At 38.5% G+C, this 72,089-nt stretch overlaps 1 protein-coding gene and 2 long non-coding RNA genes across 4 annotated transcripts; 1 reads left to right on the forward strand and 2 right to left on the reverse strand.

Moving 5' to 3' along the window:
* The first annotated feature begins 14,873 nt into the window (after window positions 1–14,873).
* LOC121975091 (beta-glucosidase 16-like) lies at window positions 14,874–57,476 on the forward strand. 2 transcript variants are annotated; one of them, XM_042526490.1, is made up of 12 exons: window positions 14,874–15,093; window positions 54,521–54,596; window positions 54,736–54,794; window positions 54,893–54,968; window positions 55,039–55,113; window positions 55,225–55,312; window positions 55,404–55,656; window positions 55,771–55,886; window positions 56,161–56,413; window positions 56,590–56,692; window positions 56,769–56,874; window positions 57,118–57,476. In XM_042526490.1, exons 1-12 carry the CDS (start codon window positions 14,968–14,970, stop codon window positions 57,323–57,325), a joined length of 1,539 nt encoding a protein of 512 aa, XP_042382424.1. In that variant the 5' UTR covers window positions 14,874–14,967; the 3' UTR covers window positions 57,326–57,476. The 2 variants fall into 2 exon arrangements, with proteins under 2 accessions (XP_042382424.1, XP_042382425.1); XM_042526491.1 differs by having other exon boundaries at window positions 54,530–54,596.
* LOC121975092 lies at window positions 30,721–31,424 on the reverse strand. The gene is made up of 3 exons (XR_006110256.1): window positions 31,128–31,424; window positions 30,959–31,051; window positions 30,721–30,777 (listed from the first exon to the last, which is right to left on the reverse strand). It is a non-coding gene; the product is annotated as an uncharacterized LOC121975092 (long non-coding RNA).
* Window positions 38,296–39,340, reverse strand: LOC121975093. The gene is made up of 3 exons (XR_006110257.1): window positions 38,703–39,340; window positions 38,534–38,626; window positions 38,296–38,352 (listed from the first exon to the last, which is right to left on the reverse strand). It is a non-coding gene; the product is annotated as an uncharacterized LOC121975093 (long non-coding RNA).
* Window positions 57,477–72,089: the final 14,613 nt, after the last annotated feature.

The following is a 72,089-nucleotide window of genomic DNA, read 5'->3' on the forward strand; positions in this document are numbered from 1 at the left end:
CTGCTGAACATCCGCTTCACCGGCCAGTCCAGACTTTCACCTGGTTCGCGACACCAGGACTTTCCACTTAGGGTTACCACCCCCTAGGACTTTTGCCTGAAGCCATCAACCTACCAAGACTTTCCGCATAGGGTTACCACCCCCTATGACCTAGGGTTACTACCCCCTAGGGTTTTACCTTGCCTAACCGCAGTTAGGACTTTCCTGAAACACTCAGCAACAGCTGTCAGATAACAAAGCACCTTAACTTTGAATCCTTTGCCATTATCAAAACTTAGGTTCGATCGTCGGATGCTTCCCGCACCAACAACCTCTTCGCAGGTCTGATAGGGTACGTCGTCAGCCTGAGAGATACTCATTTCTCTTGTCTAACCATGATGACATTGTGCTCATAGAGGATGAGCCTACCACCTATCAAGAAGCTGTGATGAGACCAGATTCTGAGAAATGGCTAGAAGCCATGAGATCCGAGATAGAATCCATGTACACCAACCAAGTATGGACTTTGGTTGATCCACCTGAAGGGGTAAAACCCATTGGGTGCAAGTGGGTCTTTAAGAGAAAGACTGACATGGATGGACTTATCTATAAGGGTCGCTTGGTAGCTAAAGGTTTCAAGCAGATTCATGGTATTGACTATGATGAAACCTTTTCTTTAGTGGCGACGTTTAAATCCATTCGGATCATGCTTGCTATTGCAGCCTACCATGACTATGAGATATGGCAGATGGATGTCAAAACCGTGTTTCTGAATGGAAACCTACTCGAGAATGTGTACATGACACAACCTGAGGGTTTTGTAGATCCACAGCATACTAGTAGAGTATGCAAGCTGCATAGGTCCATTTATGGACTAAAGCAAGCTTCTCGGAGCTGGAATCTTCGATTCGATGATGCGATCAAACAGTTTGGTTTCATCAAGAACGAAGATGAGCCTTGTGTCTACAAGAAGGTTGTAGGGGACATAGTTGTCTTCCTCATACTGTATGTGGAAGACATACTACTCATTGGGAAGGACATCCCTATGCTTCAGTCTGTCAAGACATGGCTAGGGAGTTGCTTCTCAATGAAGGACTTAGGTGAGGCATCTCGCATTCTTGGGATACAGATCTATAGAGATAGATCTAAGAGATTGCTTAAGTCGAGTATATATATTGACAAGGTACTCCTTCGGCATGCAGAACTCCAAGAAGGGATTTCGCCGATGTCACATGGCGTGAGTCTTCGAAGACTCAAGGTCCCTCTTCTAGAGAGGAGAGAGACCACACTTATGCCTCAGCCATAGGATCGATCATATACGCCATGCTGTGTACTCGACCGATGTCTCGTATGCTTTGAGCATGACGAGCGGATACCAGTCCGATCCAGGTGATAGCGGTCAAGAATATTCTTAAGTACTTACGAAGGACTAAAGAATATTTCTTGATATATGGAGGTAATGATGAGCTAACCGTAGGTTACAGTGATGCTACTTTCGAGACCGATCGTGATGATTACCGATCGCAATGTGGTTCGTGTTTTGCATTAATGGTGGTCCACCGGAAGAGTTGAGATACGATGGCGATTCTACAATGTGTCAGTATATTGTTGCATCAGAGACAGCAAAGGAGGCAGTTTGGATCCGCAAGTTCATCACTGAACTTGGGGTGGTTCCTAGCATCGCTGACCCAGTTGAGCTATATTGTGACAACAATGGAGCTATAGCGCAGGCGAAGGAACCTCGCTCACACCAGCGGACCAAGCACATACTACGGCGCTTCCATCTCATTCGAGAGATTATCGATAGAGGAGATGTGAAGATTTGTAGAGTACCTACAGAGGCTAACATCGCAGATCCCTTGACCAAGGCTTTGACACAGAGGAAGCATGATGGTCACACTAGGTCTTTAGGCCTTAGAGCCTATACTGATTGGCACTAGTGCTAGTGGGAGATTGTTAGTTAGAGCCCTAGAGCCAATCATTTGATGATTGTATGGACTCATGTATATCATATTCTTGTATATTAATAAAGGCATTTGTTTGGTTATTATACTTATTTATATTAGTGTCAAATAGACTAAGTATAATAGCGTCCTTGAGTAGAAGGTTCATACCTATATCATTCGATTAGTTGAATCAATAGTGAGATGATATAGGGAACACTACTCTAAATCATTCCTAGTCGAGTATTAGCATTCAGGGACAATGTTAATACAATAAGACTAGCATGTAGGTCAGCTCGATGACTTGATCTCACAAGTCATGGATATAGAGATATCAAGCTGACACATGGGTATGCATTAGAGAATGTATACTGAATGACCCGCCATGAGAAAGTATCATGAATCGTTATATGAGTGTCATATACTTTCTCATGTGGCTATTAGTATGACTATTAGTCCTTAGACCTGAAGTCACCATGGATCCCTACATAAGGAGTTATGTACTTTAGTTTCATCAAATGTCACCCGTAACTGGGTGGACTATAAAGGCGATTACTGGGTATATAACGAATTATGTAGAGGGATGTGAGTGATGTAGATGAAATCTATCCCTCCCATATGACGGGAGCGACATCGGTATTCTTGATAGAGTGAGACCACTAAGTGCATGGCCATGCCCAAATGAGTCAACATTAGATGTTGAGCTCATTTGATCGAGTGAGTCTACTTGGAGTTCAAGATTTAGATTGATTAGAGGATGACACGGTCTATGCCTCATATTGATCAATCTAGATGTCTAGGATAGAAGGACACTTGTCATTATTTTGTGAGGAGTCACAATTGGTAGTCACAAGGTGATGTCGGATCTCGACATTCTTGTAACTTGGGTAGTAATGATGTGTTGCTAGATACCGCTCATTACTTATGCTCCTAAATGGGTTTAGGGCATTGCCAACGTTACAAGAACCTATAGGGTCACACACTTAGGACAATTAGATGGAGATTAGGTTCATATGATGAACCAAGAGGATTAGATTCATTTGATGAATCAAATTGGATTAAGAGTAATCCTAATTGGGCTAACTTGAGTTCGACTCAAGTTGATTCATGTATTCAATGAGTCTAATTTAGATTTTGACTCATTGAATCAATTTAATTTAATGAATTAGATTCATTATATTAAGTTGGCTCGAATCAAATGGTTAGATTAGATCAACCATGGTAGAGATTGAGTCAAGTTTGACTTGACTTGAGAAGGAAGACCAAAGGTCAATTTTGACTTGACCTTTTGCCACCTCATTGGTGAGTTGGCATTAGGTGGACCAATAATGATGTTCCACATCATCATGGGTGCCACCTCATGGAAGTTACAAAGCCACTCTCTTAATGGTTTCATATTAATTGCAATTAATGCAATTAATGTGATTTTTGAAAGTGGCCGGCCACTTGGTTTTTGGGTGAAAAATTCATTTTTCATTCACTAGTGTGCATCTTCTTCCTTCTCCCTCTCAAGCTCTCCCTCTCCCTCTCCGCCCTTGGCCGAACCACATAGGTGCTAGCACACCTTGGTTTTTGGTCATCTCCATCTAGTGTGTCCGTGTGGATACTTCTAGAGGACTGGCGCTTGACGGTCTTGAGATCCGGCATCATTTGGACGAGCGGGAATGCGAAGGGCATCGCATCAAAGGTATAAAGTGTTTTCCTTTGTAGATCTACTGTAGATCGTAAAGTTTTTTAAACTCGTACTCGTATTTTTGTTCGGTTTTACCTTGCACGAGATCCGTGGCTTGGGCGATTCGGGGTTTCCGTGACGCGAAACCGGTTTTCGCGGCCCGAAGAACCCAACACATACAATCATCAAATGATTGGCTCTAGGGCTCTAACTAACAATCTCCCACTAGCACTAGTGCCAATCAGTATAGGCTCTAATGCCTAATGACCTAGTGTGACCATCATGCTTCCTCTGTGCCAAAGCCTTGGTCAAGGGATCTGCGATGTTAGCCTCTGTAGGTACTCAGCAAATCTTCACATCTCCTCTATCGATAATTTCTCGAATGAGATGGAAGCGCCGTAGTATGTGCTTGGTCCGCTGGTGTGAGCGAGGTTCCTTCGCCTGTGCTATAGCTCCATTGTTGTCACAATAGAGGTCGACTGGGTCAGCGATGCTAGGAACCACCCCAAGTTCAGTGATGAACTTGCGAATCCAAACTGCCTCCTTTGCGCCTCGATGCGAATATATAAACCTGGTCAGTAGAATCAGCTCTTGTATCCTCGCTTCAACTCTTCCATTGACAACCACCATTAATGCAAAATATGATCGATCGCGATCGGTAATCATCCCGATCGGTGAAGTCGCATCACCGTAACCCTTTACGCTTAGCTCATCATTGCCTCCATATATCAAGAAATATTCTTTAGTCCTTCGTAGTACTTAAGAATATTCTTGACCGCTATCCAATGACTTTCACCGATCTGGTATCTGCTCGTCATGCTCAAAGCATACGAGACATCGGGTCGAGTACACAGCATGACGTACATGATCGATCCTATGGTTGAGGCATAAGGGATCCGATCCATGCGGTCTCTCCTCTCTAAAAGAGGGACCTTGAGTCTTCGAAGACTCACGCCATGTGACATCGGCAGAAATCCCTTCTTGTTCTGCATGGCAAACCAAGGAGTACCTTGTCAATATATGTACTCGGACTTAGGCCACAATCTCTTAGATCTATCTCTATAGATCTGTATCCCTAGAATGCGGATGCCTCACCTAAGTCCTTCATTGAAAAGCAACTCCCTAGCCGTGTCTTGACAGATCGCATAGGATGTCCTTCCCAATGAGTAGTATGTCATCCACATATAATATGAGAAACAACTATGTCCCTACAACCTTCTTGTAGACACAAGGCTCATCTTCGTTCTTGATGAAACCAAACTGCTTGATCGCATCAAATCGAAGATTCCAGCTCCGAGAAGCTTGCTTTAGTTCATAAATGGACCTATGCAACTTGCATACTCTGTCTTTTGTGGATCTACAAAACCCTCAGGTTGTGTCATGTATACATCCTCGAGTAGGTTTCCATTCAGAAACGCGGTTTTGACATCCATCTGCCATATCTCATAGTCATGGTAGGCTGCAATAGCAAGGATGATCCGAATGGACTTAAACATCGCCACTGGAGAAAAGGTTTCATCATAGTCAATACCATGAATATGCTTGAAACCTTTAGTTACCAAGCGACCCTTATAGATAAGTCCATCGATGTCAGTCTTTCTCTTAAAGACCCACTTGCACCCAATGGGTTTTACCCCTTTAGGTGGATCAACCAAAGTCCATACTTGGTTGGTGTACATGGATTCCATCTCGGATCTCATGGCCTCTAGACATTTCTCGAAATCTGGTCTCATCACAGCTTCCTGATAGGTGGTAGGCTCATCCTCTATGAACACAATGTCATCATGGTCAGACAAGAGAAATGAGTATCTCTCAGGCTGACGACGTACTTTATCAGACCTGCGAAGAGGTATGTCTACTTGAACTGGTTGTTGTTCCTCAACTCTTTGTGGAACAACATCATCCACAACACTTTGTGGTTCCAGTTCAATTTCCATCGAGGTTTTAGTGCTATGGTCCGCATCTTGAACTTCTTCAAGATCAAACGTACTCCCACTAGTCTTTCTAGAAACAAAGTCCCTTTTTAGAAAGACCCCAGTCTTTGCCACAACTACCTTGTGCTGACTGGGAATGTAGAAGTAATATCCCTTAGTTTCCTTGGGATATCCGATGAAATAGCACTTGTCGGATTTGGGTCCTAATTTGTCTGAGACTTGACGTCGAACGTAAGCCTCACAACCCCAAATCTTCATGAAAGACACCTGGGCATCTCTCCCAGTCCATATCCTATATGGTGTCTTTATCACGGCCTTGGATGGAACTCGGTTGAGTATAAAAGCTGCCGTGTCTAGAGCATAACCCCAAAGGAATGTCGGAAGATCTGTGTGACTCATCATAGATCATACCATATCTAATAGGGTACGATTCCTCCTTTCGGATACACCATTCCACTGTGGTGTTCCAGGAGGAGTGAGTTAGGATAGAATCCCACACTCTGCTAGGTAGTCACGAAACTCATGGCTAAGGTATTCTCCACCTCAATCTGATCGAAGTATCTTAATACTCTTGTCAAGCTGGTTCTGTACTTCATTCTTGAATTCTTTGAACTTTTCAAAGGATTCTGACTTATGTGTCATCAAGTACACATAACCATATCTACTGAAGTCATCAGTAAATGTGATGAAGTACCTATAACCGCCTCTAGCAGCGACATTGAAAGGGCCATATACATCACTATGTATAAGACCTAACAAGTCAGTCGCTCTCTCACTGTGCCCACTAAAGGGAGTCTTGGTCATCTTGCCCAGTAGGCATGACTCGCGCGTCTTATAAGATTCAAAATCAAATAAGTCCAGTAAACCATCCTTATGGAGATGGGATAAGCTCTTGTCATTTATATGACCTAAGCGACAGTGCCAGAGATAGGTTTGGTTCATGTCATTTGGCTTGAATATCTTGGTATTTATGTTATAGATAGGGCTTTCAAGGTCTAGAATGTAGAGTCCGTTCATCAGAGGTGCACTACAATAGAACATATCTTTTAAATAAACAAAACAACATTTGTCCTTAATTATAAAAGAGAAACCTTTCTTGTCCAAACAAGAAACTGAAATTATGTTCTTTGTTAATGCAGGCACATAACAACATTCATCTAATTCTAATACAATTCCAGAGGGCAGAGATAGATGATAAGTTCCTACAGCAACAACAGCAACCCGTGCTCCATTGCCTACTCGTAGGTCCACCTCGCCCTTCGCCAATGCTCTACTATTTCTCAGCGCCTGCACATTAGTACAAATGTGAGAAGCACATCCGGTATCTAATACCCATGATGAAGAAATAGATAGATTGACTTCTATAACATATATACCTGAAGTGGAAGTCTCACTTCGCTTCTTCTTAAGATCTTCCAGGTACACCTTGCAGTTCCTCTTCCAGTGCCCGGTCTGACCGCAGTGGAAGCAGGTAGCATCCTTGGCGACCCCTCCTTTACGCTTCAGTGCCTTACCTTTGACTTTCCTTTGCCTTTGGGCTTGCCCTTCCCCTTGTGTTTCTGAACCATCAGAACAGAGTGGGGCTTAGCCTTCTTAAGGTTCAGCTCAGCAGTTCTTAACATGCTAAGCAGCTCGGGTAGTGGCTTGTCAATTTCGTTCATGTTGTAGTTTAGAACAAATTGACTATAGCTATCCGGCAAGGATTGCAAGATCAGGTCAGTGGACAGCTCTTGGCCAAGCGGGAACCCCAACCTCTGTAGGTTTTCTATGTACCCAATCATTTTAAGTACATATGGGCCTATGGGAGCCCCATCTGACATCTTGCACTGAAACAGTGCCCTTGAGATCTCAAATCTCTCATGCCGCGCTTGTCCTTGATACAGTTGACGAAGATGTTCAACCATATCGTAAGCGCCCATCAACTCGTGTTGCTTCTGAAGCTCAGAGTTCATGGTCGCGAGCATTAAACAGGACACATCTAATGTGTCATCTTGATGCTTCTTATAAGCATCTTTGTCAGCTCGCGGGGCATTAGCAGGAGGAGCCTCCGGAATGGGCTGCTCCAGAATGTACAGTTTACGTTCCTGGGTGAGAACTATTCTCAAGTTCCTGTACCAGTCCAGGAAATTTGCTCGTTGAGCTTGTCCTTCTCAAGGACAGAACGCAGAGAGAAGGTGTTCGTATTCGACGTCATGGTTATCTACAACAGAAAAATACAGAAAATAAATATCATATTTTTTTAAATCATTTAATTAGGCTTTTAACTAAATGATGCTCCCACTGAATTCTATAATTTATGTGGGACAAGATCCACATCATACTAACCCTTGAGTTAGCTTTGGCTAATACACCCAAGATTTAGTATGATCGGTAGGTAACGATTTACCAATTACATCTCTATGCAACTCTTGTTTATAGGATTATTATCCGCAGTTATATTAAAAATTGAGTTAGCTTTGGCTAATACGCCCAAGAATTAATATAAATGTGATTTATGTCCTATCTTTCCAACCATTGGAAGAATGCCTATAGTTATACTCGATCCAACCGAGTTAACTAAGAATACTCAATCTAATTGAGTTTGTACTCGCCCATGCGTTGATAAGCGGGACCAAGATTGTCCCTCCGTACCCTACCAAGTAATATGTGTTGTTCTGCTTTGGCAGATTCAACAACACATGTGATCGAGGTAGTGATAGGTATCACGGCACGGTAGGCATTAGAGTTGACGCGATTTAGATCTAATCTAATCGTCGATGTGTATCAAATATGCGATAGATCTAATCTAATCGAGGGGTGCATCATGTGCACGACTTAGATCTAATCTAATCGTTAGGCACTAATTAATTACTTAATCATGCATCACATATACACAAGCAATTAATTAATTTTATTTGTGATTAGTCATGGCCCTACTACGATCTTCTCAAGCCAATGAGAAGATCGGATGGTCAACTTAAGGTCAACAGCTTCTCAAGCTCCTCCCTTTGACCACCTTGTGTTGCTCGCGCCTTCCTCGTAACTTCGTCTCGAGTGGACCTTCTATGGCTCCAATTTTGTACATTACAATTTTGAAACTTAAGTTACATTCGAGTCTAAACTAATTTACAACAAGAATACAAAATAGAGAAAGGCGCGACGCGCAGGTCGCAGATCAAATGTACAACACGCACAACACAAATGACGGCGCGCAGGCCGTAATATGAATTACAACACAAATCCAATCAGATTGGGTCTTTTTGGGCCATGACTATCACAAATTATACATAATTCTAAATTATGTAATTTCCATAATTTCCTGTAATTTTAATACTAATTTTTACGAGTAAAATTTCCCGGCGGTCCCGTTTAGCGGTTTTCGGGCACAATCGCAGAACGAATCCCCTTGCGGGGCCAGGGGCAGCGCCCCTACCCGCGATCTAACCATCGCGAGTGTCCCTAAGTGATCCTACAGTGCCTTAGTCCGCTGTCCCAAAAAGTTTTGGGCGAAACCTTGCCATTTCGGAAAAATCTTCTCGGTAATCGAAGCCTACAAGTGTATAAACACTTGTGCTTCGCTTCTACGAGAAAATTACTCATAAAAATCCATAAAAACTTAAATTTACAAAAAATCACAGAAGCTATATTTTTCATAAAAAATCAAATTTAACTTGTACAAGTCTTCGCACGTGGCTCTGATACCACAGTTGGGTTTTTCGGGCCGCGAAAATCGCTTTTTCACGTCGCGGAAACCCCGAAACCCCCGCCACCGGATTCGTGCGAAGAAAAATAAACACAAAAATACGAGTACGAGTTTCTAAAGTCTAGATCTACACTAGATAAGAGCGTTACCCTCGATGCGATGCCCTTCGCTATCCCGCTAGTCTAACGGTTTGTCGGATCTCAAGATTGTCTAAGTAGACAACCCTCTAGAAGTATCCACATGAACAAAATTAGGTGGAGGGAGAACCTTAGAGTCTGCTAGCACTCCAAGAAGGTCTCGGCAAGATGAGGAGAGGGAGAGCAAGAAGAGAGAGCTCTAGGAGGAAGAAGATGAGAGTTACTACACAAATGAAAACTCACCATCCAATTGATGTGGCCGACCACATTAAGAGGAGTTGTAACCTCCATGGAATGCCAAGAGTCACAACTCTTGGTAACTCCCATGAGGTGGCATCCCACTTAAGCAACCATGATGATGTGGAGCATCATCATTGGCCCACTCAATGCCAACTCACCAATGAGGTGACATAAAGTCAAGTCAAACTTGACTCTTCATCTTCCTCTCAAGTCAAGTCAAACTTGACTTAATCTCTCTTATGGTTGATCTAATCCAACCATTTAATTCAAGCCAATTTAATATAATAAATCTAATTCATTTAATTAAATTGATTCAATGAGTCATAATCTAAATTAGACTCATTGAACACATAAATCAACTTGAGTCCAACTCAATTAGCCCAATTAGGATTACTCTTAATCCAATTTGATTCATCACATGAATCTAATCCTCTTGGTTCATCATATGAACCTAATCTCCATCTAATTATCCTTGGTGTATGACCCTATAGGTTCTTGTAACGTTGACAATGCCCCTAAACCCATTTAGGAGCATAAGTAATGAGCGGTATCTAGCAACACATCATTACTACCTAAGTTACAAGAATGTTGAGATCCAACATCACCTTGTGACTACTAATTGTGACTCCTCACAATATATGACAAGTGTCCTTCTATCCTAGACATCTAGATTGATCAATATGAGGCATAGACCGTGTCATCCTCTAATCAATCTAAATCTTGAACTCCAAGTAGACTCACTAAATCAAATGAGATCAATATCTCATATTGACCCATTTGGGCATGACCATGCACTTCGTGGTCTCACTCTATCAAGAATATCGATGTCACTCCCGTCATTTAGGAGGGATAGATTGTTGATACAATCGACCTAGGATTAAATAGGGCGATCTTTGTTTTTGATGTGTGTGTCAAAGGATTTAAGTTAGACTTTACATTGGTTCTAATATGTACTTAAGTTGTGCAGGACTTGGTAGATTGCACAAGCTTAGAAAGTTTCATGGCTCAGGTTCTTGAAGATTGGTGAAGGATGGTGCATCCGATGGACCACAGACAAGAAGCAAACGGAGTGAAGGGAAGTGAATCTCAAGGCAATGTGAAGGATGACATGAAGAATAGCTGCAGGCTTGAGTGCATCTGAGAGACAAAGGCTAAAGAGGAAGACTTCAAGAGCAACTCCGGACACCAGTCGACTGATGCAGTCGACTGGGAGCAAACAGAATACCTCTGTTCGCTCAGTCCACAGTCACCAGTCGACTGATGAAACATGCAGTCGACTGGTGCAGTCGATTGCATGTTTCAGCAGTCGACTGGTATAATGCCGTTGGGATGATGACGCACAGGATCTCCGTAGATTTGATTGAAACAGTAGCCGTTGTGTGATACCAGTCGACTGCATGTTTTAGTGTTAGCTAGAGCCCTAGAGCCAATCATTTGATGATTGTATTTTGGACTTGTTGTATCATATTCTATATATATAAATAAAGGCATTTGGTTTTTGGTTATTATACATACTTGTATTGGTGTCAAATAAACTAAGTATAATAACGTCCTTGAGTAGACGGTTCTCACCTATATCAATTGGTTAGTTGAACCGATAGTGAGATGATATAGGGATCACTACTCTTAATCATTCCTAGTCAAGTATTAACATTCAGGGACAATGTTAATGCAATAAGACTAGCATTTAGGTCAACTCGATGACTTGATCTCACAAGTCATGGATATAGAGATATCAAGTTGACATATGGGTATGCATTGGAGAATGTATACTAAATGACCCGCCATGAGAAAGTATCATGGATCGTTATATGAGTGTCATATACTTTCTCATGTGGCTATTAGTATGACTACTAGTCCTTAGACCTGAAGTCACCATGGATCCCTACATAAGGAGTTATGTACTTTGGTTTCGTCAAACTTCACCCGTAACTGGGTGGACTATAAAGGCGATTACTGGGTATGTAACAAATTATGCAGAGGGATGTGAGTGATGTAGATGGGATCTATCCCTCCTATATGACGGGAGAGACATCGATATTCTTGATAGAGTGAGACCACGAAGTGCATGGTCATGCCCAAATGAGTCAATATGAGATGTTGAGCTCATTTGATTTAGTGAGTCTACTTGGAGTTCAAGATTTAGATTGATTAGAGGATGACACGGTCTATGCCTCATATTGATCAATCTAGATGTCTAGGATAGAAGGACATTTGTCATATTTTGTGAGGAGTCACAATTAGTAGTTACAAGGTGATGTTGGATCTCAACATTCTTGTAACTTGGGTAGTAATGATGTGTTGCTAGATACCGCTCATTACTTATGCTCCTAAATAGGTTTAGGGGCATTGCCAACGTTACAAGAACCTATAGGGTCACACACTAAGGACAATTAGATGGAGATTGGGTTCATATGATGAACCAAGAGGATTAGATTCATTTGATGAATCAAATTGGATTAAGAGTAATCCTAATTGGGCTAACTTGAGTTGGACTCAAGTTGATTCATGTATTCAATGAGTCTAATTTAGATTATGACTCATTAGATCAACTTAATTTAATGAATTAGATTCATTATATTAAGTTGACTTGAATCAAATGGTTAGATTAGATCAATCATGGAAGAGATTTGGTCAAGTTTGACTTGACTTGAGAGGAAGATAAAAGTCAATTTTGACTTGACTTTATGCCACCTCATTGGTGAGTTGGTATTGATGTTGACTAATGATGTTACTCCACATCATCATGGGGTGCCACCTCATGGAAATTACAAAGTCATTCTCTTTAATGGCTTCACATTAATTGCACTTAATGCAAAATTTGGGGGTTACACTTGGGAAGTGGCCGGCCACTTTTGAATGTGAAGAGAATTCATTTTTCTAATTCAAGTGCATTTCACATCTTCTTCCTCTTGAAGCTCTTTCTTCTCCCTCTCCTCCTCTCTTGGCCGAACAAGACAAGGTGCTAGCACACCTTTGTTTGGTCTTCTCCATCAAGGATTGTTCGTGTGGATACTTCTAGAGGACCGTACGCTTGATGGTCTAGAGATCCGACACCTTGGACGAGCGGGATTCGCGAAGGGCGCGCTTCAATAACCTTTTCTTCATGTAGATCTAGAAGTAGATCTAAGTAGAAACTCGTACATGTAAATTTTTGAAATCTATCCTTCGCACGAGATCCAGTGGCATGGGTGATTCGGGGTTTCCGCGACCCGAAAACGTGGTTTTCGCTGCCCGATAACCCAACATTTAGCAGTCGACTGATGTCGCGAATTCCAGCATACTGTATATAAAGTTGAGAGCTTGGAAAGAATAACTCAACTGATCCAAATTACTGTTTAAGCTTTCCAAGTGATCTTCAAGTCTTACAACTCTGATTCTCTCCTCCCTAAGCTCATCAAAAACCTTGTAAAAGGAGGAGATCATCTTGTAAAGGTTTCTCCACCATCACTCTTGGATTGAAAAGGAGAAGATCTTAGTGAAGCTTGATTGAGTGTGTGTGTGCCTTGGATTAGTCACCTCAAGGAGGTGGAGACCAAGTAAATCGAGGAGTTAGCCGTGTTCTTTTATTGTTTTTCAATTTCATTTCTTTTCGTGCTTCCGCTAACAAATTGTAGGTGAAGAATCGAAGAAAGGCTATTCACCCCCCCTCTAGCCATACTCAAGGTCCTATCATAGATCCCGTCTACATCACTCACATCCCTCTGCATAATTCGTTACATACCCAGTAATCGCCTTTATAGTTCACCCAGTTACGGGTGACGTTTGACGAAACCAAAGTACATAACTCCTTATGTAGGGATCCATGGTGACTTCAGGTCTAAGGACTAGTAGTCATACTAATAGCCACATGAGAAAGTATATGACACTCATATAACGATCCATGATACTTTCTCATGGCGGGTCATTCAGTATACATTCTCCAATGCATACCCATGTGCCAACTTGATATCTCTATATCCATGACTTGTGAGATTAAGTCATCGAGTTGACCTACATGCTAGTCTTATTGCATTAACATTGTCCCTGAATGTTAATACTCGACTAGGAATGATTAAGAGTAGTGTTCCCTATATCATCTCACTATCGGTTCAACTGACTGATTGATATAGGTGAGAACCTTCTACTCAAGGACGCTATTATACTTAGTTTATTTGGCACCAATACAAGTAAGTATAATAACCAAAAATAAATGTCTTTATTTATATAAGAATATCATACAACAAGTCCATAATACAATCATCAAATGATTGACTCTAGGGCTCTAACTAACTGTGTCTAGTGCCATGGTCGTATCTGTGCACTAAACGATTGACACGACTAGGTCGTGTCCGGTGGCACAACAGTATTCGTGCCCTCAGCGACTGGCATAACTAGGTCGTGCCTCTTGGCACGATCGTGTCTGTGCCTCTTAGCACGATCGTGTCCATACCCTCAGCGGCTAACAAGATCGTGTTCGTGCCCTCGGTGGCTAACATGACCATGTTTGTGGCCTCAACGGTTGACACGCCTCAGGGACTGACATGGCCATGTTTGTACCCTCAGCAGCTGACATGACCTGCCTCTTGGCATGGTCATGCCTCGTGTCAATCAAATACGAGCAATCTTTAATCGATTGCTTTCTAGGGAAAAATTCTTTTAAAGCAAGTTCTTGATTATAACTTCCCGTTTGTCATAAATACCAATTTTAATAAATATAATTTTTAAAAAATATTACTATTTTGGGCTTTTAGCGCATCCGCTAAGAGCTGCGATGTAGCAATGGTGAGGGAGCTCCCTCCTATAGTTACTTTTCCATAGAGTGACTCTTTATCTTAGGAGTGCTCTCTCTTTGTTTTTAACTTAGTTTTTGTTAAAAAAAAAAAAAAAAAAAAAAAAAAAAAAAAAAAGTAGTTAAACAATGGTGATGTTGTGGTGTGAGTGCTCTAGTGATGCAGGGTCTGCAAGTTGAGCATCCATATTCAGGTTAATATATAGGTATTATAATATTATAAATTGCTATAGATGAGTGTTATAACTATTTATATATTAATAGTGTTTAATTTTTTGAACGCAGTTAACGAGTGGATTTTATCTAAAAATTTAAGAATTAAAAAAAATAAATTTTAGATATAAAAAATTAAAAATGAATAAATATAGGTACAAATAATTAATATAAATATTAAAATGAATATAAGAGAAATATAATAGATAAGGTAACGGTGCGGGCTCACTGTTGGAGATGTTCTTAAAAGCCCAACACACTTCTTAATTAAAATAAATATGACAATGACCGACAAAGAATTTGTATACACAAATAACGTTCGCCGTCGCCAAGGTCAACTATTAGAAGGTTGCGGTGGCAGCTCATGCCACCCTGTTCAGCAAGCAGAGAGGAGGGATGGGGAGGAAGAAGAGTATCTTGGCAATCACACTCTTTCTTCAACTCCTTTCCTCTGCTCGATGCATCAGTCGTAGCGATTTCCCTCCATCGTTCCTCATGGGGACTGCAACTTCTTCTTACCAGGTAATCTAATGATGTTTTCCACAAGATCCAAGATCGTAGATAACGGAAAAAGAAAAAAAATACAAGTTTTTTTGGGATCAAACTCCAATAACGAAATACGCATGATTTCTGGTCGAATATGCCAGTTTTAGGGGAGGGAGGGAAGGAGGAGGGTGGGGCGTAGAAACTGGATCTCCTATTCTCAAAAATGATCATAATGATCTACATGAGTGGAGAGGTGTCTTCGCATAAAAGAGTGTTATAGAGCATTTTTGCAGTGATTTTAGTTTTAGAATGGTTCTCCATGACTATTTGACAGCTACTAATTTTCTCCCTGTGGACAGTTTCATAGTTTGGGGGTGCTTCGGGGTTTGGAGTCTTTAATAGTTCATATTGTTCATAGAAAATAAGATTTTCCTTGAGCGAAAATTAAAGGAGGCTCCAAACTTTCATAATCCTTCCTTCTTAGTTTTTTTAACAAAAGAGCATCCTTTCCAAAATTACTCCTATCATCCTCCTCCTCTAGCCAACGATGGTTGATCCTGACAAAAATTTAATGGGGTGCTCAAAGAAAGAACTAAAAAAAATGGTTTTGCTATCAAATAAATATATTAAAAGATAAACGTACTAAATTGATAATGATAATGATACAGAAATAAAAATATATGCATACCAATAAAGTAATTATTTCTTGACATTTGAACTACTAGTACAAGGTCTGGACGTACAAACAAACAGAGGCAACTGTATCCTACGAGTGTTCATCTGTTGAAAATCTTGTAAAATTTGTTCATTTTCAATTGTGGCAAAAATATCTTTCTCAATGTATACTAACAAATTATTATTCATCCATTCATCCCCCAACCTATTACGTAAATCAGTCTTGATAATTTTCATCGCAGAAAAAACTCTTTCAACAGAAGCAGTTGCAACTGGTAAAACCAATGCTAACTCAATCAAACGATATACCAATGAAAAAACCGTACAACCATCTATTTAGCAAGACTTCCCAAATCTTCAATCATAGAAAATCCACCTCGTATATTTTGAATGTAAGTCTCAAGTTCGTCCTCAAGTATTACACGATCATTCAATGAAAAGTCCTCCGAATAAAGTTCAGCAAGGCGGAGTAGCGTACCAATGTCAAATTGAGAAAAAGAGTTTTTTGGATATAAGTAAGCAATGCAAGTAAGTATCTCTGTACTTGATTCTAAAAAATGATTATTTATTCCTTCAATCATCATATCAAGGACCTAATATTGTAACAATAAAAAAGTGAATAATAAAACACTATTAGAAAATTAAAATTTAATAAAATATTTTAAAATAATACCTCACAAAAAATTTCAACACGATAATGATGAAAATTAGTAATCATTTGTCCATTACGTTTGCTACGACCACGAGTTCTCGTATTTTCTTCCATATTCGATACTGGAATCATATGGTTACTACAAAATTTATCGACGACATCCAAAAAATTCTCCCATCCTTCCTCTCTCAATTTTTGTAATTGAAAGTACAATGTCTTGATCCTTTTGTTGTAAGACAAGTGACAATTTATCTGTGATTCCCAATAAATATTTCATCAAATGCATCACAAGCACAAATCCATAACTCTCCATCTTATCAATCAAACTGGTGGTGGTACCACTACTATCATCATTAGTACCATCATTATACACATTTTCAAATACTTGTAAAACAAAAGTCCATGTAGACATCAAATGAATAATAGTCATGTAATGTGAACCCCAACGAGTATCTCCTGATCATTTTAAACTAATTTCTTGATTTTTTTTCTTTTATCACTAACAATATCTCCTTTCTCTAAACATTCTACAAGTCTGTCATGTTCAAGTTGTCTAAACTTGTCTTTTCTTTTACATGAAGCACTAGTAATATTTACAATCATAGTTATTGGTGCAAGGAGTACCAGACGATCGAACTTAAGTTTTGATTATGACAAAAGGTTCAAAGTTAAGATGTCTTGTTGTCTAACAAGTGTGAATGAGCTTGCAGGAAAGTCCTAAGTATACTCAGGCAAAAGTTCTAGTGGATTCTAGGCAGGTGGAGAACCCTAGGGGAGGTAACCCTAGGTCCTATGGGTGGTAACCCTAGGTTATGAAAAACTCTAGGGGGAGGTAACCCTAGGTCTTAGGGTGTGATAACCCTAGGTGGAAAGTCTGCGGGTCGAACACTTTGGGCGAAATCCTAGAGTCGGGGACTAGTGAAAATCCTGGTGGTCCCAGACCAGATGAAAGTCTGGACGGGTCGTGGAGCGAATGTCCAGCATGAAAACCTGAAGTCTCGAGCACTGAGCAAAAGTCCAGTCGGTCTAGAGGACCGGTTTAGTAAAAGGTAACTGAGAGTAGTAGGTGAGGACGCGTTCCCCGAAGAGGGAACAGTAGGCGTCGGTTCGACTTAGGGTTTCTAGAGGAAATTCGAAAGTCAGAACCAGACAGTCCGGAGATTGTCAAAAGTTATATATTGCTTTACTATTATTTGCTATTTGTCTAACTCTGTTTGCAGGGAAACTAACATTCTGCAGGTTGAAGTTTCAGCCTTGATCGGTCGATCGAACCGGGGATCGGTCGACCGAACCTCCTAGCAGAGTAGATTTCCAGCCAGCTGATCGGGTTTGACCGAAGAATCGGTCGGCCGAACCTGGGTTCAGTCGACCGAACGGTGGATAGGCGTCGACGTGGTCGGGCCGGGTGGTTTGGCTTAGATAGGCCAGCGAGGTCAACGGGATCGGTAGATCGAACGACAGGATCGGTCGATCGAATGAAGACTCTTATCCAAGCGGCAGAATCTGGACGTGAAGTTGGCCAAGTTCAGAGGGTAAAGCCGACCGAACATTTGTATCCGTCGATCGATCAACGTCGAGTCAAAGACTGATCTCGAGATTAGTGGATTTGGATCAAGTCTGACTCGGCTATAAAAGGAGGGTCGACCAGCAGCTTCGAAATAACACATTTAGAATGACCTTCTTACGTGTGCGCTACTCCGAAACAACTCAACCATGCTTAACTGCTGCTCCGACAATCAACGAACAACTACTAATTCTCTGTTGTCTGTAGACTTTAGTTTTAATACTTGTACTTGCATATTTGTAAAGTTTTTACGAATTGATAGTGAATTGCCCAACGTAAGCGATCAACGATCGCGGGCCTTGGAGTAGAAGTTGTCACAGGTTCCGAACCAAGTAAAATCAAAGGTGTCAACTTGGTTTTTTGTTCTCTTACTTTTCGCTCTTTAATTTTCGCCGCACGAACTCTTACACGATCGAGTTTTCCGAAATGAGTGAAAAAGTCACGAGTGCTATTCACTCCCTCTAGCATGTATCGATCTTACAATTGGTATCAGAGCGAGGCCGCTTTGAATTGGTGAAACCACCAAACGAGCAGGGGGGCCTTTTTTTCTCAAAGAAAATTATATATCTTGTTTGTTTAAAAAATATTCTTACACGTTTTCCCTCCAAATTTATTTTTTGAAAAATTCATTTTTATTTTTTCATTATCGGTCAGTGTTGACGAAATATCTTATTCATCAAAATTTATATTATTATTATTATTATTTATTATTATTTTTTCTCGAAATTAGTGAAATACTATTTTATTTTTCTCCATCATTGCTAATCTAAGACCAAGTCTTGGGACAAGTCTACTTGTTTTTGTTATGTGCTAGATTTGTTCCATAAATGGCATACCAAGATGGGTACAACACCGCACGCCCACCACTCTTGTCCAGCGAGAATTTCGAATACTAGAAAGGCCAGATGGAGAACCAACTGAAGACTCATGATCTAGACCGGATTTATACTCCCCACCGAAGAAGGTGTGCCCATCGCCTGTGACAAGTGGGATGCACAAACAAGGAGAAAGATCGAAGCCAATGCAAAAGCAACATATACACTCCTATGCGGACTAACAAATAAAGAGCTTGATCGAGTTGGAAAGTTCAATAACACTAAGGAACTTTGGGAAAAATTAATTGAGCTTCATGAGATTCCGTCAGAGCCAGAAGACCAAGTAGAACCTGAGTTCGAATCTGAGTTTGAATCCCCAGAGTCAACTTTCAAACCAGACTCAGAAGAATTGGATCAGACCAATTTCATAGCATTGATGGCCAAGGAAGAGATAGCTGAATCTGAGTCCGAAATCGAGATGACAACAGTCAAGGAGAATCCTATCATGGATCTAAAAGGTAAAATTGTAAATAAAAATTTCAAATTTCACATAACTTGTTTTAAGTGCATGAAGAGAGGACACCATATAAACCAGTGCCCTACTCATAAGATTCGGATGACACAACCGGAGGAGTCATCAGAAGAGTCGGACGAAGAAGAACACGAGCAAGCAAGCTTTGTTTCTCTACCAGCACAAGCGTACCTTGTCGAAACCGTGTCCAAAAGAAGTCACGGATCCGCATCCATTTCTGAAGGGCCAAACAACATTGTAAGTTCTTTGTTTGTTGGTATTCAAATAGATGAATTGCAAAATTTAATTGAATACTTATTAAGAAAATTGGCCAAATCCAATCTCCGGGTCAAGTCACTCCAAAAGGAGGTAACAACCCTTAAGGAAGTAACTAACTCGAGTTCTTTGACTGAGCAAGTTCAAGAAGGAACCTCAACTCAAGTCCAACAACTTGAGGAAGAAAATTTCAATTTAAAAACTCAAGTTAAAGAACTCAAGGACTCATTGGAATGATTCACTTTGGGTTCCAAGAATTTTGATTTGATTCTTGGAAAACGAAGGGCTGTATACAATCGATCCGGACTTGGATATAAGGCTAACCACAAGTTTAGATCTTATTTATCACTTGTTAATTGAACAAATAGAAAAAAATAGTCCAAGCACTATTTTTTATTATTCATGCTTAGATTATGATAGATAAGGACTTAGGCCTGATTCACACTTGACTAGTTATACCTAGGATTTTCAGAAAGGAAACTAAATATTTAATTTCTTTAAAAAGATTTATCTAGAAGTGGTTGATGATCGAATACCCAAAAAGGTCTAGTGTCTCGCCACAGCCTAGAAGCCAATTATTGAAATGAATATTTAATTAATTAACTGTTAAACCTTAATCTAACTCGAATGTAAATTAATCCTTAGATTTTAATCTAAAGTAAAGATTAAATTAACCATCTCATAAAACTATTAAGGTTCCTTGATTGAAAATTTAGAAAAGGGTGAGATGGATCTAGGTATAAAAATAAAAAAGTAGTTAACCAAATTCAAATTAATTAAGCTCAATTCAATTAAAAAAAAGGGAAGCCCGGTGCACGAAGCTCCCGCCATACGGGGTCCCGGGGAAGGATCCATTGTACGCAGTCTTATCTTGTTTTTTGCAAGAAGCTATTTTCAGAATTCGAACCCGTGACCTTTTGGTCACATAACAACAACTTTATTGTCGCGCCAAGGCTCCCCTTCAATTAAGCTCAATTCAATTAAGTTAACTAAATTAAAATTCAACTAAAATTAATTAATCTAAGTCAGTATAATTAATTTCAAATGTATAGTTAATTTCAAAAGTATAATTAATTTTCAAAATATTAAAGATTTTCAAATATTAATGATAATTTATTTTCAAAATCTTAATTAATTATTTTAAATCACAATTAATTTTTAAAATCTTAATTATTTTTAAATGTTAATTAATATTCAAAATTTTAATTATCTTTAAATGTTCAAATTTAATTAATCTTTCAAAATCTAAAACTTAAATATTTTTCAAAATTCTCAAACTTAAAATTAACATCATAATTAACCAAATTCCATCTCACACAAACTTATAAACTTAACATGTTTGATAACTTAGAAAGGGTGAGATGAAAAATTAGGAAAATAAATAATTACTTTTACTTTAAACTTGTGTTTTAACTTTGAACTCTCATGCTTGGACTCTAGGACCCAAAAACTTAAAACATTTATTTTTTTTTTTACATTAATTAAGGGAGAGTGAAAGGAACTTTAAGGTGTTAAAGTTAAAGCATTGTTTTCAAAATTTCAAAGTTAATTTGCTGATCTTTAAAAAGTTTTATTTTTGGTTTAACTATTTTTGAAAAGAAAATTTAACTCTTTTTGAAAAGACAATTTTTCAAAAAGGAAATTCAAATCCAAAAATAAATAATAAGTTTTTGAAAAAGTATTTTTAACTAAGTTTTTATGTACTTAACTAAGCTTTTTATTTTCAAAACATAAATTTAGCTAAGTTTTTTTTTTGGAAAAAGGTAAATTTTCAAAGCTTAAATTTAGCTAAGTCTTTTTGGAAAAACTAGGTCATTTTCAAAGCTTAAATTTAGTTAAGGTTTTTTTTTTGGAAAAGCTAAAATACTTTCAAAGTTTAAGATTAGCTAAGTTTTTTTATAAAGGCTAAGTCATTTTCAAAACTAAGTACTTAATTAAGTTTTAAAAATCTTTTTAAAGCTAAGTACGTAATTATGCATTTTATCAAAATCTTTTTAAAGTTAAATATTTAACTAAGTTTTTACTAAAAACTTTTTAAAAGCTAAGTATTGAACTAAAGTTTTTTTTTTAAAGAAAATCCTTTTCAAAGTTACCTATTTAGCTATTTTATTTAAAAGGTAAATGATTTTTAGGCCAAGTAAGTACTACCCTTCAGGGAGAGTTTAAAAGATTAAAAACTCGCCTTTCAGATTTAAAGATTCATTTTTTTCTCTTAGTACTCTTTTTTGATATATGACAAGGGGTAAAGAAAGGTTAAAGTTAAGAGTTAAGCATAAAAGGGGGAGTTTTTTTAATATGTCAAAATTGTTGTATTTTAATTATGTTCATGCTTAAATTCCTTTTCATTATATTATAGTAAATATTGTTATGTTTTACTTAACTTTGAACTAGGTTGTCATAATAAAAAAAAAAGAGATTGTTGGTGCAAGGAGCACCAGACGATCGAACCTAAGTTTTGATTATGACAAATAGTTCAAAGTTAAGATGTCTTGTTGTTTAACAAGTGTGAATGAGCTTGTAGAAAAGTCCTAAGTGTACTTAGGCAAATGTCCTAGTGGATTCTAAGCAGGTGGAAACCCTTAGGGGAGGTAATCCTAAGTCATAAAGGGTGGTAACCCTAGATTATGGAAAACCTTAGGGGGAGGTAACCCTAGGTCTTAAGAGGAGGTAACCCTAGGCTATGGAAAACCCTAGGAGGAGGTAAACCTAGGTCTAGGGGGTGGTAACCTTAGGTGGAAAGTCTTGGTGGGTCGAGCACTTTGGGCGAAATCCTAGAGTCAGGGACTCTAGGTGAAAATCCTGGTGGTCACGGACTAGGTGAAAGTCTGGACGGGTCGTGGAGCGGACATTCAGCATGAAGACCTGAAGTCTTGGGCGTTGAGCAAAAGTCCAGCCGGTCTGGAGGATTGGTTTGACAAAAGGTAACTCTATTGAGAGGAGTAAGTGAGGACGCGTTCCTCGAAGAGGGAACAGTGGGTGTCGGTTCAACCTAGGGTTTATGGAGGAAATTCAAAAGTTAGAACCGGACAGTCTGGAGACTGTCAAAAGTTATATATGTTTTACTATTATTTGCTATTTGTCTAACTCTGTTTTGCAGGGAAACCAACATTTTGCGGGTTGAAGTTTCGGCCTTGATCGATCGACGGAACCGGGGATCGATCGACTGAACCTCCAAGCAAGCAAAGGAAATTCCTAGCCAGTTGATCGGGTTCGACCGAAGGATCGGTCGACCGAACCTAGGGTTCAGTCGACCGAACGGTGGATAGGCGTTGACGTGGTCAGGCCGGGTGGATCGGGTCAGATAGGCCAGCGAGGTCAGCGGGATTGGTCGATCGAACGGTAGGATCGGTCGATCAAACGAAGACTCTTATCCAAGCTGCAGAATCTGGACGCGAAACTGGGCAGGTTCAAAGGGTTTGGCCGACCGAACACCTAGATCGGTCGACCAAACAGTGTCGAGCCAAAGACTGATCCGAGATCAGTGGATCTGGATCAGGTCTGGCTCAGCTATAAAAGGAGGGTCGACCAACATCTTCGAAATAACACATTTAGAACGACCTTACGTGTGCGCTGCACCGGAACAACTCAATCACGCTTAACTGCAGCTAGGGGTGAGCATTCGGTTAATTCGGTCCATAAATTAACCGAAAATCGATTTAGTGTTGGCTAACCGAATCAAATCAAAGTTTTTCTAAAACTGAATTAACCGAATTAGTTATTTCAGTTAACACCGAATTAACTAAATTTGTTTAAAATAATAATAAAAAGAATTTATACAAAATTAATATCAAATTAACCGAATTAACCGAATGCTTACCCCTAACTGCAGCTTCGATAATCAACGAACAACTACTAATCCTCTGTTGTCGGTATACTTGAGTTTTAATACTTGTACTTGCATATCCATAAAGCTTTTACGAATTGATAGTGGGTTGCCCAACGCAAACGATCAACGATTGTGGGCTTTGAAGTATGAGTCGTTACAGACTTCGAACCAAGTAAAACCAAAGGTGCCAACTTGGTTTTTTTGTTCTTTTACTTTTCGCTCTTTAATTTCCACTGCACGAACTCTTACGCGATCGAGTTTTTCGAAATGAATGAAAAAGCCACGAGTGTTATTTACGTCCCACTAGCACGCATCGATCCTACAATAGTAACATATGGGAAGAAATCACTCCCAATTCGACTGCTCTTAGCAACTACAACAACAACTAGTTGAAGTTGGTGAGCAAAACAATGGACATACATTGCAGATGAATTTTCCTTCAATATGAGAGCCTTCAATCCATTATACTCACCTCGCATATTTGAAGCCCCACCGTATCCTTGACCTCTCAATATTAATAATGACAACTTATATTTTGCAAACAATTCATCAATAGTCTTCTTCAAAAAAATAGCAAAAGTGTTAGACACATGTACAATCACAAGAAATCTTTCAATAACACATCCATGTTTGTTCACGTATCTTAAAACAACTCCCATTTGCTCTTTGACCGAAATGTCTCGACACTCATCAACCATAAGAGAAAATATATTGTCTTTTATATCATTAAGAATGACATTTGTGACTTCAGCAGCACAAGCCCGTATTAAATCCTTTTGAAGAGATTTAATTTGATTGTTTCCAGGGGCATTCTCATTCATTGTCTTGACAACCTTATCATTTCTTCGGGTATACCACTCAATCAATTCAAGAAAGTTATCTTTATTTGAGGAACTCGATGACTCATCATGTCCACAGAAAGGTAAACCTTGTTTCAAAAGAAAGCGTGTAACATCCAAAGTTGTCGTTAATTGAGTGTGATATACAACCTCCATTCCATGCCCATGTGCTTGTAGCAAATGTGACACTTTGTCGTTGATTTTGAAAAGCCTCAAGTTGTGTTCTTACATCATTATGAGCACTAGCTACACCGCCAATATGCGTATTAAATACTTCTATTGCTTTTCTCCAATTATTCATCCCTAAATTAGTAAATGCTTAATCTCCAGCTCGACATCCTCTATGAGAATTTTTAAAGAGATAGCACCAAAAATAAAAAGCTGCATCTTTTGATATGTTGTACTCTAACCATGAAAATGTTTTAAACCAAGTAACTTGGAAACTTCTATGCTTTTTATCAAATTGTCTTTGGGGATAATTGTGGCTAAATGGTTGACAAGGTCCTCTAATCAAATATTCTTTTCGAATCTGATCTCTAATTGAATATCAAATTTATTAATTGATTTACGTAGCCCTGGTCACGGACAACATCATCCGAGTTGAATTTAACGCGAGAATGTTGTTTCTTACTATTTTCTTCCTTAGAAGACTGAACATTTCGTTTTAAAAATTTCTCCATAATCTATGTTAATTCATCAAAATTATTGAATTATTAAATAAGAATTGTTAAGAGAAAATCGTGTATTAGACACCACGGAGTTATTGACTTATATAGAGAAGGATATACATCATAATTACAATAATACCCCTAGTTATTATGTTACAATATTCTAAAACTCCCCCTTAAGCTGGAGAATATAGATCATATGTATCCAGCTTGTTACATATGTAGTCAATTCGGGAACCTCTCAGTAACTTAGTGAATATATATGCTAGTTGATTATGTGAGTTGACAAAACTAGTAGATATTTCTCCTGATATGATTCTCTCTAACAAAATGACAGTGCTTTGTCCTCTCATGAAAAACTGGGTTCGAGGCAATATGCATGGCAGCCTGGTTGTCACATATAAGTGATATTTGTGTAACCTCCCCAAACCTGAGTTCCTGAAGCAACCGTTTTAGCCATATAAGCTCTTGACTAGTTATGATCATAGCCCGATACTCTACCTCTGCACTGGATCTTGCCACAACATTCTGCTTTTTACTTTTCTAAGAAACAAGGTTACCTTCGACAAATATATAAAACCCAGAAGTGGACTTTCTATCAGTGGGAGATCCTACCCAATCTGCATCAGAGTACCCTATGACTTGAGTATGTCCTTTGTCTGCATACAAAAGACTCTTTCCTGGTGCGCCTCTGATATATCAAATAATGCGAGTCATATCATTCTAATGTTCTTTGCATGGAGAGTTGAGAAACTGACTTACTACACTTATCGCAAATCAGATATCAGGATGAGTAACAGTAAGGTAGTTTAGTTTCCCTACTAATTACCTGTACCGTTCAGGATCTGGAAAAGGATCCCCCTGATTTGGCAGGAGCTTGACATTAGGATCCATAGGGCTGTCGACTGTCTTTGAGTTTAACATTCCTGTTTCTTCCAGAATATCGATTGCATACTTCTTTTGGGATATGACGATCCCCTGTTTAGACTGTGCTACTTCTATTCCCAAGAAATATTTAAGTTTGCCGAGGTCCTTTGTATGGAAATGTTTAAAAAGATGTTTCACTTGTGAAATCCCAAGATGATCACTACCTGTGATGATAATATCATCAACATAAATCAATATATAGATGCAACATGAGTAGCGATAAAAGACAGAATGGTCAGCCTCGCTCCAAGTCATGCCAAACTGTTGAATTATAGTACTAAATCTACCGAACCATACTCTGGGTGATTGCTTGAGGCCATATAAAGATTTCCGCAGGCGACATACTGTTGGGTTTTTTGGGCCGCGAAAACCGCTTTTCGCGTCGTGGAAACCCCGAATCACCCAAAGCCGTAGATCCGTGCAAGGAAAAATCGAACGTAAATTACGAGTACGAGTTTCAAAAAAACTTTAGATCTACTCCTAGATCTATGTGTTGAGAGCTTTTACCTTTGAAGCGTGCCCTCGCAAAATTCCCGCTCGTCCAAAACGCCGGATCTCGAGAGTATCAAGATAGAAGTATCCACACGAACATGTAGGTGGAGAAAACCACACAAAAGGTGTGCTAGCACCTATGTATGGTTCGGCCAAGTTGAGGAGGAGAGGGAGAGCTTGAGAGGAAGAAGGAAGAAGATACACACTTGAATGGAAAAATGAATTCACATTCAAACCAAAAGTGGCCGGCCACTATCTTCATGTGTAACTCCCCATTAAATGCAATTAATGTGAAGTTATTAAGAAAATGACTTTGTAACTTCCATGAGGTGGCACCCATGATGATGTGGAGTAACATCATTGGTCCACTTCAATGCCAACTCACCAATGAGGTGGCATAAAGTCAAGTCTAACTTGACTTTTAATCTTCCTCTCAAGTCAAGTCAAACTTGACCAAATCTCTTCCATGGTTGATCGAATCCAACCATTTGATTCAAGCCAACTTAATATAATGAATCTAATTCATTTAATTAAATTGATTCAATGAGTCAAAATCTAAATTAGACTCATTGAACACATGAATCAACTTGAGTCGAACTCAAGTTAGCTCAATTAGCATTACTCTTAATCCAATTTGATTCATCAAATGAATCTAATCCTCTTGGTTCATCATATGAACCTAATCTCCATCTAATTGTCCTAAGTGTGTGACCCTATAGGTTCTTGTAACGTTGGCAATGCCCTAAACCCATTTAGGAGCATAAGTAATGAGCGGTATCTAGCAACACATCATTACTACCCAAGTTACAAGAATATCGAGATCCGACATCACCTTGTGACTACTAATTGTGACTCCTCACAATATATGACAAGTGTCCTTCTATCCTAGACATCTAGATTGATCAATGTGAGGCATAGACCGTGTCATCCTCTGACCAATCTAAATCTTGAACTCCAAGTAGACTCACTAAATCAAATGAGCTCAATATCCCATATTGACTCATTTGGGCATGGCCATGCACTTCGTGGTCTCACTCTATCAAGAATACCGTTGTATCTCCCGTCATATAGGAGGGATAGATCTCATCTACATCACTCACATCCCTCTGCATAATTTGTTATATACCCAGTAATCGCCTTTATAGTCCACCCAGTTACGGGTGACGTTTGACGAAACCAAAGTACATAACTCCTTATGTAGGGATCCATGGTGACTTCAGGTCTAAGGACTAGTAGTCATACTAATAGCCACATGAGAAAGTATATGACACTCATATAACGATCCATGATACTTTCTCATGGCGGGTCATTCAGTATACATTCTCCAATGCATACCCATGTGTCAACTTGATATCTATATATCCATGACTTGTGAGATCAAGTCATCGAGTTGACCTACATGCTAGTTTTATTGCATTAACATTGTCCCTAAATGTTAATACTCGACTAGGAATGATTAAGAGTAGTGTTCCCTATATCATCTCACTATCGGTTCAACTAACCGATTGATATAGGTGAGAACCATCTACTCAAGTACATTATTATACTTAGTTTATTTGGCACCAATACAAATAAGTATAATAACCAAAATCTAAATGCCTTTATTAATATACAAGAATATGATACAATGAGTCCATACAATCATCAAATGATTGGCTCTAGGGCTCTAACTAACAATCTCCCACTAGCACTAGTGCCAATCAGTATAGGCTCTAAGGCCTAATGACCTAGTGTGACCATCATGCTTTCTCTGTGCCAAAGCCTTGGTCAAGGGATCTGCGATGTTAGCCTCTGTAGGTACTCTGCAAATCTTCACATCTCCTCTATCGATAATCTCTCGAATGAGATGGAAGCGCCGTAGTATGTGCTTGGTCCGCTGATGTGAGCGAGGTTCCTTTGCCTGTGCTATAGCTCCATTGTTGTCACAATAGAGCTCAATTGGGTCAGCGATGCTAGGAACCACCCCAAGTTCAGTGATGAACTTGCGGATCCAAACGGCCTCCTTTGCTGCCTCTGATGCAGCAATATACTCGGCTTCTGTTGTAGAATCAACTACCATATCCTGCTTCGAACTCTTCCAGCTGACAACACCACCATTAATGCAAAATACGAACCCCTACTGCGATCTATAGTCATCTTGGTCGGTCTGGAAGCTAGCATCACTGTAACCCTTTACAGTTAGCTCATCATTGCCTCCATATATCAAGAAATATTCTTTAGTCCTTCGTAAGTACTTAAGAATATTCTTGACCGCTATCCAGTGACTTTCACCTGGATCTGACTGGTATCTGCTTGTCATGCTCAAAGCATACGAGACATCAGGTCGAGTACATAGCATGGCGTACATGATCGATCCTATGGCTGAGGCATAAGGGATCTGATCCGTGCGGTCTCTCTCCTCTCTAGAAGAGGGACCTTGAGTCTTCGAAAGACTCACGCCATGTGACATTGGCAGAAATCCCTTCTTGGAGTTCTGCATGGCAAACCGAAGGAGTACCTTGTCAATGTATGTACTCTGACTTAGACCAAGTAATCTCTTAGATCTATCTCTATAGATCTGTATCCCTAGAATACGAGATGCCTCACCTAAGTCCTTCATTGAGAAGCAACTCCCTAGCCAGGTCTTGACAGACTGAAGCATAGGGATGTCCTTCCCAATGAGTAGTATGTCATCCACATACAATATGAGGAAGACAACTATATCCCCTACAACCTTCTTGTAGACACAAGGTTCATCTTCGTTCTTGATGAAACCAAACTGTTTGATTGCATCATCGAATCGAAGATTCCAGCTCCGAGAAGCTTGCTTTAGTCCATAAATGGACCTATGCAGCTTGCATACTCTACTAGTATGTTGTGGATCTACAAAACCCTCAGGTTGTGTCATGTACACATCCTCGAGCAGGTTTCCATTCAGAAACGCGGTTTTTGTCACGCCCCAGAGGAGTCCCTGTCCGAGAAAATTTCGGCAGCATCTCCCCTGTACGGTGGACAATCTGAAACTTTTCTACATCTCACAAATACCTCAGCCACAGGCGGCTGGAATAACAACAGTAAATAAAAATCAATCTCCACGCAGTTTATATATGTATTCAGCCTCTGGCTGTCACAACCACGCAGTTAATAAAAATAAACAACATAGTAATACTCTGACTCGAAATCAACCCTACTCAACTACACTCGTAAAGCCCAAATCCGATTTTTCTTACCTCTTCTGCCGTCCAGGCAGGCATGTAGTAGAGTAAATCCAAATCATACTAAAAGTCCATCCAACGAAAAGATTCCATACAATATCCATATGTAAGTCCAAAACAAAACTAACACAAAGTCTGATAGCGAAAAGCTAGAATGAAACAACAACTCAAAAACCAGCAGAGGAGTAGCACTACGTGCAGTGGGGACTAGCGACTCCGACAAAGATCAACCTGAAAATAACAACAATGGAGGCGGGTGAGTCCAACACTCAGAGTACAATTGATATGCAAAGTAAAGAAACAACACCTAGCACTAATCATGCATACCTGATAAGAAAGATAAAATGCATCTGAAGTAAACAGGAGAATGTCAGACTAACCAGTCCCGAGTATAAGGTCAAACAATTCAAGGGATAGGAATCCGATGCATGTCAAACATAGGTATCCAACAATATGCAGCATATAAATGCAGCAACCACAAACACAGCAATAAATGCATCATGCATATGATGCCAATGATGCGTCCTGGTCACCCCGACGCCACGATCATCTCATACAAAAGTGAGGCCGAGTGGGTAGGGCTACACTCTGTCGTCACTACTCCCGATGAGTGACCGAGTGGACGGATGCTGTCGGAGTACACCTATCCTCCTACCCCAAATCATAAATGGGGAGCGCAATGCTCTCAACTCCCGGTAACGGGGAGGAATCCCTGCCGGATAACACGTTGTGTCACACTACCCATGAGCGGACCAACGGTGCCTAACAGAGTCCCTGCTGCAACACACTCTGCCTGAATCGACCACTAACCCATGAGTGGTGGTGTGTGCAGATCCATGTAACTGGCGATGTGCTCAACAATATTGGAGCGGACTATCGCACAGCATGCAATCATGCAAATGATGCATGGCAATAACCATATAAACATCCTGACCTAATCCATATATATAGAAAAATGCACCCTAAGTCAACGAATCATATCGAATCAAAGGTACACAGAAGGTATAAAAACCTAGGTCCTGAACATGGTGAAACATGGTATATCACTACCCCCTATAAGCATGTATAAACAGGTAAAATATACATGAGATGCAAATCAATCAATCAATCAAGTACGTACCAAGATTTGGGTAGTGATTAACCGAAACAGATAAGAAACACAATTGATGCAATATGTTAATTTCATTACTAAGCATATCAAAGACAAAAAGTCAAAAGTACCCGCCTCCGAAAATAGAAAGGTCCAATCTGACTCCGAGATACTCGTCTCGCGTCAAGGTCCTATATAACCAATATAAACATAATTTATTTAGCTAACTCAAATGTATAGCTAAATAAAATTCTTAAGGCTAAATTAGGGTAAAACCCAAATCCACTCAAGCCACATATCACGATTAAATAGAATTAGGGCACCCTAGCAAGTCCACAACTAGAATGAAATCTAGTATATATACAAACTTACCTCTACAACTTGTCCAAATCTGGTTGGAAACGTTGCTACTGTAAATCAACAGTCGGAGCAAGATTAAATTGCAAATCTCCCAAACCGATAAACCTAAATCACAATTCCAACACCTTCATTAATCAAATTAAACCCAAACTCAGTAAAAATTATACCATCTACACCTTACCTAAATTCACAGCAGGAATCACTGATCCACTGAAGGTTTGTTACTGCCAACAAGGGTTGATTGCTGCTGGAAACCTTAAATTACACTGCCGAATCACTGCTGGAATCACTTGTCGTTACCTCATCCGAACAACCTTACTCTGAAGAGGAGATGAAGCTCAGGCACGGGAGAACACCGGCAGTGGTACTCGGGTGCCAGCGAGATGGAGGACTAGGGCACGGTGTAATCTCTGCGCGTCGACGTCCAGTGGCTACTGATCACCGCGATGGGGCCGAGAGCAAAGGTGTCCGACGGTGGCTCGTCGGACCGCAGGAGAGGAGAGGGAGGCTCGGTGGCCGACGCTGCTTCGGTCCAGAGAGGGCAGCGGCAAGGGATCGGCAGAGTCGGCAAAAGAAGGCGGCGGTGCTAGGTTAGCGGTGGCTCTGTGCAGAGCTCAGCGTGGAGAAGGCCGGTGATGGATCTAGGGCACGGCTGGCGCAAAGAGTAGATCGGAGAGGCTAGGGCTCGGTTTGCGGCGGTGCTACTCGGGTCGGCGGCGCTGGAAAGGGGCAGAGGGAAAAAGGCTTCACCTCGGAGAAGAGGAGGAGGCGGCTGGTACCGGCGCAGAGGAGGTTAGGGCGAGGAGAGGCGCGAGCGGTTTCGGGGAGAAGAAGCACAGGAAACGGCGAAAAAATGAAGGAAAAGGAAAATTAAATAAAGGAAAAGAAATGAGAAAAAATTTCAACTTTTCCTCATTTAAATGGGGTAGCCAAAACAGGCTTTTCCGGGCCCCATTTTTGTCCCCGTTAACTCGTCCATACGAGCTCCGAAAAATTTCCAAAAATTCCGGAAAATTTCCTTATTAATTTTCGCCTATTTTCCGGTATTTTACATTCTCCCCCACTAATAAAAATTTGGTCCCCAAATTTCGTTTCTACTATCAGCAAGTACTAACAACATATATAAAGTATAAATGCTGAACGATAAATAAATCACATACCTCAAGTGAAAAGATGGGGATATCGAGCTCGGATCGTATCCTCGAGCTCCCAAGTAGCCTCCTCGGCCGAATGATGCTGCCATCCGACTTTAACCAGCCGGATAGTCTTGTTTCGCAACTGACGTTCTTTCCGGTCTAGAATCCATACCGGAACCTCCTCATAGGTGACGTCAGGCTGAAAGGAGAACTGAGATTATCTATCAACACATGTATCAGATCGGGTACGTATCTCCTCAGCGTAGATACGTGGAATACGACGTGAACGCCTGCCAAGGACGGCAATAGTGCCAACCGATAAGCTACTGCTCCAATCCTTTCCGAGATCTGGAAAGGTCCAATTTATTGCGGAGCTAGCTTACCTCTGAGGCCAATCTCTTCACCCCTTTCGTGGGTGAAACTCGTAGAAATACCTGGTCGCAAATGGAGAACTCTAAGGGTTTCCGACTCCGGTCAGCATAACACTTCTAGCAGTCTTATGCCTCTGACATCCTCTGTCTGATAATATGGACCACTTTGCCTCACGTTGAGCTCTATGAGGTCTCAACAACTGGGTCTCTCGGATTCTCTTCCTGATCGACGACTGAGCAACCATCGTAACAAGAATACCCTGCTCTGTCTGTCCCTGCTCCTCAATATCTAACTCAGAGAAATCCTGAATCAAATCTGTGACCACAACTCGGTGGCAAGCTAAAGTCCCTCTGGACCTCTAGCTAAGTGCATTGGCAACCACATTAGTTTTTCCCAGGTGATAGCTAATGGTACAATCATAATCCTTCAGAAATTCCATCTATCTCCTCAGTCGAAGATTAAGTTCCTTCTGAGTGAACAAATATTTGAGACTCTGATGGTCAGTGAGAATCCCAATGTAATATTATACAGGTAATGCCGCCAAATCCTTAGGGCAAAAATAATAGCGGCCAACTTTAGATCATGAACTGGGTATTTCTTCTCATGCTCCATCAACTATCGATAAGCATATAAGAACGCTCTACCGTGCTACCTCAGAACAGCACCCATACCCTATAGGGACGCGTTGGTATAGAGGACAAATTCGTCCTCTTCCGAAGGTAAAAACCAAAAATCAAAGTCGACACTAGTCTCCGCTTCAGCTCCTAGAAGCTGGTCTTGCAATCCTCAGTCCAAGTAAACTTCACTCCTTTCATGGTCACGCGTCAAAGTAGCATAGCTATGCGGAAGAAACCCTCGACGAAAGGTCTGTAATATCCTGCGAGTCACAAAAGACTGCGGATCTCCTACACTGATTTCGGCTGCTCCCAACGGTAACAACCTCTATCTCCTGTAGAACCACGGTACACTCCTACTGGTGACCGTGTGTCCCAAACATCATAATAAAAGACAATCCAAACCAGCACTACTGATAATCACATATAGATGTTCTCGTCGAATCATCTCTAGATCTATGCAAAGGTAGTGTACGTGACTCACCTCGGATCCGTAATAGATCACAACATCGTCCACAAAGATAATGGACACCTATCCAAACATCCTCGACATACCAGGATCATCGAGTCCCTGAAAACATCTAAGGCACTGTAAGCCTATATGGCAAAAACCAATACACATAATGTCCGTATCACAGACATTCCTATCCATAAGATCTTCAATAATAAATCGAAAAATCTGATCATCAATAACATAAATCACCAAAGAATAAATCCTCCAGGGTGAGAGCAACGCTCCATCACAGGAAACACCACATATGTGGGAGCAACGCTCTACCACAAGAAATCCTCAATATGTGGGAGCAACACTCCACCACAAATAATCTGAAATATGTATCTGCAATAAATATAGGAGCAATGCTCCGCTACCAGCAATCCGTGATATGTGGGAGCAACGCTCCACCACAAAACAATACCTAAGTACCCCAAGGCACCTAACTATCCAGCTAGAGACTGTACAAGATCTCTCTACCACAATTCGTTGTGGTTAGCCTAGGATATAACAACCTAGTAACTAATCAAATCCATCATCAACTCTATCAGCATCCTAGTGGGTCATCCACTGATAGGAAAATTAATTGATGGGTTAATACAACAAATGACATAATGCAGTCACTTCACATTCTGCATTCAATATAAGTAAAATCATCATACTGCTACCAATGTATACACCTAGCACACATGCTCACACAACATATGTATGATCAACAAAATCCTCCAATTATTATACACCAAACATACTCACAACTCAGGTATATTCAGTATGATACATCCAACAATACATACCGAACACGTGTGCAAAATCAACATAGGTAAAATCAACAATACACCTCAAACAGCACTCACATAACATATCGTATAACCGACATATGCTTCCAATAAAACATACTAAACTCAGGTGCACTCACAAATCAAACATAATCAAAAAGTTACCTCAGATACCACACCAAACACATATGTACATATCACAACTCAGATTAAATCGACAAAATGCCTCCATCAAAACACCACCGATGTACTTATACTACATCTCGGATTTAATCAACAAGATATCTTCAATAATACCTCCAGATACATACACCGAACTACATATCTATGATCCACAAGGAACTTCCAAACCATATCAGAACATGGATACATATACTACTTGCAAATGGACAGTCTACCACATGACTCCTACAACACATAACAATCATAATATACATGTAGCATAGACATGCAAAATCAGCACACCAGCTCAATCAAAGAGACCAACCTTATGCTACCAACACTCATGGGTTACCGGTATATCTAAACAAAATTCATGCATATGTATCAAGCATGAATACATCAATCAAAAGCAACCCAAAATAAAGCAGCATAATCATCCAGTAACAACCCTGCTCTAGGTTCAAAGGAACTGGTATCGGAACAAGAAAGATATACACACCATGGTATAACATTGCAAGTCAATATCATAGACTACCAAGACTATATCTAATGGGAAAAAAAAAATTTTATCATCATAAATCCAAATGTACTCTCCCAGTATACACAAGTAACGATTGTATCCCATAAGTGTTAAGCAATTAGCTCTACACTTCCTTACACCAGCGGGGTCATATATCCCAATGCACCCTCTAAGTTATCCCACCAGGTATATACAGTCCACGGTCAAAGTCTTCATGGAATAGGATACATCGATCCTTTATAACATATCCAAGCCGACAATGATATATGGCTAAATCAATCCTTTCCACGTCAGTACAAAACATGTACTCAAATGTGCTCTAGATACATAACTAAGCACGAATAAACTAAAGGTTCGAACCTCTAAAAATAGAATATGGCAATCCTCTACTGATCACCCAACAAAACTAAATCATTTATCTACGAACTAATCAAGAATACCTTAATTCTCCACAAGCAACTAAGGTATATCCAACCACATAATATTATATGTATAAATGTGTACAACCCAAAAGAAAAAGTCAATATTTAGGAACATCAAGACACTCTCATTTTCATCCTCAAAAATATCAGCCCACATAATATCAGATGAAGCAGTCTCTACTCCCCATGAGGGCAAGTTAGCATTCAAAACATCAATCTTTATTTATCCACATAGTCCCATATCAGAGGAAGCATATATCATTTTTTTTTTTATATATCATCCTGTTAACTATCCATAACCAACCAGGTTTATTAAAATCTCATAGGCACATTCAACCGTAAAACTCTCCAGCACCCCAATTTATAATCTGATCACCAACCATAATCATCAAACCTGTGAATATCATAAATGACACTCACTATGTCACCATCAATGACAACCCAAATATTAGATCATCAAAATAGTTATCCACTAATAGATCATCAAAACAAAAATCTAGTATTTGATCATCAGACAACCACATAACATTTACTCTCATAAACCATAAGAAATCAACATCATAATATCTGATCTTCCAATATCCCTCAACCTCAAATCATTCTCAACAATGATCAAACATGATAACTCTCCAATGACCAATTTTCATCGTATCGGATACCCTAATATCCAAAAGATACGAGTATAAAAACTCTACTAGCTAAGTCCACAGGAATATATAGGTATCATCCATTACCCATCTAACAATAGCAGAGGCTGATATGTGCCTCCATCTCCTAATAGTAGTAACAGAAGCTAAAACTACTGATGGTATGATATGAAAAATCACCAGAGACTATAATCCTTGATCTATATTAGGGTCGACCAAGATCAGTGGCTAACCCATCACATGTAATATGGCTACAACAACCAGACAGGTAATAAAGATAAAGTGCTACTAGATGTCCTAACCATCATAAAATAACCATCATACCTATTAGCCGTCTGGAGATGTTCCATCGCTGTCCAGTCCCCAACTTCTGACTTCAAAATTCTGAACGAGAAAATCGACGGAAATCCATATAAATCCGAAACGAAAATCCGAAACATAACCATATCGAAAATCCGAAAATGCCCAGTTTGACTCGCAAACCTGGCTAACCCAAATATCCAGAATACCAACAACAGATATCCGATAAATCTCCAGAACACCAAAAGCAGGTATCATAACCCGCTCTGATACCAAATAAATTGGTATCAGATAAATCTCAAAAATCCAAAATACAAAAATCCAACAAGTAACGCCAAACTTGGCGCTCTGATACCAAGTAAATAAATTGGTATCAGGTTATCCCAAACATCCAAAATACGAAACAAAAGATCGTAAACTGCTCGATACCACTAAATTGTCACGCCCTGAGGAGTCCCCGTCCGAGAAAATTTCGGCAGCTCCTTGGACAATCGAAACTTTCTACATCTCACAAATACCTCAGCCACAGGGGAATAACAACAATAAATAAAAATCAATCTCCACGCAGTTTATATATGTATTCAACCTCTACGCAGTTAATAAAAATAAACAACATAGTAATACTCTCGAAATCAACCCTACTCAACTACACTCAGAAGCCCAAATCCGATTTTTCTTACCTCTTCTGGGCATGTAGTAGAGTAAATCCAAATCATACTAAAAGTCCATCCAACGAAAAGATTCCATACAATATCCATATGTAAGTCCAAACAAAACTAACACAAAGTCTGATAGCGAAAAGCTAGAATGAAACAACAACTCAAAAACCAGCAGAGGAGTAACACTACGTGCAGTGGGGACGAGCGATCGAACTCTCCTGACAGCATCAACCCGAAAATAACAACAATGGAGGCGGGTGAGTCCAACACTCAGTACAATTGATATGCAAAGTAAAGAAACAACACTAGCACTAATCATCCTGATATAAGAAAGATAAAATGCATCCAAGTAAACAGGAGAGAATCTGTACTAACCAGGTCCTGAGTATAAGGTCAAACAGTCCGAGTGGTATAGGAATCCTGTATGCATGTCAAACATAGGTATCCAAACAATATGCAGCATATAAATGCAGCAACCACAAACACAAGCAATAAATGCATCATGCATATGATGCCAATGATGCGTCCTGGTCACCCCTGACGCCAGTCGATCATCTCATACAAAAGTGAGGCCGAGTGGGTAGGGCTGTGACAACCGTGCACTCTGTCGTCACTACTCCTGATGAGTGACCGAGTGGACGGGATGCTGTCGGAGTACACCTATCCTCCTACCCCAAATCATAAATGGGGAGCGTAATGCTCTCAACTCCCGGTACACAATGACGGGGAGGAATCCCTGCCGGATAACACGTTGTGTCACACTACCCATGAGCGGACCAACGGTGCCTAACAGAGTCCCTGCTGCAACACACTCATCCTGAATCGACCACTAACCCATGAGTGGTGGTGTGTGCAGATCCATGTAACTGGCGATGTGCTCAACAATAATGGAGCGGACTATCGCACAGCATGCAATCATGCAAATGATGCATGGCAATAACCATATAAACATCCTGACCTAATCCATATATATAGAAAAATGCATCATAGGTCAACGAATCCAAAACAATCCAAAGGTATACAGAAGGTATAAAACCTAGGTCCTGAACATGGTGAAACATGGTATATCACTACCCCCTATAAGCATGTATAAACAGGTAAAATATACATGAGATGCAAATCAATCAATCAATCAAGTACGTACCAAGATTTGGGTAGTGATTAACCGAAACAGATAAGAAACACAATTGATGCAATATGTTAATTTCATTACTAAGCATATCAAAGACAAAAAGTCAAAAGTACCCGCCTCCGAAAATAGAAAGGTCCAATCTGACTCCGAGATACTCGTCTCGCGTCAAGGTCCTATATAACCAATATAAACATAATTTATTTAGCTAACTCAAATGTATAGCTAAATAAAATCCTTAAGGCTAAATTAGGGTAAAACCCAAATCCACTCAAGCCACATATCACGATTAAATAGAATTAGGGCACCCTAGCAAGTCCACAACTAGAATGAAATCTAGTATATATACAAACTTACCTCTACAACTTGTCCAAATCTGGTTGGAAACGTTGCTACTGTAAATCAACAGTCGGAGCAAGATTAAATTGCAAATCTCCCAAACCGATAAACCTAAATCACAATTCCAACACCTTCATTAATCAAATTAAACCCAAACTCAGTAAAAATTATACCATCTACACCTTACCTAAATTCACAGCAGGAATCACTGATCCACTGAAGGTTTGTTACTGCCAACAAGGGTTGATTGCTGCTGGAAACCTTAAATTACACTGCCGAATCACTGCTGGAATCACTTGTCGTTACCTCATCCGAACAACCTTACTCTGAAGAGGAGATGAAGCTCAGGCACGGGAGAACACCGGCAGTGGTACTCGGGTGCCAGCAAGATGGAGGACTAGGGCACGGTGTAATCTCTGCGCGTCGACGTCCAGTGGCTACTGATCACCGCGATGGGGCCGAGAGCAAAGGTGTCCGACGGTGGCTCGTCGGACCAGAGGAGAAGAGAGGGAGTCTCGGTGGCCGACGCTGCTTCGGTCCAGAGAGGGCAGCGGCAAGGGATCGGCAGAGTCGGCAAAAGAAGGCGGCGGTGCTAGGTTAGCGGTGGCTCTGTGCAGAGCTCAGCGTGGAGAAGGCCGGTGATGGATCTAGGGCACGGCTGGCGCAAAGAGGAGATCGGAGAGGCTAGGGCTCGGTTTGCGGCGGTGCTACTCGGGTCGGCGGCGCTGGAAAGGGGCAGAGGGAAAAAGGCTTCACCTCGGAGAAGAGGAGGAGGCGGCTGGTACCGGCGCAGAGGAGGTTAGGGCGAGGAGAGGCGCGAGCGGTTTCGGGGAGAAGAAGCACAGGAAACGGCGAAAAAATGAAGGAAAAGGAAAATTAAATAAAGGAAAAGAAATGAGAAAAAAATTTCAACTTTTCCTCATTTAAATGGGGTAGCCAAAACAGGCTTTTCCGGGCCCCGTTTTTGTCCCCGTTAACTCGTCCATACGAGCTCCGAAAAATTCCCGAAAAATTTCCAAAAATTCCGGAAAATTTCCTTATTAATTTTCGCCTATTTTCCGGTATTTTACAGTTTTGACATCCATCTGCCATATCTCATAGTCATGGTAGGCTGCAATAGCAAGCATGATCCGAATGGACTTAAACATCGCTACTGGAGAAAAGGTCTCATCATAGTCAATACCATGAATCTGCTTGAAACCTTTAGCTACCAAGCGACCCTTATAAATAAGTCCATCCATGTCAGTCTTTCTCTTAAAGACCCACTTACACCCTATGGGTTTTATCCCTTCAGGTGGATTTAGGGTTTTATCTCTTAAAGTCCAAACTTGGTTGGTGTACATGGATTCCATTTCGGAACTCATGGCCTCTAGCCATTTCTCGGAATCTGGTCTCATCACAGCTTCCTGATAGGTGGTAGGCTCATCCTCTATGAGCATAACGTCATCATGGTCAGACAAGAGAAATGAATATCTCTCAGGCTGACGACGTACCCTATCAGACCTGCGAAGAGGTATGTCTACTTGAACCGGTTGTTGTTCCTCAACTCCTTGTGGAACAACATCATCCACAACACTTTGTGGTTCCAGTTCAATTTCCATCGAGGCATCAGTGCTATTGTTCGCATCTTGAACTTCTTCAAGATCGAACGCGCTCCCACTAGTCTTTCTAGAAACAAAGTCCCTTTCTAGAAAGACCCCAGTCTTTGCCACAACTACCTTGTGCTGACTGGGAATGTAGAAGTAATATCCCTTAGTTTCCTTGGGATATCCGATGAAATAGCACTTGTCGGATTTGGGTCATAATTTATCTGAGACTTGACGTCGAACGTAAGCCTTACAACCCTAAATCCTCATGAAAGACACCTGGGCATCTCTCCCAGTCCATATCCTATACGGTGTCTTTATCACGGCCTTGGATGGAACTCGGTTGAGTATAAAAGCTGCCGTGTCTAGAGCATAGTCCCAAAGGTATATCGGAAGATCAGTGTGACTCATCATAGATTGTACCATATCTAATAGGGTACGATTCCTCCTTTCGGATATACCATTCCACTGTGGTGTTCCAGGAGGAGTGAGTTGGGATAGAATCCCACACTCAGCTAAATAGTCACGAAACTCATGGCTTAAGTATTCACCACCTCGATCTGATCGAAGTATTTTAATACTCTTGCCAAGCTGGTTCTGTACTTCATTCTTGAATTCTTTGAACTTTTCAAAGGATTCGGACTTATGTGTCATCAAGTACACATAACCATATCTACTGAAGTCATCAGTAAATGTGATGAAGTATCTATAACTCTAGCAATGACATTGAAAGGGCCACATACATCACTATGTATGAGTCCTGACAAATCAGTCGCTCTCTCGCTGTGCCCACTAAAGGGAGTCTTGGTCATCTTGCCTCGTAGGCATGACTCGCATATCTCATATGATTCAAAATCAAATGAGTCCAGCAAACCATTCTTATGGAGCTGGGATAAGCGCTTGTCATTTATATGACCTAAGCGACAGTGCCAGAGATAAGTTTGGTTCATGTCATTTGACTTGAACTTCTTGGTATTTATATTATAAATAGGGCTCTCAAGATCTAGAATGTAGAGTCCGTTTATCAGAGGTGCACTACAATAGAACATATCGTTTAAATAGACGGAACAACATTTGTTCTTTATTGTAAACGAGAAACCTTTCTTGTCTAAACAAGAAACTGATACAATGTTCTTAGTCAAAGCAGACACATAACAACATTCATCTAATTCTAATACAAGCCCAGAGGGCAGATATAAACAGTAAGTCCCTACAGCAATAGCAGCAACCCGTGCTCCATTGCCTACTCGTAGGTCCACCTCGCCCTTTGTCAATGCCCTGCTATTTCTCAGCGCCTGCACATCAGTACAAATGTGAGAAGCACATCCAGTATCTAATACCCATGATGTAGAAATAGATAGATTGACTTCTATAACATATATACCTGAAGTGGAAGTCTCACTTCGCTTCTTCTTAAGATCCTCCAAGTATACCTTGCAGTTCCTCTTCCAGTACCCGGTCTTACCGCAGTGGAAGCAGGTAGCATTCTTGGCGACCCCTCCTTTAGGCTTCAGTGCCTTGCCTTTGCCCTTGGCTTGGGACTTTCCCTTGCCTTTGGGCTTGCCTTTGCCCCTATGCTTCTGGACCATCAGAATGGGCTTAACCTTCTTAAGGTTAACCTCAACAGTTCGTAACATACTAAGGAGCTCGGACAGTGGCTTGTCAATCTCGTTCATGTTATAGTTCAGAACGAATTGACTATAGCTATCCGGCAAGGATTGCAAGATTAAGTCAGTGGCCAGCTCTTGGCCAAGTGGGAACCCCAGTCTTTGTAGGTTCTCTATGTACCCAATCATCTTGAGTACATAAGGACCTACGGGAGCCCCGTTTGACATCTTGCACTGAAACAGTGCCTTAGAGATCTCAAATCTCTCATGCCTCGCTTGTCCCTGATATAGTTGGCGAAGATGCTCAACCATATCATAAGCGCCCATCAACTCGTGTTGCTTCTGAAGCTCAGAGTTCATGGTCGCGAGCATTAGACATGACACATCTAATGCGTCATCTTGATGCTTCTTGTAAGCATCTTTGTCAGCTCGCGGGGCATTGGCAAGAGGAGCCTCCGGAATGGGCTGCTCCAGAACGTACAGCTTACGTTCCTGAGTGAGAACTATTCTCAGGTTCCTGTACCAGTCCAGGAAGTTTGCTCCGTTGAGCTTGTCCTTCTCAAGGACAGATCGCAGGGAGAAGGTGTTCGAATTTGACGTCATGGTACAACAAAATAAAAGCAGAAATAAATATCATATTCTTTTAAAATCATTTAATTAGGCCTTTAATTAAATGATGCTCCCACTGAATTCTATAATTCTTGTGGGACAAGATCCACATCATACTAACCCTTGAGTTAACTTTGGCTAATACGCCCAAGGCTTAGTATGATCGGTAGGTAACGATTACCAATTACATCTCTATGCAACTCTTGTTTATAAAATCAATATCCGCATTTATATTAAAACTCGAGTTAGCTTTGGCTAATACGCCCGAGAGTTAATATAGATGTGATTTTGACTATCTTTTCCAACCGTTGGAAGAATGCCTATAGTTGACTCGATCTAACCGAGCAACTAGGAATACTCAATCTAATTGAGTTTGTATTCACCCATGCGTTGATAGGCGGGACCAAGATTGTCCCTCCGTACCCTACCAAGATAATATGTATTGCTCTGCTTTGGCAGATTCAACAATACATGTGATCGAGGTAGTGATAGGTATCACAGTTAGGCATTTAGAGTTGGTTCGATCGAGATCTAATCTAATCGAAAAGGATGCATCTTGTGCACGACTTAGATCTAATCTAATCGCAAGGGTGCATCATGTGCACGACTTAGATCTAATCTAATCGTAAGGCACTAATTAATTAATTAATTACTTATTAAACATGTATCATATACATAAGCAATTAACTAATTAATCTATTTGTGATTTAGTCATGGCCCACTATGATCTTCTCAAGCCAATGAGAAGATCGAATGGTCAACCTAGGGTCAACAGCTTCTCCAAGCTCCTCCCTTTGACCACCTTGTGTTGCTCGTGCCCGCCTCGGAACTCCGTCTCGTGTGGACCCTCCACCGCTCCAATTTGTACATTACAATTTGAAACTCGAGTTACATTCGAGTCTAAATCTAATTTACAACCAGAATATATGAGAAAGGCACGACGCGCAGGTCGCGGAAAAATAAAAACATACAACACGCGCAAACACATAACGGCATGCAGGCCGTATTATGAATTACAACACAATCCAATCATATTGGGTTTTTGGGCTATGACTATCACAAAATTAATAATAATTCAAAATTATATATTTTCATAATTTTCTATAATTTTAAAAATAATTTTTACAATTTTTACGAGTAAAATTTCCCGGCGGTCCTGTTTAGCGGTTTTCGGGCTTGCGGGGCCAGGGGCAGCGCGCCTACCCGCGATCTAACCATCGCGAGAGTTCCTTTGCGATCCAACAGCCAAACTCGCTGTCCCAAAACGATTTGGTCGAGACATTGCCGCTTCGGAAAAATCTTCCCGGAGTTCGTTTTTAGCGATTTCGGTGCAATCATGGAGCAAATCCTCAGGTTAGGGGCAGTACCCCTACCCACGATCTAACCATCGTGAGTTGCTCCTTTGCGATCTAATGGCACCCAAGCCCGCTGTCCCAAACGGATTTGGGGCAAAATGAAGCCGTTTAAGGAAAAACTTCCCGGTAGCCGAAGCCTACAAGTGCCGAGATACTTGTGCTTCGCTTCTACGGAAAAATTACCCATAAAACATAAAAAACTAAATTTTTACAGAAAATCACAGAATGTTTAGTTTTCATAAAACCAAAAATTAAACTCGTACAAGCCTTGCACGTGGCTCTGATACCACTGTTGGGTTTTTCGGGCCGCGAAAATCGCTTTTCGCGTCGCGGAAACCCCGAATCACCCAAAGCCGTAGATCCGTGCAAGGAAAAACTGAACGTAAATTACGAGTACGAGTTTCAAAAAAACTTTAGATCTACTCCTAGATCTATGTGTTGAGAGCTTTTACCTTTGAAGCGTGCCCTCGCAAAATTCCCGCTCGTCCAAAACGCCGGATCTCGAGAGTATCAAGATAGAAGTATCCACACGAACATGTAGGTGGAGAAAACCACACAAAAGGTGTGCTAGCACCTATGTATGGTTCGGCCAAGTTGAGGAGGAGAGGGAGAGCTTGAGAGGAAGAAGGAAGAAGATACACACTTGAATGGAAAAATGAATTCACATTCAAACCAAAAGTGGCCGGCCACTATCTTCATGTGTAACTCCCCATTAAATGCAATTAATGTGAAGTTATTAAGAAAATGACTTTGTAACTTCCATGAGGTGGCACCCATGATGATGTGGAGTAACATCATTGGTCCACTTCAATGCCAACTCACCAATGAGGTGGCATAAACTCAAGTCTAACTTGACTTTTAATCTTCCTCTCAAGTCAAGTCAAACTTGACCAAATCTCTTCCATGGTTGATCGAATCCAACCATTTGATTCAAGCCAACTTAATATAATGAATCTAATTCATTTAATTAAATTGATTCAATGAGTCAAAATCTAAATTAGACTCATTGAACACATGAATCAACTTGAGTCGAACTCAAGTTAGCTCAATTAGCATTACTCTTAATCCAATTTGATTCATCAAATGAATCTAATCCTCTTGGTTCATCATATGAACCTAATCTCCATCTAATTGTCCTAAGTGTGTGACCCTATAGGTTCTTGTAACGTTGGCAATGCCCTAAACCCATTTAGGAGCATAAGTAATGAGCGGTATCTAGCAACACATCATTACTACCCAAGTTACAAGAATATCGAGATCCGACATCACCTTGTGACTACTAATTGTGACTCCTTACAATATATGACAAGTGTCCTTCTATCCTAGACATCTAGATTGATCAATGTGAGGCATAGACCGTGTCATCCTCTGACCAATCTAAATCTTGAACTCCAAGTAGACTCACTAAATCAAATGAGCTCAATATCCCATATTGACTCATTTGGGCATGGCCATGCACTTCGTGGTCTCACTCTATCAAGAATACCGTTGTCTCTCCCGTCATATAGGAGGGATAGATCTCATCTACATCACTCACATCCCTCTGCATAATTTGTTATATACCCAGTAATCGCCTTTATAGTCCACCCAGTTACGGGTGACGTTTGACGAAACCAAAGTACATAACTCCTTATGTAGGGATCCATGGTGACTTCAGGTCTAAGGACTAGTAGTCATACTAATAGCCACATGAGAAAGTATATGACACTCATATAACGATCCATGATACTTTCTCATGGCGGGTCATTCAGTATACATTCTCCAATGCATACCCATATGTCAACTTGATATCTATATATCCATGACTTGTGAGATCAAGTCATCGAGTTGACCTACATGCTAGTTTTATTGCATTAACATTGTCCCTAAATGTTAATACTCGACTAGGAATGATTAAGAGTAGTGTTCCCTATATCATCTCACTATCGGTTCAACTAACTGATTGATATAGGTGAGAACCATCTACTCAAGGACATTATTATACTTAGTTTATTTGGCACCAATACAAGTAAGTATGATAACCAAAATCCAAATGTCTTTATTAATATACAAGAATATGATACAATGAGTCCATACAATCATCAAATGATTGGCTCTAGGGCTCTAACTAACACATACAAGACCAGAAGACTCCCCCTGAGCAACAAAACACGGAGGTTGTTCCATGTAGACTTCCTCAAGCAGATCACCATGTAAGAATGCATTTTTGATGTCCAACTGATAAAGAGGCCAATGGTGAATCGCAGCAATTGACAGGAATAGGCGTACAAAAGGCATCTTGGCAACAGGAAAAAAAGTATCCGCATAATCCAATATGAAGATCTGAGTATAGCCTTTAGCGACAAGATGCACCTTAAGTTTGTCAACCATACCGTCTGGACCAACCTTCACCGTATACACCCATCAACAACCAACAACTGACTTCCCAGGTGGTAGAGGAACGGTCCCACTACTTTGTAAAGCATAAATTTCATCGAGCATAGCCTGTTTCCATCCTGGATGGGCAAAGACATCACCTGTAGTCTTAGGAAGAGAAACAGATGACAAGGAAGAATGACAATAATAATAGGAAGGAGAAAGACGATAATAACTCAAAGAAACATAGTGAGGAGAAAGATTACGAGTGGAACGCATACCCTTTCGAAGTGCAATAGGAATATTAGAGTCAGGAGATGAGATCGGAGGAAATGGCGAAGGACTTGGTTCCAAAGATGTGGACGTTCCAAAGATGTGTCCACGACAGTGTCAGTGTCGGTCGGCGGCAAAGCAGGACGAGGACGACATTAATAAACCTGCAAAGGAGACGAGACTGGGGATGATAGAGGCACCTCCGGAGGACAAAAGATAGTCACCGATGCAGGTGGAGAGGGAGAAACCTTGGACTAGGAAGCAGGAGGCCAAAACAATAAAATCAAATCAAAGAATATGACATCAGCAGAGATGAAGTACCGACGAAGAATAGGGGAACAACACTTGTACCCTTTCTGAGATCGTGGGTACCCAAGGAAAACACACTTATGAGACCAAGGAGAGAGTTTATCAATGCTAGGATCAAGATCATGAGCAAAACATATAGAACCAAAGACCCGAGGTGGTAAAGGATGAAGAAGATGATGAGGGTAGAGGATATGATAAGGTATTTTACCATAGAGAGTGGAGGAAAGCATGCGATTGATAAGATAATACGCAGTAAGTACAACATCACTCTAAAACTGATGAGGAACATGAGAATAGAGAAGAAGAGTCCGAGTGGTCTCAAGAAGATGACGATTCTTGTGTTCTGCAACCTCATTCTGTTGAGAGGTATGAGGGCAAGACGTGTGATGCAGTACACCATGAGATGCCAAGAAGGAACGAAACTGAATAGAAAGATACTTGCGTGCATTATCACTTTGCAAAGTTTGAAGAGAAATACCAAACTGGGTTTTGATTTCATGAAAAAAAGATTGAAAATAGAAAACAATTCTGAACGTTCCTTCATCAGATAGAACCATGTATAACGGGAAAAATCGTCTATAAAAGTAACAAAATATCGTGATCCCAATGTAGAAGAAACACGACTTGGACTCCAAACATCAGAATGAACCAAAGCAAAGGGGACGTAGCCCGACTCACAATGCGAGGAGAAAAAGAACTACGAACATGCTTACCTAATTGACATGACTCACAAGACAAAGACTCTAAGTGAGAAAGACTAGGATGTAATTGTTTCAACTTATCAAGACCTGGATGTCCCAACTGAGTATGAATAAGAAGTGGAGATGCTGCTGCCGAACCAACAAGAGAGGGTTGTTGAAGCCGATAAAGTCCATGAGACTTACATCCGAAGCTAATCATCCTCCCCGTACTCCGGTCCTGTAAGGAAATAGACATTTTAGTAAAAGAAAAAACACAATCAAGAGATCGAGTAAGTTGACTTATTGACAATAAATTAAAGGGAGCTCTGGGAACATAAAGAACATTATGAATGGAAAGAGACGGAGAAGGATGAACAATACCAATACCCTTAGACTTAGTTTGGGAACCATTGGCCATGGTGACAATTGGTAAATAACCAGAAGTAGTGAGAGAAGAAAATAGAGATTTATTATTAGTGATATGATTAGTAGCCCCAGAATAAAAAACCCACCTGAAGAGCAAGATATGCCAGTAAAGGATTTACCAGCATATGCAACAGTAGCAGTGGAATCAGAAGCCTGACGATCCTCAAACCATTTCAGAAAGTTATTATAGGAAGGTTGTGGGGTCGGATCCGGTGTTAACTATGAAGTGGAAGCTGAAGAAGCAATAGAATTCTGAACGATTTGAGCAACGCGAGGAGGTCGACCATGCAAACCCCAGTACTTATCAATCGTGTGGCCCGGGTCGTGGCAATGATCACACCAAGGACGACCTTTGCCACCCTGCGAGACGGAGGTCTGTTGTTGTGTCGAGAGACCAAAGCTAACGAGTCAACAGGAACGGAAGGAGGCATCATCAAGATCTTGGCTGGGACTCGGAGGAGAGTTGCCCAGGTATTGTCCATGGTAGCTTCTGTGGGGCTGCCCAGGATTTGATCACGAACATGAGAATAATATGTGGGTAGACTATATAAAGCCAGGGACATAAAAAATTTCTTCCGATTTTCAAGCTCTTCAACAGGATTGGCCGCAGATAGTAATAGTTCATTGAAGTCACAAAGAAGGCTAGAGACCGAACCCAGATAAGTTGACATTGAATCCTTAATTTAATGGGCACTGAGGATGTCCATGAGATCTTCACAATCTTGATAGAGTCGCCGAGAGGTGTTTGTAAAAAATTGTTAAGCTTGTGTCCAAAACGGCTTTGCAGGTTTTGTGAGTACGGACGACATTCCTAAGAGATGGATGGATGGATGGTGGCTCGGATAATACAACACAACTGAGCGTCAACCTTCTTCCATAGAGGACGATCGGCGATTTGAACATCTTCTTTAGTTTGAGTGAGATGTGTCTTATAACCCTGTCCAACAAGCCAAAGCTCAATGTGAGATGCCCAAGAGACATAATTTTTATCATCCAATTGCTCGGAAGAGAGGGGTGCAGTGATGTGGTTGGTAAAGATTGAGGTATCTGACTTTGGGATGTCGGATGTAGCCATTGATTAGTTTGGAAAGAACTGTGAAGAACATCGAAGGAGAAGATGAAGAGGTAGTCGATTGTCTCCTTCTCTGGTGAAAACTCCCTGCTTCCGCAACCACGTTGGCAGAAAGTCCACAACAGCATCAGTGATGCACTCAGAGAAGAGCTTGTTGGAGATGAAGATGAAACGACCGAATGGAATTGAGAAGAAGATGCTCACTGCTCTGTCGGCCTCCTCACCCTGCGTTAGCAACCACGTCGGCAAGGAAATCTGCGAATGTAGGGACGGAGAGGAAGAAAGAACAGCTAGAGAAGAGGGAAGAACAACCGGATTCCTTTGTTAGAAACCACGTTCGCGGGAAGCCTTCAGAGAGCAGAACCATTGCCGCAACGAAACCCTAGATTGAAGCCGACACTCTTCAACAAGGATCGAGAGATGAGGGAAATCCACCACGCCAGAGCAGAACTACTTCGCCGGAAGGGAACACTGAGGAGACGTTGTCGCCTCAGTCAGAAGAACCCTAAGATGAGGTCGTCACCTTCCTTAGAGTCGTCGGAGATGTCGCTGTCGTCGGATAACAGAGGAGCTTGAGGCGGGATAGCTTCCTTGGCCGTCAGGGATGAGAGTCAGCCTGTGGATCGCGCGCTTGCGGGTCACGTTGAGGACGATCGTGCGATCGTTAGCGAATACGAAGAGGGTGCTGTCAGGGAGGAGGTGGAGAAGAGAAAACGTAACAGAGCAGCAGCGCAGGAAATTAGGGTTTTCTTTGAACCTGGCTCTGATACTATGTTAAGAGAAAATCGTGTATTAGACATCACGGAGTTATTGACTTATATAGAGAAGAATATACAACATAATTACAATAATGCCCCTAGTTATTATGTTACAATATTCTAACAAGAATAATGTGTAAAATAAATAAACATAATATGTATTATGTGTAAAAAAGTCATAAACAAACAATAAAATAAAATTAGTGACAAATCAATATCTTCCAACTCCAAGGAAGGGGCAAGGTCGGCGGGCGGTGGCAGCGTGCTGATGTGCTGTGGCAGCAAGGTGGCTGGTAGCAGCAACATAGGCTACAGTAGCAGTCGGCAGTTGTCGGTCAGTAGATGCTATAGAGCACAGGTTGGCCGCTAGCAGCTGCACAACATCTTGGGGGCGGGCTACGGGGCGAGGTTGGGGGCTTCACTGCTTCTGCGCTTCAGGCTTGGCCGCTTGGGGTGGGCACCGACCACTGCCAAGCGGGTCGTAGGCGAGTGGGCACTAGGTAGGAAGGCAGGCAGGCAAAGATGGACGACACTCCAGTAGACAACACTACGGCAGGCGGTAGTCGACGAGCAAATGTTGATATCTGAAATCTGAATTAGGTTATTAATTATTTTTAGAGCTATGATATTCATCTAGAAAATTCATCTAGAAAATTCTTAAGGATAGACACATAAAGATGGGACCTACCATTTCACTTTTTGTGGGTCCCATCATTTATGTGTCTATCCTTAAGAATTTTCTAGATGAATATCATTTCTCTTATTTTTATTTCCTCCCTAACTTAAAGTCTTGTCATTTTTTCATTTCCTCCCTAACTTAAAGTCTTAAACACGCGTGTCATTTTATATAATAAAAACAAAAAAAAAGCAGAAGCGTCATCTTCTTCTACGAGACGAGATCGATAGACTCTTTTGTTGCTTTTGGCTACAACGACTACAAGTTTGAGACGCGCCGATGTCGGATGACGGACGGTGCAGCTCAAGCTCCTCTTCTTCCTCGTGACCTCGCCCCTCGAATTGTAGCCTACAGGTGGAGCGCATTTCTAGGAGCAAGGGGGTGCTTCCGCACACCCTCACACCCCCTTACCTATGCCACTGCTAGCCAATGCCTCCCTTGTCTCGTCCCTGTCTTTTATATCATCCTTGTTCTCTCCTAATTTCCATTGTAGTGTCTTCTATAATTGCGATTGTAGCTGCAACGGAAGGGATATCCTCTACTATGATTGCCATGGAGAGAGTGCCGTGAAGGAGATGTTTGGGGAGAAATTGACACTCTACGACATGATAAAGTCAGTGTTGATCCTGTGCTATGGCTTGCAGTCCTTTAGACTTCTCATCATCTTGTGTGTTGGTGCGTCATAGAGCTAGAGGTTTGACTTTCAATTGTGGGAGGCATGTTGAGGAACATAGGTGATGTTAGCCCACTTCAAGCTGATTCTGAGATGTCGGTGGATTGCACACTTCCTGCATCAACATCGATGATGACTTCACCATGAGTTGTTGGGGATTGGATTGCCTAGCTAGAGGGGTTGAATTGGTATCATTACTTAAAAGTATAATTTAATCTATCGAGCTAGCAAGGTTACACACAATTAGCACAATGGAAATAAACAAAACATACATGCAAGCTTACTATAACCGCTAGCACATTTATTTAATGTGGTTCGATATCCCCTAGGCCTCTATTCCACGGCCTATGATCTGTCGGTGCATCAAACTTGGAAAGCTACTATACTTTCTTCTTCTCGATTAGCTATCGGAGGTGGAGAAACTTGTATGCACAAAAACAAAGATTACAAAGGAGGAAAAGCTCAGAGAATACAATGTTTCTAATAGAGTTTAACTAACTTTATTTCTCCCGCCGTCAAAGCCTCCATTGAGCCTCCTTTTGTAGCCTTCCAATACTTTCTTTTAAGATTGTCTGCCATCTAGCAGTTGATTAGTCTATCACATTAATCGATTGGTCCTTGCGATCTAACTATTATCATGCAATAATGATTCTTTTCTACTTTCCATGTGAGCTATCAATCGATTGAAAACTTACTAACAGTCAACTAATGCCATTAGTCAACTTCCTAATAGTAGACTTTCCAATTGACTCAACCATTAACCATTTTGTTCGTTGGCTCGACAGACCCAATTGACTACCCTAGTTGACTGATTCATTAATTGATTAGGATTCAACACTAGTCAACCACAAACCTCAATTTACCATTACTTTGGGATTTTGGTTAACTACATATTTCATCAGTTGACTCAGCCACCGGTCAATAGAATTAATTAGATTCCATCACCAGTTAACGCATACCTCAAATCTTCAGATCCATTTAGGGTATAGGGGAATCATAAGTAGCCCACTTATCTTTTTACTCTTTTTACTTTAGAAAGTGACATTGTTTACTCACTTTCATTTCATGTTCCTGTAGTGGTAGTTTTGTCAGTATCAAAATCTTCTATCTTGTCATAGATGGTGTTTCTAAAGAGTCCTGAGACAAATTAGATTATCTTTCATCCGAGATATTACCTCCTGAACTAAATGATTGTTATATAGCAATAGTTGACATCAGACAAGCTAAAATCTTTTTGCTATGATAGATAGGATGTAAAAACTTTGGGTTTTCTGCTATCGCTGTCGTAAAATATTGAATTTTGGTTCGCTATCTGTTTCACTAAAATAAAAGTTGTAAAATAATTCTCAAGTTCTTATATGTAACTTAAAGATCTTTGTGGACGGTTCCTTGATTGGTTGTGGCAACTCACGGTGGTGGGATGTGAAAGGCCAACCTCTGGAGAGATCTCGGGTGTGGAACGGGTTGAGGCCAAGCAGTAGTGAGGGTCGCATTTGGGACAGGACGATGTTGATGACAGCGGGGATGCAGACTCGCGAATGCGATGCAGTAGTGAGCTTGCGTAGACAGATAGGATGGGTGGCAGTAAGAAAGGCATAGTGATGAGGACACGATAGGGAGCGATTGACTGGTGGTGCTACTTTAGAGTAGTGCTTGGTGGTGCGGCTGGACTTCTCGGCCGGTGGTGTGCGGGTTGTTTGGATAGGATGATGACCGGTGGAAGCGTTAGGGAGAAGAGGTACTATCGGAGCAGTGGGAAGGCTAGCAGTGGTGCACAGGAGGAAGGTAGGCGGTCGGTTCAGCAGATGCGGCATGTGTGTGTTGCGCACCACGGTAAGAGGAGGAACAATGACCTTTAATTAAAATTTAAGGTTGATTTAGTCAAGCGTAATAGAATTATCCATTAACCTAAAAAATTTCTTAATAAAAATTATTTAAAAAATTCATAAATAAATTTATTTATTTATTTCATAATTATAATTATAATTATATCAAATTAATTTGGTCCCTATTAAACAATTTGATCATCCTACCAAATAATTTATTAATTTGGTTAATAAATTTATTGTAAACGAAAATTTTAAATCATATATCAAATTGATTTGGTCCCATTAATCAATTTGATCATCCTATTAAATAATAAATTAATTTGGTTAATTACTTAATTTTAGATGGAATTTTTTTTCTTAAATATAACACTAGTAGTATCAAAAATACTAGTCATCTCAATAATTGGAACAATCATCCATCCATCCATCTAGTTCACTTAGTCCTCTAAAATTCTTATAGTTTTGTGGCATTTCACATGATCAAATGGTGCAACAAAGGCTTAAAATATATAACACACACTAATTGTATTAAGGAAAGTTTCTTTTGAATCAATTAGGAAAATATGTACTCAATGTCAATTTCATCTTCTACAAGTTTATGCTAGAATAATTAAGGTCATGCTTTGAAATCTTATGTCATGCTGAGTGACATGATCCAATTATAATGTTCTGCTAAATTATTAAAATATGTTACTAAGTGATTCGAGTGATCTTTCATGCGGAGTTCAGGCCAATATGCTCTTGAACATTGAAAATAGTTACACTCAGGCACCGTTTGCAAGTTTCAGCAGATTTTAGTAACTTATTTCGCTAAAATTCTAATTCAATTAATTTACTAATTTCTAATTGCTGTATTTTTATGAAAGTAAACAAATTAAGTGGAAGAACATTGGACTAAATTTTATATAAATTGGTTCTGACATGCAATGAAGTAAAAGTGAGTACAAAGTATTTTTAATTCAACTATTTAATTGATATAGTGAAGGGGGAGTCTTGGAACAGTGTGTGACCTTGGAGGTTACGGGTTCGAGTCACGGAAATAGCCTCTTGCAATGTAGGATAAGTTGTGTACAATAGACCTTTCCTTGAGACCACGTATTGGCGAGAGCTTCGTGCACTAGGTTGCCCTTACCTAATTGATATAGTGTTGTTAAAAGTACAAAATTATGTGTAAAACCCATTTAACTTCTTCATCTCTATACACTTTAACTCATGTTGAGGTGTGCCAAGGTTACAATGAATACAATTTTAATTCAATTGCTAATCTAATTGCTATAGTTTATTTAAAAAATAAATAAACTAAGTGAAAGATATTAAAGGAGTAGAATCTATTTAAGTTCTTCTCAGCATGCTTGGTATATTCAATATAGTGTCAAAACTATATTGTTTTTGACGAAGACCAAAACTCCAACATGAATGATATTTTAAACCTTGCTCCTATGCACGACTCTCATTTTAGAATTAGCAAGGTGGAATTAGTAGTTGAAATATTTATAATTTTTTGTAACTTATTGCTATGGAAATTTAAATATTTTTAAATTGCTATAGACATATATTTAGAAGCAAATTTAGCTAAAGTGGATAATGATTATAAAAATAAGACTTATTTGTATTTATCTTGACACACTCTTGGGAGAGTTCCCTCGAGTGTCAAGTGTCAACACAACATGATACCAAAATGCTATAGTTTTGGTTGAAATTTGAAACTCCAATTCCACATGAGATTCTAAACCTCTTAAGATTTATTCTAAAGGCGATCAAATTATGATTCTCAGTTACTTAACTGTTCTTTCATAGTGTTTTCAGATTGAAGGTGCATATTTAGAAGGTAATAAAAGTCTGAACAATTGGGATGTCTTAAGTCACATACCAGGTAACCATACAATGTCAGCTAGATTTCAGCTCAAAAATCCTTGCTCTTCATGTGTATGAACTTTCCAAAACCTGTTAGTTTGTTAAGTATATGGTTGTTATCATAAACTTCTACTGAAAATTATCGACTTCTTTAACAGGAAAAATTAAAGATGGGAGAAATGGTGATATTGCTGATGACCACTATCATCGCTACATGGTAATCCATTGCACCTTGTATGGTATCATTAGTGGGACATAATTACTCTTTAACTAAGACTTGTTCTTCACTTCCAAATGTTTGATTTTATTGAGCAGGAAGATATCGAATTAATGCACGAACTCGGGATTAACTCATATAGATTCTCAATATCATGGTCAAGAGTTCTTCCAAGTGAGCTTAGAAATTCGGTGCTTCTATTGAAGACTTAAATATGATTTATGAATTTTTCCCTTTCTGATAGGAGGTCAATTTGGGGATGTCAATCCTGTTGGAATAGAATTCTACAATAGGCTTATTGATGCTGTTTTGCTGAAAGGTAAACTTATGTGTTCTCACATGACTAAATATTGCATGATTCTTTTAAATTAGAAACTGAATACCTTTGATTATCAAACAAAGACTGAATGCCTATCTGATCAATGAACAGGAATACAACCATTTGTGACACTCAACCATTTTGATATACCTCAAGAACTTGAAGATCGATATGGCTCATGGTTGAGTTCACATATACAGTATGTTTTATCTTACAACACCCTCGCATGCTGCAAACTCATCTTGGATTAGCCTTGTCCTTCACTTGTTTTACTCTTGACATTTTTTCAGGGAAGATTTTAGATATTTTGCAGAAGTATGTTTCAGGGAATTTGGAGATAGAGTGAAGTTTTGGATCACATTCAATGAACCAAACCTTTTTTTGAAATTCGCTTACCAGATTGGAAGGTATCCCCCAAGTCGTTGTTCAGAGCCATATGGAAATTGCCAAAGCGGAGATTCTGAAAGAGAACCATATATAGCAGCCCGCAATGTAATCTTATCTCACGCAATTGCAGTTGATATTTATAGGAAAAAATATCAGGTGACAAATTTAATCATCAACATTTCTTAAACAATCAGGAGTTAGTATTGCTATCTTCATGTTCTGAGATGTTTTTTTCTTTTTCACGATTTTTTTTTTTGAAATCTTTTGAAGGTTAAACAAGGTGGTTCTATTGGAATTGTTGTCACTTCAAAGTGGTTTGAGCCATTGACAAATTCAACAGCTGATTGTTTAGCAGCTGAACGGGCATTAGCATTTGAAGCTCCATGGTATTTGTTTCTTCTTCAAAACACGTAGGCATTGCATTTAGAATGAATAAATGAGTTTTCACGCTCTATCAAGGAGAGCCTTGGCATAATCAATAACTTTGAAACTTGAAAAAAAGTTGGAACTTGAATCTGTGACAGTTTGTGGTAAAATTAACTAATCTTTCTCTTTTACAGATCGTATGCACCTAACATGTATAGAAAATTCTGTCACGATTTAAAAACTACATTGCCATTTTAGTAGTGATAGTTCTGTCACTGTTAATTGTGTTTGCAGGATTCTAGACCCAATATTGCGCGGTGCTTATCCCCAGCAAATGCTTGAAATCCTTGGTTCAAGATTACCCCCTTTCACCTTGGAAGAAAAGAAATTTCTATTGCACAACAAACTGGACTTTATTGGGATCAACCACTATGCAAGCAACTATGTCAAGGATTGCATGCTCTCTTCATGCAACTTGGATGGCTATGGCAGGGATGCATTGGTAATTACAACTGAGAGTAAAGATGGTAAGCTAATCGGTGATGAGGTATGAACTTATATCGATTCAGCTTGGATTTCTCAATCAAATACGAACAGAATAAATCTAATAAAAGTTATATGCGGAAACTTTGGGTGTTCAATGACAATCTTTTTTTCCCGCTTGTGGAAATTACTAAATAAAACTTCAAAAATGGGCATGTCCTACTTCATTTGATCTTGCAGACTGGCTTGGCAACATTTAATTCAGTACCTTATGGAATTGAAAAAATGGTGCTGTATATCATGGAAAGATATAAAAACGTACCTACATACATCACTGAGAATGGTAATAAATTTAGAACTACTACTATTGCATCAGCATATGATCACAATGGATTTATATGTGCTTTTGCTCTTGCCAGGTTATGCGCAACAGAGCCAAGGTTTATCTAAGGAGGAATTGCTAAATGACACAGAGAGGGTCAAATATATCAGCTCTTACCTTGACTATTTATCCTCTGCCATAAGGTAACCATTGAGTTCAAGTTATAACTATCAGCAAAGTGGGAAACAAGTATTATCTAAAACAATTGGAGAAAATGCTGCTACTTCAAATGATCGCCACAAGTAAATCAATTTTAGGCCATAAGTTTTCGGTTTTATCATGTCTTCATGGCATATATGTAAACAAGATTTATCCATTCACAAATTATATACGTGGCCTTCTCACATCAAGGGAAATTTTGGCTAATCATGTGCCTCATTATGCAGACAAGGAGCTGATGTAAGAGGCTACTTCTGTTGGACTCTTCTTGATAACTTTGAGTGGGTATTTGGTTATACGCTGAACTTTGGGCTTTATCATGTTGACTTCCAAACACAAAGAAGAACTGCAAAACTGTCTGCTAAATGGTACAAGAAATTTCTGAGTGCTGAAAAGCTTCAATTGAACACCAAAGCGTTGAGACGTGAGGTTTGACTCCTATTTAAAGGTGGAGTTGTAAGATCATATTATGGGAACGTTTGTTTATTATAGTGTATTTATTTTGTGACTTTAGTTTTCATGTCTCCTGTTATTTGTCATGTTCAAGGAAAATTATTATTTAATAAATTCCTGTAGATCTCACCAATTTCATTACCATTTATCTCTGATAATTTTTCATTCTTCCTTTTTTCCCCATTCATGTTGATATTATTTTAATACTTCTTTTTTATTACCTTTATTTACCAATATTTTTCCTACTTTCTGCATAATGGGTGTCTCTCGAAGGAGCTGTATCTTGTTCTTCTGAACGGGGGCGTTGTCGAGCAACATTACTAGTTGCCCCAATGGACAAAGGTGATCGGCGGCTTCCCCAGCAACCAAATGCCTCCAAGGTGCTATGCCATAGTACACTGGCTTCGCTTGAGCTGATAGTTCCCACTGTTGGCCTTCCCTTCCAACCTTACGCCATCCTTGTCGTGGATGCCAGCCACCCAGACTTATCAAGTTGCAATCCTACTGCCCATCCACCACCAACCTAGCTGCCCATCTCCCTCAATCGCAATAACTCCCTCACCGTTGCCCTTTTTCTGGTAGAATCATTGAAGGGGTGAATAAACGACAATTTGCGAATAAATTTTTCTCTCTTGAAAGCAAGGACTAAACAACTTTTTTTAGTAGACATGGAGTGCTTTTTTAGCAGACATGGGGTGATTGATAGTGCCCTCAATCAAATCAATTTTTATAGGATCCAGTTACTTCTCTAAATTAGTCGGATAGTACTTAGATTTTATATATATATATATATATATGGAGCTAATACACTCCCATTTTAAGTGGTTTAGAGCTTTTCTTCGCTTTTTTTTAATGATCCAAGAATCCAAACTTTTAAATTGATAATTCTAAAAATGACTGGTTCGACCCTAATAAAATTTTTTCATTAATCGTTATTGTAAATTTAGGAAGAATAGATGGATCATAGCGGACGATCCAATATCATAAATGGTTCAAACATCTCATACGTATGATATGTCCCGCAAGAGATTCAAACTCTTGTTGCATGAGAGCTCATCTTACTTTTGTACCATCACACCATGCCCCAGCATAAAACTTTACTCCTCTATGAACTATCAATTCATTAGGTGAATTACTCATGAAATCCAAAAAACTCATTCGTTAGAGTTGTAGAAAACTTCCTATATTTTCTATTGATACAAATATATATTAAAACAAGGGAGAGAAGAATAATACCAAGTGTTGGTGCAATTATGCCGGTAAGCATAAAGAAATTGGAAAGATATATTTTAATTTCTTTGATATATATATATATATATATATATATATATATATGAAGTGTGCAAGTGTGAGATAGTTGAACATATATTATTAGTGTAATAATGGAAATCCAGATAGGTTGAAGATTAAATATTTGACAAATTAAAATCCAAGTAGGTTGGGACCAAAATATTATCAATTGGAAATCTAAGTTGGTCCAGGAGCCAATGCCTGATGAATTGAAGTTCTAGCAAATCAAGTACAACCAAATCCTTAAAAAAAGATGATTACGAAGTCCAAGATCTCTTTGCATGTAACACATAGAAGTGAGATTTGTCGCACAATGAAATCTTGAAAGAGGAGATTCTTGGCATGCAAATAATCTTGGTGAGGATGAGTCGAGTGTACATGCATATGGGTACAAGTGAACTAGATAGGAAAGGACTCTGACTTTAAAAGTAGTGAGTTAGAATATGCTATACTAGAAGAGTCTTTCAGTTGACTCAATCAGGCAGAAATTTATTTTAAGCCCTTAATATTTTTTTAAAATAAATAATATTTAAAAAATAGATTTTTTTTATAAATTATTTTTAGAGACATTTAATTTTATTAATAAAATTTAAAAGGATAATTCGCAATTAATAACCATGACCAACTAGTCACTTATCCATAACTTTATACTCTAACAAAGCTCAATTTTTATTATTATTATTTTTAAAAAAAAATCTTTTATACTAAACTTTCATACATAATTTATTTAAAAAATAATATATTTATCTAATAAATATTTTTATTAAATAAATAAAGTTAAATTTAATTAATAACATGTTAAAAATACTAATTAATTTAGTGAGTAATAAATTATAATAATAGTATTAATATACAATTTAATTGTTATTTAATTTTTTTTATCGATCAATTTTAACTTTGATCATGAAAATTTTGACATAATAATAAAATTATTATTGTGTAATCTAGAGGTAATATATTTGCACAGTAGGTATAGAGTATAATAGATATTTTCTGAGAGTTTTATGTACAAAGTTATTTTTTTTATCAATTCTAACTTCGATAAATTATCAATTAAATTTATTTAGTCGAAAAATTTAGATAGTAAACATATAGGATATAAAAATGATAATGGAAAAAACTAAAATTTACAGAGGAATAATAGTGTCATGTTAAATATGATTCTGACTTTCAAAATATTTTTATAAAAGTATGTCAAGTATAAGCAATACATATTTTTAATTTATTAATTGAACTTAATTTTTGTTAGTAAATTAAATTTTTATTAATAAAAATTTAAAAAATTTATGTCAAATTTTAATAAAAATAAATTAACAATCAAATCTAACTTTAAAATAAAAAAAATTAAATGATCAATGAAATCTAAATTTAATGAGTAAAAAATTTAAAACTACCACATTTAACTTTAATTTATAAAAAATTAATGAACTCTAAGAAAAGTAAAAATTATTGACCGAATATAATTTGATTAGTTAAAAATTAAAATTACATGAAAATAAATTTTGATTATATATATAGGGGTGACCCCAATATAATAGGAGTCCTAGGCATAGATCTTAATGGTTGATATCTTAAGTTGACCTTCACTACAAAAAAATAGGTGTTTTTGAATCGGTCTTTTTGAAGCGTTTGAATAACCGCATCGAATGAGTAAAGGTTTAGAAGCGGTTACATACTTTCCGCTACAATAGATTTTCCGTAGAAGCAGTTATGATATACCGCTTCTATTTAGCACATTTAGATGTGGTTTTATATTTTGCTTCTAAAAGAATCCTTTTGAAGCGGTTGGAACCACTCCTAAAAATAATAGGTTTTATTTAAGCAGAGATACATAGAAGAGTTCACGTTTATTTAGACATTAATAACTCACCTATTTCATTGCTTCAATCACCGAAAGGGACAGATCCAGAGATAATTTTTAACGAGGGCTAACAAATTTATTTTACAACAATAAATATATTTAATAATAAAAAATTTAATTTGACATCATAAAAGGATAAAAATACTAAATTAATAAATTACAAAATTACTATTAAACTATTGCTTATTAAAGTATTGGTTAACACTTGGTGACATAGGTGGTCATCAAATACAAAAATTGAGATAATTGCATCTTGCTTTTTCATCTTTTGAAAACACTGTAATATTTCAATTGTTGAAAAGATATCCTTTTTAATACATATGACTAGACTATCATTCATTCACTCATCTTCAATTCTGTTACGGGGAGAGAAGAGAGGCCAAAAATGGAAACGAATCCAACTAACTAGTTTTATTTTGTTTTCTAATAGGTAGGGAAATAAGGAGCACAAAGAATATATTATAATACCACCGTCAAGTGTAAAACTATAAATTTTGTCAAGTGGATATTTTGTTTTCATTGTTGATTTAAACATTGTCAAGTGTTTACAATAAATTTTACCAATCTTAATAAATTTATGAGTTCATTTTAGTTATTATTAATAAATTCTACCAAATATTCAGAATGAAAAAATTGGCTAAGTGTAAAACTCGGCAAGGTTTACTCTTCAAGTCGATCGTTTTTTTAAGTCTACCAATTCATGGGCAAACAACGTCATTATCAAGTTTATTTACTTTGTAAATTTTTTGTACCATCTATTAAGTTCAGACGACCATTAATTAATTAAATTGGTATTTGATGAGGAGATTGATGAGATTTTATTTAACTAAATAAAATCCTTGTCAAATTGAAAAGATTTATTAGGATTTGTGCTATGGAGAAAATATAATTACTTTTAATATTAATTGTTTATATCTATCTCGTAAATTTCATATTATTTTTTCAAAATCATAAAATATTTTTTTTAATCATGTACAGTAATTTACCGTTTTTGGAATCATAGCTAAAATTCTCTATATACTATTGCCATATTTTCTCACATCTAATTTAATAATTTAATATTTTATAAAGTTAAAAATGGTATGCCTTAATTAAAAGAGATTTTGGAAAACGAAAAGGCTCTTATATGTTGCCTAAAAGAACGTGGAAAAACGAAACGCGTCATCTTATTCAAAATCCCGCATTAATATTTGATATTCCCGCTTGTAAGTTTTTTTTTTTTTGAGAAAATCTCTGTAGTAAATATACCTCATAATCGATTTTTTCTGTCTTGTGTAAAGAAAATTTCTGGTCTACCCTAAGTTACAATTCGTTTTCAGATTCTAGAGGTAAATACTCTTAACATTATGTTTTAAACGAGTTTGGTGTTCAGATAGCTAATGAACTTTTGTAAATCTTTCATAAAATTTCTTTTATGTTGTGAAGGATTATGAGCGATGATTCTTTTAATATTGTGTTTGTTCTTTATTTGGTTGTAACTATTTTTCTTTTGAGATTGGAATGTAGAAGTTTTTCCCTAGGAGAGAAATTTTCATACGTGTTATTATCCATCCAAGTTCATGACCAATGTTCATAGAAACAAACAACCTATTGATCATATTCTTTTTCTATATAATATATAATTAAATTAAAGAACTCCACCACATCAGATATATCTATCATACTGGTGCAAATTGGGGTCTTCTTTATCTCTACAATCGTCTATTTGTTTATTTTTTCTATAATTATTTGTTATGTATCTTTACCATCTTTATTACTATTATTATTATTATTATTATTCTCAGGTACATATGAAAAATGACAAACAAAAGAATTCAAAAATTGACGAAGAATATCAGAAGGCGATCTAGGGGACAAGAATCAAATAAAAGGTGTGACGATGAAGTTGAATCACAAGACACAACATCACATTCACCATCGGAAACCCAAAATAATGCACTAGCATCACAACAACATGATGAGGAGTTCCATGAGGAAGGTTGGAAATATATTTTTTATATATTTAATTAAGTTTAACGCATGACAAAACAATCATATTTTGCATGTATATTTATCCGGCAAAGACGTGGGAGGACTGTAATGAAGGATGTTCATGCATTGCATCACGATGATTTGCTACATGTCACATTTAATGAAAGAGGTCAGCCTTATGGTGATTTACAACCGGTACTAGCAAATTATGTGGGAACAATAGCTCGGAATGGAGTTTTGTTAACCCTTGATTATTTAGACTGGCGAAAAATTCCAAAGCATCGATTGGAGGAGGCATGGAAACTTGTTATTGTAAGTTGAGAAGTACTTAATATCACACATGAGTTTCAAACATTAACATATTTAATTTTATGTTTATAGGCACGATTCATAATCTCCGATCAACACCAAGATTTTGTGATGCAAATGATGGGAGCTACATGGAGGCGATGGAGGACCCAAGTTAAAGCTACGTCTTATGACTCGAATATCCCATTAAGGGACCTTGTGTCCATTCGTCCTATTCCTCATGGCCTGGCTACAGAAGTCTGGGAAAGATTATGTGAGCACTGGAAGGTTACTGAGGTAATCACTAGTATTGATAATTTTTTATATATAGTTATGGATATTCCTAGTAAAACTTAAACTTTTTTTTTCAGAAAAGTTCAAAAATAAATCGAGAAAATGGAAAAAAATAAAAAAAGAACTCATGCACAGGGACGAATAAGTATTGCTTCTTTGGAAGATAAATTTGTAAGTATCAAATCTTTTTTTTTTTATTTGCAACAAGTTGATTTTTTTTTTATTTGCAACAAGTTTCATATTACCTATTTGTTGTTTAAACTTTGATGTTATAAATAACTAGTGTTATATGCTTCTATGGTGTTGTAAATATAGATTTATAATGATATAGAATGTAGTTAACCTTTATAGATATGTTGTTAACGATTGATATATGCTTATTGTTTGCAAAATTTCAGCTGTCACATTTGTTGTATATGTGTTATTGTTCTTCTATTAGTTGAAAGACAATGGTAGGAAGCCGACTCGCATCGAAATAATGCATTTGAGTCGAAGAAGTAAAAAAGAAAAGAGGTGCTCCAGTTGATGCCGAAGCCATACGCTATGAGGTACTGATTTGTTACAATTTTTTTAAAATGGATTTTGAATAAATTTTTCATTTAATTGACGTTTTGTCTTTTAGCATTTATTGGATGAGGCTGTGCAAATTTGCCTACATGACATGCCTGAAGGAACACAAGCAATAGAAGTGCATGAGGATGCATTTCGGTTATATTTTCTTTAAAATTTGATATCATTTTTGTTAAGTATATTACAAAATGTATATCTATTAATTATAAATTTTATGCAGTGATGTATTCGGAACTGAGCATTTTGGTCGAGTTCGATGTCTAGGAGCAGGAGCACTGCCTAGCCAAGTCTTCCCTGAACAATGTAAACGTAGCTCATTCTACAATAGGCAAAACTATCACTCCACTATGGATATGATAGATAAATTCAAAGCAATGCAAGAACAAATGAACAAAGATATGGAGATGCGTGAATCACAATTGCGAGCAGAAATGGAGGCGCAAAAAGCACAATTTCAAACAAAAATGGAGCAAATGAGACAAATGCAAGATCAGTTTGAAAGTTTTACACGTGTTATGCAGAGTATGATACATGGAACTGTTGGAGGATCTAATGGACCTGAATTGTTACCAACACAGGTATTTACATATTATATTATATCAAATTAACAAGTTGGTTTCTTGTTCAAATCTATGATTTTAATTTTGATTTATTTTTACATATGACAAATGTAATGACAAACATCATTCAGAAACACATGGATGTCACATCAAATCCAAAAGAAAATGCCATCTCCCGAGAAGATTCATCTGATAATTAGATATTGAAGGAAAAATATATTTTAGTTTGTGCCTTCATTTGTAATCATTAGTATGTTTTTGTTTTTAGAATTTCATGTTTCTTGAAACTTAGATACTCATTTGTGGATTGTTGGATTTTGTTTGGTTTATATCCTAGTAAATGACAATTCAGTTTTGTTTTTAGTTATTTCTCTTAAATGTACCATTTTTTTCCATTGTGGAGATGCTTGTGCAGTAAGAATGGAATAGAAAATTCTAAAAATGTTTTTTTAAATGACTTCCGAAGCGGTTAACAACCACTCTTAGAAGGGAAAATGTACTGCAGTACTCATGGCTGTACAAACGGTTTATAATAGCTTCAGATGTTTGTACAAGCGTTTTGAATAACCGCTCCTATATATTAATTTGAAGCGTTAGTTAACCGCCTCAAGAACAAAGCAATCACAGCGCTAGAAAACCGAATGTGATGCACGTCTATAGGTCCGGTTATCAACCACTTCCAAAGACTAGAAACACCAGCGGTTAAACAACCGCTTCTGTGACTACCTGTTGGAGCAGTTTATAACCGCTTCGAATAATTCTTTTAGGAGCGGTTATTCTTGTTTCACCACCGGTCGCTGTTGTGGTACAATAGATCCTAGGAGCGGATGAAATTGAGTCAGTAAAGGAACCGCTTCAAATTTATTTGAAGCGGTTAGAATACGCTTCGGAAGGTCCCAAAAACCGGTTCTAAAGCCCTTGTTTTTTTGTAGTGCTTAACTCAAATAGAATCATAATATTTTTGTTTGAGGTTCAGTCAGTGGTGGATCCAAAAGTTCAAGTAGGGAGGGGTGATCATAATTTGAGCTGACCACGACTAATTTTTTTTTTAACGGTCAATTAATTATATGTAATTAAAAAATATTTTTTAAATAACTTTGCATACAACCTACCGCCATGGATTTACTTTGTTCAATTACTTAACAGCCCCTTGAATTAAATTCTCACGATTAGTAAAGATGTAGATATCTTGATATTTTCAGTACCGACGAGTAAAGTAATGAGCTCGTTGCTCAAGTACAAGTCATCATCCAAGTGCACCTCAGCACCACCGAGATTATTCACTCCGGCGATAAGCCATTGACCTGTTGCGGCGATGCAAGCGTATGTGATGACTTTCCCAATGGTGGCTGTAGAATCCGCTTTTTGGGTTGGATCCACCTTGTTTTTGTAATATTTTATTTTTTTTAAAATAGAATATTTTTTTAAAAAATTAAATATAAATAATATTAAAATATAAAAATTAACGTCTCTAATAAAATTAGGCCTTGTGAGAGGGTCTCCGACATTGAAATTACTTTAACATTAGTCAAATTAGTCTACCATTAATTCAAACTATTTAATATAACTTAATTACAAATAAATTAATTTTAATAAAAAAGCTATAATAATACTAGAATAAGATTTTTTGGATGAATAATAATAGAGTACCATTTTACTATTGATAATTAAAAAATAAGACATCTTTTAGTTATTTATTTTTTACCTAAGAAAATTATTATGGACTCAATCAAATTCATACCAATTTAGTAATTGCTTTTCATTTTTTTTTTTATTTTAAAATTTTCCCCATTTTAGGGTGACATGGCGGTAGGTGGGCTTCCTCATATTCCTTCGTTGGTTAAAGCGTGCCGACGGGGAATCGACCTCCGACAAGTCTCTGACCTTCGCTGTCCTTTCTCCTCTTTTGTCGTTGCCCAAATTCCATTCGCCGTTGGAATTACCTCACTCACAACTCGCCTGGAACCCGGTTCCACCGCACTGTCAGACAAGTCAACCCATGGTGAGGCGGGTTGGTCCCATGACGGGTAACCATTTGAGGGGGGGGGTCAACCCGTCAACTTGGCGGGTTAGGAAATTTCCAACCCAACCAATTCTAAGGTGGGTTGTGGATTTGGCGGGCCAACCCGTGGGCCCATAAATATTTTTAAAAAAAATTAAAAAATATTTCATATATTCAATATTTTACTTCGAAAAAAAATTCTACAATTAAATGTATACATAAACATATATTTTAAATATAAATGAACAAAAACAAGTACTTATGTTGGATGAAAAATATAATTTTTATTTCAAAATTATAACAAAGAAAGATAATAAATTGGCCTAAAACTTAGCTTACATGTGTTTTTCAACCCGCGGGCCAACCCAAGCCCGAGCGGGCCGATCCGCGCGGGTCGCGGGCCTAGGCGGGTCGGCCCACGGTGGACTTGGGTTGATAAAATTTCAACCCAACCTGCTTAAATTGTTTAGCGGGATGGGCCAACCCGACGGGCCCAACCCAAATTGACGGCTCTAGGTGGATCCGCCCCTGGGTTCAGTCAACTAGTTGGTTGATATTCATTTAGTTAACTGATCAAGATTTAAATTTTGAGTCATATCGAAATTTCAATTTATGAACAGAATGATAATATTTTAATGTTTTATCATGTCATGTCGATACAATTTTAATACTATTAAAATATAGAATATAGTATAAAATTAAAAATTATATTATATTATAAGATTAAGAAAAATTTGGTGAAAAATTGAATCAAAATAATAATATATTTTATAAAATTAACTATATTAAATTTATTTATTATTTTATCTCTATGGAAAAAAATTAGTTTAAAAAAAGAAAAGAAAAGATTCTTGTAAATTATTGGAAATAAAAAGGAACATAAGTAAATAAAAAAATAATACACGAAAGAGGAAATGAAGAAAAAAAGAGAAAAAAAGAGAGAAAAATTAATGAAAGAAAAAAAAGGAAAAAATTAGTAGAAAAGGAATATAATTAGTAGGAAAGAAAATCAATATGCAAGGGGAAATTAATCCATTAACAGGAAAAGGAAAGGAAACTTAAAAAAAAAATAAGAAAGGGAAAAAGAAAGAGGTGAAAGAATGATTATGGAAGAAAAATAATTAGAGTCGTCAATTGGATTGGACTCGATGAGTTAGCTCGTCCTGTCAAGTCAATTAAGTGGGTTGGGTTAGAATTTTATTAACCTAAGTTCGTCGTGGGCCGATTCGTCTAGGCCCGCAACCCGAACAGGTCGGTCCGCGATGAGTGATAATCATGATTTTACTACATTATCTTGATTTATAATGCATATTTTTAATGATCTTCTCATAGATTGAACTTATATTTTTCATCATGTTTCATTAATTACATTTAATTTTGGACTTAATTGTAAATTAGTTTATTATCATGGTATTTGAAGCTAATATTTTATTATTATTTTGTAGACATCAAAAGGGTCATGGACCCGATCAGATCAGACCACATTTGGGCTCAAATCTAAGGCTAATCAAGTCGATCAAGCCTTGGAGCAATTTGGACTGTCCATTGAAGATCGGAGATATCTGAGCCATCAGTTGAAGATCCGGCCCATCCAACCTAATGAAGAGCAGATCTTAGCCGTAGATGAAGACCCAGAAGCTTTTGATCCAAATCTGAGAAGCTCTCACCGTTGATCATGACTCGAAGCAATCTGGACCGTCCGATCAGATGTGAGGTTGATTTAAATCGCGTGAGAAGCTATAGTGTTCCTGGAGCTCGGCGTTTTCGCGATTTCAGCACTGCTCCTTCTCCTTCTTCAGCGACGCCGAAGCCTCCCATTCCACTTTCAGATCTGAGAACGAGATCTCTTCATCAGCGAGCTTACAGTGATCCGACGACCAGCAATCCAAGAGTAGAGCGCAAATTGAGAGTGTTCCCCGTTCGTGGTCTGGATTCCAGTGAGTGCATCCCAGCCACGATTTGAGGGTGTTCCCCGATCTTGTGCTGTCATCATCCAACGGAGGTGTCAGAGGGCATCCCCCAACATTTCTGATTTCACTCCATCATCGTTTTCACCTCGCGATTCCAAGATATCCTCTGTTTCCAGTGGCTGGCGAATTCAGGTAATTCCGAGCCCGAAGGGCATTCCCAGAGGCTTGGACTTCATCCTGGATAAGCTAATAGTTCAGATTTTCATTGTTGATTGCCCGAAGGCCGTTCCCAGAGGCAAATTTTGTTTCAGCAAAGAGGAAGGGGTTTTGTTCCGGGATTTGGGTTGTGGAATGTATTTGATTTGTTTTCTTTTCTTTACATTACATATATCCGCTCAGATCTTTTGATCCGATTTCCTATCTTTGCAATTTTGATTGATTTCTTAGCTTTGCTCTTAATTTCCTTTAGATTTTTGTAATCAAAACCCTTGTTAAGTTACTTAATGTGTTCACAGTTTGTTTCTTATTTTAATTTCCTGATTTCAGTTTAGTCCAGCTAGTGTTAAGTTTACTTCTTGAATGCTTGAGGAATTCTTGATCAATATATCAGATCTTAGTGATTGTGGACTGTTTTAGACATTGAATGGTTTACTTGAGTTGCGATAACAGTCTACTTTTGTTAACTTAGTTGATTGTGGAATGAATTGAAGATTTGGTAATCGAATTAAGTGTTGAATTTGATTGTGAAGGTGAATGAAATGCAAAATTCAGTTTCCGCAAGTGTAGTGAGTCTTTTAGTTTACTTCTTGTTGAGATTGGGAATTGAAGATGTGTTAATTGAATTATTGGATTTAATGATGTTTTGGAATCCAAACTTTACTAATGTTAATTTGATGAAATGAAGTAGATCATGTCCAGATAAGAACTTCCTTTCTTTGATTCTATTCTTTATCTTGGTGATGTAATAATTTGATTTGAATCAATTCTAGAATTATCACACACACTAATTAGCTATCCTTGAAAAAATATGACTTGGGACTCGTTGCTATAACACTTGTCTTAATTTTAATGAGTTTCAATTTTAATTAATTTGGAGTGCCTAGTGACATGTAAAAAAGGCTACTGCCAAATTTTGACGCCGTTGTCGGGGAATGTAACTAGTAGTGTGTGTTTACTTTGGATTGTGCTTTTATTGGATTTCTTTGTTAGCATCTATCTTGATTTGATTGCTTATCTTTTGTATTTTTATGTTGGCTATTCTCTGAATTTTAAGTTTTTTTAATTTTCATTAATTCATGTGTTTGAAACTTTATGCTCTTGAATCTTCTAATTTTGAGTTTAGTGTTGTGGTGTAAGAACAGAAGATTTCAGTAGCATGGATCCATATTTTCAGAATCTTGGAGGAGGAATGGATAATCAGTATTTTCAACCTGAGTATCAATTTTACCTAAATATGGATCAACAAAATAAGTATGAGTCATTTTCTAATGCTTATAATGCTAATTGGGTGGATCATTCATGTTTCAGGTATGAAAGTGCACAAGGACAATTTATTGAGTCATATCCAACCTACCAGAATTCATATGAGTTTCAAGAGGTTTCAACATCTTTTATGTCATATTCTTTTCAACAGAACGAACCTCAAATTGAAGAGTCAACATGGAAAATCAAGGAGATTATGCAACAAATGAGGGAGCATCAAGAGCAACAATTCTCAAGGATACAGAATATACAGAGTCAGTTAGACCAAATTGCATTATTCATCAATCAGTTACAAACACAAAGCTCCAGTGGGGAGATGGAAAGTAGAGATTCTGTCAGGTCTGACCCTACTCTCATTTCTTCGCAAGATTTTTCTAGTATTATTTGTGATGATGATGTAGTTGTTCAAATTTCTGATTCTACTAATGTTGTTGCTTTAGATGTTGTGAATGATGCAGATATAGATACAGAAGATGATTTAAATGTAGGGGATTACTTACTGGAAGCAGTACCTCAAGAAGCACCAAGAATAGAGGATGTAAGTGTAGGGACTTGTGCTATGGAGGCAAGAACCCAAGAATCACTACATGAAGTTGTACATTCACCCGAACCAGAGCTTAAGCCATTACCTGATGATGAGGAGGTAATAATCACCACTCCAGGTACTTTTCAACTTGACAAGGTCAGTATTTCTTTTGATACATCAGAAAATTTCATAAAGGTATCAATTATTGACTTTATTAGATGTGATTCATTGTTTGATACATTTTCTACTAAGACTAATATTCTCCTATTCTTTTCTCATCCCATATGTGAGTGGGAGAGATTGTCTTTTATTGATGTTGTAGGAGAATATAAGCTTCCGGAGTGGATGCTTGAACTGAACCGCTTTCGACCTCCGGAAAGAACTTTGAAAGGAAAAAGGATGAATAAAAAAATTATGATTGGAACCGCAATTACTCCATTACCAGCGTGGATTCTTCTTCTTAATCTTCTTCAACCATCGGGAATTAAAGGGGAGCTAGTTTTAATTTCGCTTTCTTTTGCATTTTAATTCATGCTTTGTTAATAAATTCTTTTTGTGCAACTTTCCTTAGTTCCATATTTTACATTTGCATTTTACTTCCACATTTTGCATTTTCTTTAATATTTAGCATGTCATTTTGAATAAAAGTCTCCATGGGATTGTTCTAGTAAAATTTTTAAGATGGTAAAAGTTTCTTAAATTTGATCATCAATTTTATGTCATTGGACATGATTGGATGCTTTACTTACATGATATTGATTAGTGTGGTGGTGAATTCTATTTTGATTAATTGAGCTTGATTGAAAAAAATTACCTAGAAAGGACCACCTTTAGCCTATACTTCATTGCTTCCTATTGTGTGACATGTACTTATGACAATTGAAACTCTAGAACTTGCTGTTGGTTGCTATTCCGAAATATCGTACTGGTTCCCCTGTACAAAATTTTTGTACAAGTCCTAAACCATTCCTAACAACCTATTATGTTCTTTAGAAATTAAATTTGGAATCGCAAACAGAACTTAACATTATTGATTCCTGATGTGAGCCAAGAAGAGGCATTGAAGGGAATTGGGGAACCCATGACAAGGTCCAAGACTAAGAGAATGAAGCAAGCTTTGGAAGGCTTAATAATGAAGCTCAAGGAAAAGGAGGATCAATGCACAATGGAGGCAACAACTAAGTGGATCACATTCCTTCAATTTAAAAGTGAAATTGGACTAACATGAGGACCATTTTCGTGTGCATGCATGGGGGGGGGGTTTCTAAAGTGACTTTGATGTCCTTTGTGGATTTTTAATGCATTTTTGAGAGTTCCTAAGCTAGTATAACAAATATCATGCATGCATGGTTGCATTAAGCTAGTATTAGGGATTAGTGGTTGCATTAGTGGATAATAAAACCCATGCATGCAAGCATGATATTTATTGCATAATTAGTGCATAGTGGATCTTAAGGGATGTTAAATAGGAGAACTCTTGTATGACAAATCATGTAAGTTTGAATGAAAATTTGAGTTTCTCTTTTGTGAGAGCTTCCTTCTTGTTCTTAGGCAAAGAACTAATTTCGATCTTATCAAGGCAACTTGTGGCGATCAAAACTTCATGACTTATCACTCACCTTCTTATCTTGCTTGAGTGTGGCGTCAATACCCTTCCCCAAGCTGAATTTCAAGGTGATCCATTTACAAGGTTTCTTTATCATTTGGTATCAGAGCCTTGGCTCCTTGATTTTCAGGTTTGTGTTTTGTTTTTATCTTTGTTCTTGTCCATCTTTGTTGATCTCTCCATCCCTATCTGTTGCAAATTTCTATTCACTATTTGGGTCCTCAACTTAAAAAAAAAAAAAAGGAAAATTCGAAAAAAAAAAAGAAAAAAAAAGGAATCATTAGTCATTGGTTTCTGATTGAAAAAAAATAAAAATAATATATAAAAAAAAGAGGAGGATTTGTGAATTGAAAGGACTCAATATTCTTTCTTTGTGAAATCTGAAT

This window comes from Zingiber officinale, chromosome 4B, assembly GCF_018446385.1.
Source record: "Zingiber officinale cultivar Zhangliang chromosome 4B, Zo_v1.1, whole genome shotgun sequence".
Taxonomy (NCBI): domain Eukaryota; kingdom Viridiplantae; phylum Streptophyta; class Magnoliopsida; order Zingiberales; family Zingiberaceae; genus Zingiber; species Zingiber officinale.

Excerpts from the sequence above, each read along its gene's own strand:
- LOC121975091 (XM_042526490.1), top strand. The coding sequence starts at position 14,968 with ATGGGGAGGAAGAAGAGTATCTTGGCAATCACACTCTTTCTTCAACTC. Across the intron at positions 55,313-55,403 it reads TGGTTGAGTTCACATATACA|GGAAGATTTTAGATATTTTG; the intron begins GTATGTTTTATC and ends ACATTTTTTCAG. Across the intron at positions 55,887-56,160 it reads TTAGCATTTGAAGCTCCATG|GATTCTAGACCCAATATTGC; the intron begins GTATTTGTTTCT and ends TTGTGTTTGCAG.